This window comes from Hylobates moloch, unplaced genomic scaffold (genome assembly GCF_009828535.3).
Source record: "Hylobates moloch isolate HMO894 unplaced genomic scaffold, HMol_V3 SCAFFOLD_12, whole genome shotgun sequence".
NCBI classification, from domain to species: Eukaryota; Metazoa; Chordata; class Mammalia; order Primates; family Hylobatidae; genus Hylobates; species Hylobates moloch.
The window spans coordinates 47,995,438-48,056,385 of record NW_026652287.1 but is presented as its reverse complement, the minus strand read 5'-3'; the positions used below and the strand labels follow the sequence as shown (position 1 = coordinate 48,056,385).

At 41.4% G+C, this 60,948-nt stretch overlaps 4 protein-coding genes, 1 long non-coding RNA gene and 1 pseudogene across 5 annotated transcripts; 5 read left to right on the top strand and 1 right to left on the bottom strand.

Moving 5' to 3' along the window:
- Positions 1–2,634: 2,634 nt before the first annotated feature.
- LOC131380832 (uncharacterized) lies at positions 2,635–8,761 on the top strand. The gene is made up of 3 exons (XR_009209087.1): positions 2,635–2,841; positions 4,696–5,318; positions 7,003–8,761. It is a non-coding gene; the product is annotated as an uncharacterized LOC131380832 (long non-coding RNA).
- Positions 8,762–10,696: 1,935 nt separating this feature from the next.
- On the bottom strand, positions 10,697–11,624 carry LOC116479438 (olfactory receptor 7A17-like). The gene is given in 3 exon segments (XM_032171540.2): positions 10,697–11,112; positions 11,115–11,561; positions 11,564–11,624. Coding segments are annotated over 3 exon segments (924 nt in total).
- Positions 11,625–29,449: 17,825 nt separating this feature from the next.
- On the top strand, positions 29,450–30,430 carry LOC116479522 (olfactory receptor 7A10-like; annotated as a pseudogene).
- Positions 30,431–33,598: 3,168 nt separating this feature from the next.
- Positions 33,599–37,014, top strand: LOC116479521 (putative olfactory receptor 7A2). The gene is made up of 2 exons (XM_032171592.1): positions 33,599–33,630; positions 36,072–37,014. The coding sequence occupies exons 1-2, from the start codon at positions 33,599–33,601 to the stop codon at positions 37,012–37,014; spliced, it is 975 nt and encodes a 324-aa protein (XP_032027483.1).
- Positions 37,015–47,472: 10,458 nt separating this feature from the next.
- LOC116479437 (olfactory receptor 7A10-like) lies at positions 47,473–48,402 on the top strand. The gene has a single exon (XM_032171539.1). The coding sequence runs from the start codon at positions 47,473–47,475 to the stop codon at positions 48,400–48,402; it is 930 nt and encodes a 309-aa protein (XP_032027430.1).
- Positions 48,403–51,464: 3,062 nt separating this feature from the next.
- Positions 51,465–60,221, top strand: LOC116479436 (olfactory receptor 7A10). The gene is made up of 2 exons (XM_032171538.2): positions 51,465–51,887; positions 58,796–60,221. Exon 2 carries the CDS (start codon positions 58,808–58,810, stop codon positions 59,735–59,737), a length of 930 nt encoding a protein of 309 aa, XP_032027429.1. The 5' UTR covers positions 51,465–51,887; positions 58,796–58,807; the 3' UTR covers positions 59,738–60,221.
- The last annotated feature ends 727 nt before the right edge of the window (positions 60,222–60,948 follow it).

Genomic DNA, 60,948 nt, shown 5'->3' with positions numbered 1-60,948 from the left:
AAATTACGCAGCAAAAATGTTAACACTGGGGAGGTTGAAAGTCTATTTTGTCCAGAATATGCCCAACCTCAATGTGTGTGTGTGATTCAATTAGGGATCTCGTTCAAATGTAGATTCTGACATGGGGCCTCTAGGACAGGTCCAGGTATTCCACATGTGTAGCATTTTCCCTGTTGATGTTGATGCTCCCTGACCAGTTGGGTGGTTCACTCTTTGAGGATCAAGGCTGTGGTCCAGTGTTAGAGTCAGATATTAGTACTTTGAGGTCTTCTCCAGCAGAAATCTTACTACACACCTCATGTCTGACTTCAGGTAGTCAAATGTTGAACTTGGCAGGTCAATTTGGCATAAATCAAGATTGCATGTGCCTCTTATGTGCTTTTCTCATGACAGGAAGTGAAATCTTTAGAAATTCTATCTTCTTTATGGAGTTTCTGTGAGAAGTAAGTAATATTTTGAAGCTCATTGGAGATTACCTTGCACAAACCAGATGCTCAGTGGAAAGCAGGTATTCTATGTCTCCTGGTTCATCAAATTACTCCTTCAACTCCTTTTTTTTTTTTTTTTTTTTTTTTTTGACAGAGTTTTGCTCTTGTTGCCCAGGCTAGAGTGCAATGATGCAATCTCGGCTCACCATAACTTCCACCTCCCGGGTTCAAGCGATTCTCCTGCCTCAGCCTCCCTAGTAGCTGAGATTACAAGCATGTGCCACCATGCCTGGCTAATTTTGCATTTTTAGTAGAGATGGGGTTTCTCCATGTTGGTCAGGCTGGTCTCGAACTCCAGACCTCAAATGATCTGCCCACTTCGGCCTCCCAAAGTGCTCTTTCAACTCTTATAGAAAACTCTTAAAGGACCTCTTATAACTCTTCATAGAACACTTCGCCTTGTTGAAACTAATAGCACATTATTCATCAACAACTATTGTCAACATAAGTATGAAATGCCTGCATATCTGTTTCGCATGCCAGTAGATACATTTAATTTTCACGTATTGGTTAACTCCCCAATTGTCTTTAGGAGAATTGTACTTCCACACCTTTGGCTCTGGGTTTTGGTAATACCTCAATTGGGAAGTGTGCATATCCCTACAGTGGTTGATGCTGAGCTTGGACATGTGATGTGCCTTGTCTGAAAGAATGTGAGCAGTAAGGAGAGATCCAGCGTCTATGAAGATGTTGTGAGAGGCATTCTGAGATTCTACCACTTTTTTTCATCTTCCTCTGTCAAATTGTCCTTCCTGTTCAAAATTCAAAAACCTACTAGATTTGGAGAGTTGTAGGAGTGACTATATTGTCCTCTCCAAAGTTCATATGTTCTAATTCCAATGTAGAAACTTTCCCAACATAGATTCCTATGTGATAAAAAAGCGTGACAATTAAGTCACTTACCAATGGGATGGTTTGTTATGTGGCATTAGCTTACTGACACAATAAACAGTGCAAAGAGATCTAAAGACATTCAGAATATTCTGATGCCTCTTAGTTTTTAACATGAGTTCTGATATTTGACGGCAGCCTTCATGATTACCTGGATATTCATGTTTATGCTGGATAACTGTATTAAATGAGACTATTGTTTACATTTTTTCCTAGGTAGCCAGAAGAGGCTGAAAGGACACATATTTTATTTAAATATAACTTTTATTTTAAGTTCAGGGGTACATGTGCAGGTTTGCTATATAAGTAAACTTGTGTCATGAGGGTTCGTTGTACAGATTATTTCATCACCCAGGTATTATGCCGTGGGCAGCAAGCCATCCAGGTGCTGAGGCAAGAGACCGAGGGCACGAGCTGTTCCAGTATAATAAAACATATAAAACAACAAGAGTTATACTAGATCTAGATCATAGACATGATTATATATGAATATCATTAATCATTAGTTTGTAGCAATTATTCTTCATTCCAATATTATAATAATCCTCACTCTATAATCACAACCTAGAAAAAACCAAGCCATACAGAGATAGGAGCTGAGGGGACACAGTGAGAAGTGACCAGAAGACAAGAGTGTGAGCCTTCTATTATGCCCAGACAGGGCCACCAGAGGGCTCCTTGGTCTAGCGGTAATGCCAGCATCTGGGAAGTCTGGTCTAGCGGTAGCCTTAGCGTCAAGGAAAAGCACCCGCTACTTAGTGGACCCGGAAAGGGAGTCTCCCTTTCCCCGGGGAGTTTAGAGAAGACTCTACTCCTCCACCTCTTGTGGAGGGCCTGACTGATGTCAGGCCCACCTGCAGTTATCCCAAGGCCTAACCGTCTCCCTGTGATGCTGTGCTTCAGTGGTCACACTCCTAGTCCGCCTTCATGTTCCATCCTGTACACCCGGCTCTGCCTTGTAGATAACAGCAGCAAAATTAGTGAAAGTACTAAAAGTCTCTGATATGCAGAAATAATGGTGTCAGCTGTCTCTCTCTCCCTCTCTCTCTCTGCCTCGGCTGCCAGGCAGGGAAGGGCCCCCTCTCCAGTGGACACGTGACCCACGTGACCTTACCTATCATTGGAGATGACTCACACTCTTTACCCTGCCCCTTTTGGTTTGTATCCAATAAATAACAGTGCAGCCAGACATTCGGGGCCTCTACCACTCTCCACGTCTTGCTGTTAGTGGTCCCCAGGCCCAGCTGTCTTTTCTTTTATCTCTTTGTCTTGTGTCTTTATTTCTACAATCTCTCGTCTCTGCACACGGGGAGAAAAACCCACCGACCCTGTGGGGCTGGACCCTACATCTGGCGCTCCGATGGGGGCTCTCCCTCGCTGTGTGAAGTTGCACTCTGACTGTGGGATGCAGCGGAGGAGTTCCACGACAGATTCCTGAGGACTGCGGTCGATAAGCTTGGTGGTAAGCTAGAGCACTCAGAGTATTCCGGGGACACCATGGGACAAGCCAGTACTAAGTACTCGGACTCGGCTAGAGTCACAGGCTCCCTTGAGGCCTGGTCTGCAGTTGCCGTGGCAGCCTGGTTTTCAGGCCCATGAAAGACCTGCTCAGCAGATAATCTCGTCTACCCTTGCGGCTCACGAGCAACAAATTACATACATCCCTGAAAATGACACTCCTCTTATGAGGGCTATAGCTCAGGCAAGGGAATACGGGGATCCCAAAGCCTGGCAATTTCCTGTAATTTTACAACCTCCAGTACCTGCCACCCCAGCAGCACAAAATCACCCACAGCCCATTGTTGATCTTGCTTAGCAGGCGGCTGATCTCATGGCACCTTCATGCTCTGTATTAATATCTTGTTTTTCTGCAGTACAACAAGCAGTTGCAGTAGCCGGTTTGGTTGTTGCCCCAGAAAAAATCCAGACGTCTTCTCCTTATCACTATTTAGGAATGCAGCTAAAAGACAAGGTTATTAAGCCACCCCCGCCAAAAAAATCATTGTTCCCCTCACCTGATTACAAGTTCAACAGGCTTTTGCTGCTTGCATCGCTTGGCAAGTGCATTTGGCAGGTTTCCCGGGTATAATTGATAATCACTATCCTAATGTAAAATTATTTCAGTTCCTTAAACTCACTGCTTGGATTTTACCTAACATTACTAGAAACACCCCATTAGCTGAAGCTGTCACTGTTTTCACTGATGCTTCCTGTAATGGCCGAGCAGCATATACAGGACCAAGAGAACGTGTTCTTAGCACAGGAGCTATTTCAGCACAACGAGCTGAGCTGCTTGCTGTTATGGCTGTCCTTGAAGATTTCCCTGAACCAGTTAACATCGTCTCTGACTCAGCATATGTAGTACATGTTGCTCGCAACATTAAAACTGCCTTAATCAAATTTCTGCCTGATGATAACCTATTCTTTCTTTTTCAAAGGTTTCAGTCTGTGCTCAGAGCAAGGTCTTCTCCTTTCTACATTACTCACATTCGGGCCCACACACCCCTCCCCGGACCCCTCTCCAGAGCAAATGCCAGAGCTGATACATTAGTTTCTCCCATTTTTACAGATGCAGAAAATTTTCATGCTTTAACCCATGTCAATGCTGCGAGACTCCGAAAAAAGTTCCCCCTTACATGGAAACAAGCTAAAACCATTGTACGTCACTGTCGTACTTGTCAGGTGTTAATTTTACAGCCACTGTCTTCAGGAGTTAACCCTAGAGGACTTTCACAGAATGCTCTCTGGCAAATGGACATGACTCATTATCCTGCTTTTGGCAAGCTTTCTTTTATATGTGTAACTATTGATACCTTTTCTCATTTTATTTGGGCAACTTGTCAAACAGGAGAAAGTACAGCTCATGTTAAACCACATATGCTTTCCTGTTTCTCGGTTATGGGCTATCCCGAGAAACTGAAAATTGATAACGGCCCCGGCTACACTAGTGCTGCTTTTAAAAAGTTCACTCAAACATGGGCAATTAACCACACAACTGGCATCCCCTCTAACTCTCAAGGACAGGCCTTCGTTGAACGAGCCAATAAAACACTCAAAGATCAACTTCGAAAACAGGATACTAAATCAAAGGGAGATGCTGCTACTCCTCATGCTCAATTAAATCTGACTCTTTTCACACTAAATTTCTTAAATCTAACAAGAAATCAACCTTTTACAGCGGAAGAAAAACATTTCACTGGAAATAAATTTGATCCACAAAAAGGAATGCGGGTACTGTGTAAGGATGCAAAAACTAACACATGAGAATTAGGCACGGTCATAATTTGGGGTAGGTGTTTTGCTTGTGTTTCCCCAGGAAAAGGACTACAGCCCGTGTGGGTTCCCTCCCGACAATTAAAATTGCACCATAACTCCAAAGATGAAACGCTCCCAGAAACAAAAGGCAAAGACCCCTCGGAAACCAAAGAGCAACTTTCGCCGCCTGACACATAAACTTCATGACCTCCACATTGAGACAAAAATCTCGCCGTGTGACCTACAACACCGCTTGTTCAACTCCACCTACATGGGGTCATATAAAGGTTTTATCGCATCAAACAGAATTTTTTTTTTTTGAGACGGAGTCTCGCTCTGTCGCCCAGGCTGGAGTGCAGTGGAGCAATCTCGGCTCACTGCAAGCTCCGCCTCCCAGGTCCACGCCATTCTCCTGCCTCAGCCTCCCTAGTAGCTGGGACTACAGGCGCCCGCCGCCTCGCCCGGCTAATTTTTTGTATTTTTAGTAGAGACGGGGTTTCACTGTGTTAACCAGGATGGTCTCGATCTCCTGACCTCGTGATCCGCCCGCCTCGGCCTCCCAAAGTGCTGGGATTACAAGCGTGAGCCACCGCGCCCAGCCCAGAAAATTTTTTAAAAGAAAAAGGAATCCCAAAAACGACCAGTAATATAATTCTGGCTGCCTTTATGGTAGTCAGTGCAGCGGTAAGTATACCACCGGTTGGGGCAATTCAAAATTATACTTACTGGGCATATGTTCCTTTTCCCCCTCTAATTGGGTTTGTCTCTCGGATGGACTCCCCAGTAGAAGTTTACACTAATAATCCCTAATGATGATCAGTTTCCAGCTCAACTGGAAGAAGAAGGTATGCACTTAAATCTGTCCAGTGGTTATAAATATCCACCACTATGCATTGGGAAGACGCCTGGCTGTTTAGCTTATTCGTACCAGAATTGGATGTGGACTGTACCGTCCTTTACAAATGATTCTTATCAAGTACATAATGTGTTCAGTACCAATTCTTTTCAACTTCTCACTGTCAAACTTACTCCACATGAGGCATGGAGAGTTCCTCTCACTACCAAAGCTAATAAAACAAAAGGACTGCCAGACTGCCCAAAGAAACCTACAAAGGGGCCTTTTAAAGTGACTTCAATTTTATGGGATGATTGTAATGCTCCTAAGGCTGTTGTACTTCAAACTCTAGCCACGGGTATTGTTATTGATTGGGCTCCAAAAGGATATTATTGGCAAGATTGCTCCGGCAAAACTACCTCATGCTCGGAGTTTATTTATTCCTTAAATTATATAGAGCATGGATGGCAGTCATACATGCTGAGACAATGGGTGTCTCCTTACCCATTTAAATTGATGGACGCAGGCATTGCTCCTCCTAGACCAAAAATGATTCATCCCTTTGTTACCCCAGAAGATCCTGAACTATGGAAATTAGCTGCAGCCCTGACAGGAATAAGGATATGGAACGCTGCCTATCACCTGCTTCGTACTAATACCAAAACACCCACATTCAACATCACCCTCATTTCTGAAGGGGTGATACCCATTAGGAGCTGTGTCAAACCCCCTTACATGCTGTTGGTTGGAAATATAATTAGCATTCCCAATACACAAACTATAGAATGTGATAACTGTAAGCTGTTCACGTGCATTGATGCTACTTTTAATCCCACTACAAGTATTCTCTTAGTAAGGGCTAGGGAGGGGGTATGGATACCAGTTTCTTTACATCGTCCATGGGAATCTTCCCCCTCTATTCACATAGTCAATGAAGTTCTTAAAGGTATCCTCAAAAGAACAAAGAGATTTATTTTTACTCTTATTGCAGTCATTGCAGGACTAATTGCAGTTACTGCAACAGCAGCAACTGCTGGAGTTGCCATCCACAATTCTGTTAAACCGCTCACTATGTCGAAGCATGGCAAAAAATCTCCTCCAGACTTTGGAATCCTCAGACTCAAATTGATCAAAAATTAGCTAATCAAATTAATGATCTCCGCCAAAGTGTAATCTGGCTGGGAGATAGAGTTATGAATTTGAAACACCGTATGCAACTACAGTGTGGCTGGAATACTTCTGATTATTGCATAACACCTTATGCTTATAATACAGATCAATATAGCTGGGAAAAGGTCTCAAGACATTTAAAAGCCTGGGATGATAACTTAACCTTGAATATTTCACAACTTAAAGAGCAAATTTTCGAGGCTTCACAAGCTCATTTATCCACTGTTCCTGGCTCAGACATTTTTGAAGGCATAACTAAACAATTATCTCATCTTAATCCCTTCAAATAGATCAAACCGCTTGGAGGATCATTGTTGTCACTGGCATTATTAATATTGGTATGCTTATGTTGTCTCCTTTTAGTCTGCAGATGCCTCTAAGGAGTCCGAAAACAAATCCGAAGTCAACGACAAGCAATGATGGCGATGGTGATCCTAGTTAATAAAAAGGGGGGGAGATGTGGGCGGCAAGCCACCCAGGCGCCGAGACAAGAGACCGAGGACACGAGCTGCTCCAGTATAAAATATATAAAACATCAAGAGTTATACTAGATCTAGATCATAGACATGATTATGTATGAATATCATTAATCATTAGTTTGTAGAAATTTCTCTTTACTCCAATATTATAATAATCCTCGCTCTATAATCATAACCTAGAAAAAACCAGGCCATACAGAGATAGGAGCTGAGGGGACACAGTGAGAAGTGACCACAAGACAGGAGTGCGAGCCTTCTGTTATGCCCGGACAGGGCCACCAGAGGGCTCCTTGGTCTAGCCGTAACGCCAGCGTCTGGGAAGTCTGGTCTAGCGGTAGCCTAGACATCAGTCAGGCCCACTGGCAGTTATCTGGAGACCTAACCATCTCCCTGTGATGCTGTGCTTCAGTGGTCACGCTCCTAGTCCGCCTTCATGTTCCATCCTGTATACCTGGCTCTGCCTTTTCGATAACAGTAGCAAAATTAGTGAAAGTACTAAAAGTCTCTGATATGCAGAAATAATGGCGTAAGCTGTCTCTCTCTCTCCCTCTCTCTCTCTCTGCCTTGGCTGCCAGGCAGGGAAGGGCCCCCTGTCCAGTGGACACATGACCCACGTGACCTTACCTATCACTGGAGATGACTCACACTCTTTACCCTGCCCCTTTTGCTTTGTATCAAATAAATAACAGTGCAGCCAGACATTCGGGGCCGCTACCGGCCTCCGCCTCTTGGTGGTAGTGGTCCCCCGGGCCCAGCTGTCTTTTCTTTTATCTCTTTGTCTTGCATCTTTATTTCTGCAATCTCTCATCTCTGCACACGGGGAGAAAAACCCACCAACCCTGTGGGGCTGGACCGTACATTAAGCCTATTACCCATTAGTTGCTTATCCTGAGCCTTTCCCACCTCTTAGCCTCCACCCTCCGATAGGCCCCAGTGTGTGTTGTTCCCTTCTAAGTGTACATGTGTTCTCATGATTTAGCTCCTATATATGAGTGAGAACCTGTGATATTTGGTATTCTACTTCTGTGTTAGTTTGCTAAGGATAATGGCCTCCAGGTCCATCCATGTTGCTGCAAAGGACATGATCTCATTCTTTCTTATGGATGCACAGTATTCCATGGTGTATATGTATTTTTAAAAACCCAATCTATCATTCACTGGCATTTAGATTGATTCCATGTCTTTTCAAATGTGAATATTGCTGCAATGAACATATCCATGCTTGTGTCTTTATAATAGTAGGATTTATATTCCTTTGGGTATATACCTAGTAATGGGATTGTTGGGCCAAATGGTATTTCTGTCTTTAGATCTTTGAGGAATCACCACAGTGTCTTCTGCAATGACTGAACTAATTTGCACTCCCACCAACAGTGTAAAAGTGCTCATTTTTCTCCACAACCTTGCCAGCATCTGTTATTTTTTGACTTTTTAATTATGGCCATTTTGACTGGTGTGAGAGGATAATCTCATTGTGGGTTTCATTTACATTTCTCTAATTAGTGATGTTAATTTTTTTTTCATATGATTGTTGGCTGCATGTATGTTTTCTTTTGAAAACTTCTGTTCAAAAGGACATACAAGTTTTTGGAGAAATGAGTTGTGACCTTGATTCACACAAGTCTCTATTTCCAGGAGCAATACTGGGCAGAAATTCAAGCTCTGGTGTGAGTCTTCCTTTGATCATGAGGGTTGTAGAGAGTTTATAGTATAAAAGAGATAAGGCAATGGCTGATAAATTAAACACACATATTGTTCACTTATCTGCACTTTAATGTTTATGATGCTTTTTTTTTTTTTGTATTGGAGTCTAGCTCTGTTGCCCAGGCTGGAGTGCAATGGCAGGATCTCAGCTCACTGCAACCAGCGCCTCCTGGGTTTAAGCAATTCTACTGCCTCAGCCTCCCAAGCAGCTGGGACTACAGGCGCATGCCACCACACCCAGCTAATTTTTGTATTTTTAGGAGGGACGGGGTTTCACCATATTGGCCAGGCTGGTCTGGAACTCCTGACCTTGTGATCCAACAACCTTGGCCTCCCAAAGTGCTGGGGTTACAGGTGTAAGCCACTGCGCCTAAACTATGATGCAGTTTTTTAAAGGGAAAGATATTTCTTAGTACAATGGAAAGAGTCGTATTTGCAGGTAGCACAGGAAAATTTTAGGTGGAATGAAGATGATACAGTAAAATTATACAGACCATGACATCAAATCGTTCACTCAAATGAACAAACTTCATTACACATGGACATCAAGATTCCACACTCCAAATGTTCCAGAGTAAGTCCATGCATGATCAAAAATTTTACTCTCTCATAGTTAAGACAACCTCTGAGTCTAAGTCCAGATGGAGTCAGTTGACATATGCTAATTTGTCTGTTTAGACTACACTTGGAACATGGATTTCATAAGCAATTTTTGTCTTCTTGGTTTTTTTTTTTTTTCTTCAGAGTCTTGCTGTGTTGCCAGGCTGGAGTGCAATGGCACATTCTTGGCTCACTGCAACCTCTGCTCCCAGGTTCAAGCAATTCTCCTGCCTCAGCCTCCTGAGTAGCTGGGACTACAGGCACGCACCACCACGCCCAGGTAATTTTTGTATTTTTAGTAGAGATGGAGTTTCACCATGTTGCCCAGGATGGTCTTGATCTCTTGACCTTGTGATCTGCCCACCTCGGCCTCCCAAAGTGCTGGGATTACAGAGTCTTCTTTGTTTTTAATCAGAAATACAGTAGGCATTTGGACGTGGAGATGATGAGAGAACAGGATCTTAATGGAGAGGATAAAATGCCACCACTGGCTAAAAACACACTAGTATATTAAAGTGTTTTTTGTTTGTTTGTTTTGAGACAGAATTTTGCTCTGTCACCAGGCTGGAGTGCAGTGGCGTGATCTTGGCTCACTGCATCCTCTGCCTCCCGGATTCAAGCCATTCTCCTGCCTCAGCCCCCCGAGTAGCTGGGATTACAGGTGCCCACCACTATGCCCAGCTAATTTTTGCATTTTGAGTAGAGACGGGTTTCACCATGTTGGCCAGGATGGTCTCGATCTTCTGACCTCATGATCTGCTTGCCTCAGCCTCCCAAAGTGCTGGGATTACAGGTGTGAGCCACCGCGCCCAGCCCCCTAGTATATTAGTTTTACATTGTGAGGAGGAGCAGTTAAGGCAGTGATAGAAAAAGAAATGACAGACACAAACGTAGAAAACTGGGGTCTCAGCTATTCATCCACAATAAAATTATATTAATAATTTTTGTAGTTGCCATTCTTGGTTCCTTGTGTGAACGCAACTCACCACTGCATGAGACCAACAGGAATCTCTACCTTGTTTCTGACCTTAGTCTGGGAATAACTTTGGGAAAGTAGGAAAATCACAAAGGAGAAAACAGTTGACCATCTGAGAGCTGAAAGCTTCTTAAAGAAAATGCATATATTTTACAAAGCAGGTAAGATCACAGAATTTGAACATCCAAGAAATTAATAGAAGGAATCATTTCTATTTCCACCATCTGACTAATAAATCAGTTTCTGCGTCAGGGGCTTAGAGCTCTGGCATCACAGGCCCTTCTTCAAAACAGCTCTTTTATTGTTTCCCTCTGAAGAATTGTGTCAGAGCCCCCTTTATGTCTTTATTCCTCAGACTGTAGATGGAGGGGTTCGGCATGGGGGTGACCACAGTGTACATCACTGAGGCTGCAGCACTGGAGTGTGAGTTGTGGGTTGCAGCAGAACTAAGGTACACACCTAGGCTCGTACCATAAAATAAGGAGACAACTGAGAGGTGAGATGCACGGGTGGAAAATGCCTTGTACTTCCCCTGAACTGATGAGATTGCACGTATGGAGGAAAGTATCTTAGAGTAAGAGTAAAGGATCCCCGTGAGTGGAGCACCATCGAGCAGGCCTGCTGCAAAATACAACCCCATGTCATTAAGAAAGGTGTCAGAACAGGCAAGGTGGATGACCCGATTAAATTCACAGAGCAAGTGAGAGATTTCAAGTCTGTGCAGAAGGACAACCACAACACCACTAAGCTTTGTGACAAGGAATTCAGGGCGGTAATCATCCAGGATGCCAGAACCAGGAGTCCACACAGCCGAGGGTTCATGATGACTGTGTAGTGCAGAGGATGACAGATGGCCGCAAACCAATCATAGGCCATCGCAGCCAGGAGCAAGCTGTCTAACCCTCCAAAAAGTATGAAAAAGCACATCTGGGTGATGCAGCCTGCATAGATGATGACTCTGCTCTGTGTCTGGATGTTTACGAGCATCTTTGGGACTGTAGTGGAGACGAAACAGATGTCAGCAAAGGACAGGTTGGAGAGGAAGAAGTACATGGGGGTGTGGAGGTGGGAGTCTGAGATTGTGGCCAGGTTGATGAGCAGGTTCCCAAGCACGGTGACCAGGTACATGGACAGGAACAGCCCAAAGAGGAAGGGCTGCAATCTGGTTCCTCTGATAGTCCCAGAAGAAGGAATTCTGAAATCCCTGTGTCATTCTCTGGTTCCATCTTTTTTTTTTTTTTTTTAACATAGAGACGGTCTTTCACTCTGTTGCCAATGTTGGTCTGAAACTCCTGGGCTCATGCGATCCTCCCACCTCAGTCTCCCAAAGTGCTGGCCTTACAGGCATAAGCCATTGCACCCAGCCTTGGTTGCAAATATTCAATGTGACTACCAAAAAGAGAGAGAATATGACAATGTAATTATGCATTACAAATGTACCAGAAATTCTCTCATTTATATTCCAGAGTCAAGAACTTATTTTTCTTTTAAAAATTATTTATTTCTGTGGTGACAGATAAAAAGATATGCATTTATCATGTACAACATCATATGTTGAAGTATATTTACATTGTGGATTGGCTAAGCTAATGTTAATTAGCCAATTAACATTAGTATTACCTCATATAGTCATCATTCTTGTGTCGAGAACACTTAACATCCATTTTCTTGGCATTTTCCAATAATTCAATATATCATCATTAACTATATTCACCATGCTGTAAAATACATATTTTGAAGTTATTCCATCTAATTATAATCTTGTATCCCTTGACTGACATCACCTCAAGCCTCCATACCAATTTTCCCAGCCTCTAGTAATCTCCATTCTATAAGAAGTTGTTTTCTATATTTAGTGTGGAAATCTGGTCCCTGTTAGAAGATCTCCTTGCCTTCTCTGATTAGGAATTCCTATGCCACGCTCTCTCTCTCTCAGCCTTTCCCTGAAGGCATGTATTCTACGGTATCATTAATGAGAAAAATCATTCACGCATTTGTGGACTGCAAAGTGAGTGTTCTGATGTTCCGGGTACTGTGTAGACAATGAGTCAATGGTGCTATAAAACAAAGTCCCTACAATTGAATAACGGGAACAAATACATATACACTATGTCAGATGGTGAGGAGTCCTACGAATAAAAAGGAAAAAATGTGTTACTTTTAGTAGGTGTACAGACAAGATCAGCAGACACGGTAAAAATTGAACAGAGAGCAGAATGAAGACAGGGTGAGAGTCACCATGTTCTTTGCCAGAGTCTGTGCCAGGGGAAGGAAGGACCAATGAATGACTTGACAGAATGTGCTTCTTTCACATGTTCAAGGTGGACAAGGAAGCCAGTGTGGCAGGAGGATGTACAGGAAGAGAGTGATAAGAGACGGTTTCAGAGGATGTTGTGGGATGAGGGGGCCTTGAAGCTGCTGAAACTTAAAGATACAAGGAGTCCCTCTGACCAGATGCTGTTGCATTTGCATTTTATTAATTTGCCTGCAACGGTGTCTCAGTATGTGTAATGCATCCCCTCTTTTCTTCCCGCTGTGTCTTTGACTTCTGGCTTTTCTATTATGAGTTATCTCTTGGAATACAGACCCCGAATCCCCTTTCTCTGTAACCTGCTCTTATGCTAAAGGTGCTTGCACGTGCACGCGCACACACATACACACACACATACATTGCCTACGTGCACGCAGCACACTGTAGCTCCCTGGAGCCCTGTTACTCTTGTGTTGTTCTCACCCTAGTTATACTATTAGAAAGAAATGAATACCAGGAAAGTTGTCAATTTCAAATTATCTTTCCCCAGGAGAATTCAGAAATGGTCTGATAGCAGGTGAGACAGCCCTCTTCTCATTCTCTTCTTTAATTATTCATGTGGCATCTCTTCTTTAATCATTCAGGGTCTTTGGGTTCTGAGCTCTTTTGAACAATTCCAAGGAATTGCACTAGTTCTGGTTCTGGTGCCCTAAAGTCGTGCACCCACACACGTATACACACAGAGAGAACGCATCCACACATGCAGCCATGGCTTCCTGGGGCCATATTACTCCCTCACGCTTCTCATCCCACTCACAGTATTAGAAAGGAATGGATACCTCGAGGTTATGTATGGTAAATTCTTAATATCAAATTATCTTTCCCCAAGAGGATACAGATATGGTACCTAGAAGTTCCAGTTTGGAAACTTCCCATGCATACGCAACCTCGAGGTTCCATTTTGGGATGGCCTTTTCCTGCCCTATGTTTAAAGAATAAAAATCTGCTTAATAAGCAGAGAGGTGGCTGCCTTTGTGGCTCATCCCTGTAATCCTAGCACTTTGGGAGGCCAAGGTGGGTGGATCACCTGAGGTTAGGAGCTTGAGACCAGCCTGGCCAACATGGTGAAACCCCATCTACTAAAAATACAAAAATTAGCTGGGCGTAGTGGCGCGTGCCTGTAATCCCAGCTACCTGGGAGGCTGAGGCAGGAGAATCTCTGGAACCCAGGAGGTGGAGGTTGCAGTGAGCTGAGATTGTGCCACTGCACTCCAGCCTGGGCAACAGACAGAGACTGTGTTTCAAAAACCACCACCACAACAAACAAACAAACAAACAAAAAAGCAAGAGACAGAGAGAGAAGAATCAATTGGATCTGAAGGGAAAAATAATCTAATAAGCTCACATAGTCCCTGAGAGACCTAAAGGAAGAAAAGGCTTCCTTAGTTTTGAAAACTTTCCAACTCCCATTATATCCCTGAGGCCCAGCAAAAATCAGAAAAGACAAAGGGAAATTTACCAAATATCAAACATGGTGATATCTTTTCTGTGTCAAGACACTGATGTGTTGAGAACCCCTACGGAAAAAAATGAGCAAATGATATAAACCAACTATCCAAAAAGGAAATACAAAAGGAAATGCTGGGCCAGCTCGTTTATTGTGCCGGGGTCTTTCCTGTGCATTGTGTGATGTTTATCAGCTTCCCTGTTTTCTACTGACCCTCCCCAGGGTGGCAGCCAAACCAGTCATTGCTCACTGTTCCCTGGGGGACAAAATTACTCCTGGGTGAGAACCAGTTTTTAACATAAAAATCACAAAATATTTCCATACCAGTTATCAACTGAGAAAGGAAAGGGGAAGATGAGCTTTAAAAAAAAACAAACAAACCCATAGTCAAATATAAAAAGCACATGTGTTATGCATAGCAAACTACTCAACCTTTGTGTAAACACTGTATGAATGTGTATGTGTGCATTCAGAAAGAGAAGGTTTATGAGAAACCAAAATCTTATGGAGAAAAGAATATAAGTGAGGATGCTATTAGGTTAAGGATAGTTATTTCATTTTATGGCTGCATAGTTTAAATTAAACAATATACACCAGATGAGCATCCACATAACTACATACAGAATCTTCGCATAGGTAAATCATCCTAAGGCAAGAAATAGAAGTAGGAAGATAAACATATATATAGCTAAATAAAATTTAGAACTTTTATGACCAAAAATATTCCCTTAAAAGTCAATGAAGAAATGATAACCTTTAAAAGTCGTTGGAAATGCTGCTATCTATATAAAAAGGAACAGATATTGCTCAATCAAAATGGCGATCATAGCTATGAATCTTTGCTCACACCCAGTAATAGTTTAAGACAGCAACAAGAAATCTCTCTCAAACCAATGAGCCCTGGAAAAAACTTAAAGAGTTGCCACATTGAGTGGAGTTGGAACTTTAAACAGGTAGCAAAGGGGATTCGAATTTCGCAGAAATGAGAGTGTTACAAGGTATGGCGGAAACAACCTGGATACAGCCATCAGACTAAATACAGGTATTCATGAACTTAAAGTTTCTCGGTCTCAGCACTACTGAAATTCTGGGCTGGATTATTTACTGTGTGGGGTCTGTCCTGGGCATTGTGCTATGTTTATCGACTTCCCTGTTCTCTATTGACCCACCTCAGGGTGACAGTGAAATATGTCCTTGCTCAGTGTCCCCTGGGTGACAAGATCACGTCCAGTGAGAATCACAGTTTTAAAATGAAAAATCCCCAAATGTTTTTGTCACATTGGTATAATGGGAAAATAAAGAAGAAAACAAGTTAAAAGCTACACCAAAATATAAAGAATATTTGTGACATGCATAGGATACTATTCATGCATTTTTATAAACTCTGTATGAATGTATATGCATGCATAATATAGGAAAAGAAGGTTTAAAAGAAACTAGTTCTTATGGAATAAAGAATGTAAGTAAAGATGCAATTAAGTTAAAAATGATCATTTCAAAAAACTGTCACGCCTGTAATCCCAGCACTTTGGGAGGCCGAGGCGGGCAGATCACGAGGTCAAGCTGGCCAACATGGTGAAACCCCATCTCTACTAAAAAAAATACAAAAATTACTCATGCCTGTAATCCCAGCTACTTGAGAGGCTGAGGCAGGAGAATTGCTTGAACCTGAGAGTCGGAGTTTGCGGTGAGCCGAGATCGTGCCACTGCACTCTAGCCTGGACGACAGAGTGAGACTCCATCTCAAAAAAAAAAAAAAAAAATTAGCTAGGCATAGTGGAGCGCGCCCGTAGATCCAGCTACTCAGGAGGCTGTGGCAGGAGAATCGCTTGAACCCGGGAGGTGGAGGTTGCAGTGAGCCGAGATCGTGCCACTGAACTCCAGCCTGGTGACAGAGTGAGACTCCGTCTCAAAAAAAAAAAAAAAGAATAAAAATCTGAAATAAAATTTATATAAAGATATAAGATATGGCGGGGTGCAGTGGCTCACGCCTGTAATTCCAGCACTTTGGGAAGCCGAGGCGGGTGGCTCACAAGGTCAGGAGTTCGAGACCAGCCTGGTCAATATAGAGAAATCCCATCTCTACTAAAAATACAAAGATTAGCTGGACGTGGTGGTAGGTGCCTGTAGTCCCAGCTACTGGGGCCAGAGAATCGTTTGAACCCGGCAGGCGGAGGTTGCAGTGAGCTGTGATCGTTCCTTTGTACTCCAGCCTGGGTGACACGGTGAGACTCCGTCTCAAAAAAAAAAAAAAGATCTAAGATAGTAATAATTTAATGATACCAAAATGGGTCACTAAGTCAAGATTAAATCACCCAAGCCCTAGAAATTAAAGAATATAAAATGTAGAGAGGAAGTAGTATCTAAGGTAATAATTTGATCCTATATAAAGATAAATATTTAAATACGTTTTTGAGAGATAAAGGTGATCTTTCGTCAGATGATAAAGAATGATTTTCAAATGATGGCCAAAGGTGATGCAATGTTTAGAAACAGATAGAGCCCCAAAAGCCAAAAGGCATAATAAAGAGAAAAGAGGTGTGAAAACGAGTTGGACATGTGTATATAAAGGCAGTTGTTTACTTAGCCAAGAGATGCAGAACTCTCTACCTTTGTAAAGAAATGAGAGTTATATGATATAACTGTCAAAGGCATGTGAACCAGAGCAACTCCATCTTGAATAGGGGCTGGGTAAAATGAGGCTGAGACCTACTGGGCTGCATTCCCAGATAGTTAAGGCATTCTCAGTCACAGGATGAGATAGGAGGTCAGCAAAAGATACAGGTCATAAAGACCTTGCTGATGAAACAGCCTGCAGTGAAGAAGCCGCCAAAACCCACCAAAACCAAGATGGCGAGAGAGCGACCTCTGGTGGTCCTCACTGCTACACTCCCACCAGCGCCATGACAGTTGACAAATGTCACGGCAATGACAGGAAGTTACCGTCTATGTTCTAAAAAGGGGAGGCATGAATAATCCACCCCCTGTTTAGCATATCACCAAGAAATAACCATAAAAATAGGTAACCAGCAGCCCCCAGGGCTGCTCTATGGAGTAGCCATTCTTTTATTCCTTCGCTTTCTTAATAAACTTGTTTTCACTTTACTCTATGGACTCCCCTGAATTCTTTCTTGTGCGAGATCCAAGATCCCTCTCTTGGGGTCTGGATTGGGACCTCGTTCCTGTAACATCTTTCTGATGACCGCTAAAGGGACTAAAGTGAGGAAATCCCGGACCCGAAGGCTAACTTTGGGTAAGTGGTGGGGTCGCGTAACATAACCAATGGGAAGATTTGACAACATAAAATTTATAAACTTTCACACATTCCATGAAAACACATTCATACTTACATAAAAGAACTAAATGAAACATGTCAAAATTCGTAAAAAATCTCAAATTTTATCTTTTAAAAAATGCAATAAAAAACACTACAAGGCTGGGCGCAGTGGCTCACGCCTGTAATCCCAGCACTTTGAGAGGCCGAGGAGGACAGATCACTTGAGGTCAGGAGTTCAAGACCAGCCCAGCCAGCATGGTGAAACCCGATCTCTACCAAAAATACAACACTTAGCTAGGCATGGTAGCCCCTGTAATCCCTGCTACTCGGGACGCTGAGGCAGGAGAATCTCTTGAACCCAGGAAGTGGAGTTGCATTGAGCCAAGATCGTGCCACTGCACTCCAGCCTGGGCAACAGAGCAAGATTCTGTTTCAAACAAACAAACAAACACACTACAAACCCACAATACAAAAGCAAATTGCACAGAATTTGCAACAGAGTGATAAATGTTTGACAAACACAAATACATTCAGCCTCACTAATAAGAAAATAATTACAAAGTAAATGTTAGCGTACTACTTTTTAACTATGAAATAATTTTTAAAGTTTCATTTGAATACTCAGCATAAGAGAAGAAAAATGAAAAATGTTTGCCTCATGAATTTCTGTTGTCAGGTAGTATTTGGAGAAGTTTATTGGTCTGAAGACTTCTCGTCAATGTGGAAACATACTCAGATATTCCCACTCTTAAATATAAAAAAAAATGCCCTCACTTCATTGTAGATCCCTCCACAGCTAATATCTTCTTTCTTTCTTTTCTCCAATTAATTGCAAAGATACTTCGGCAAATGTTCTAGTTTTTTTGGAACCACTTTAAACCTCCCATTCCCTCTTCTAACTGGGCTCCCATTACTGTGACTTAATTGACAACAATCACCCTTCATTGCTGAGTTTATTGATCACTTCTCTTTTTAGCACTAAAAATGATTACATGAATCAATTAATCAAGCAAACAACCTCAGTGTTCTCTCTGCTCTGGGCTGGGCTGCATTGGCTCTCAGGTGACCTAGGGTCCGTGTTCATGGTTTCCATTCTTTCTGATCCTTTTCTTTCCTTTACTTTTCTTTCTTTCTTTCTTTCTTTTTTGAGACGGAGTGTCACTCTGTCTCCCGGGCTGGAGGGCAGTGGTGCAATCTCAGCTCACTGCAACCTCCACCTCCCAGGTTCAAGTGATTCTCCTGCCTCAGCCTCCCAAGTAGCTGGGACTACAGGCATGGGCCACCATGCCTGGCTAATTTTTGTATTTTTTAGTAGAGGTGGGGTTTCACCATATTGGCCAGGCTGGTCTCGAACTCCTGACCTAGTGATCCACCCACCTTGGCCTCCCAAAGTGCTGGGATTACAGGGGTGAACCACCGCAGCCGGGCTTCCTGATCTTTTTCTACAGTACTTACTGTGTTCTCAGACTCACCTTGATGGGTTTCCTGAAAGGAAGGTGTCTACATGAAAGTGTGTCTTCCTCCCTAGCTGGGTGATGATGGAGACTGAAACTCTATCCCAAGACAAGAAATCAGGAAAGGTGAAGCATCGGTACCTGAGTCAGATTTAGGACTGCAAAGAAAGAACAGTGTCCTGTCCAGCCCAAGGTTGCATATACTGAAAGCCAACAGGACAGGAGGTATTTACAGCTTCATATATCTGCTCGTGAGGCACATTTTCTCTTGTTATTCCACCGCTGAGCACACCGTGTCCCTGTGGGACATTGCTCTGCAATGAAATAATTTTTTTTCTTGTATCCTCTATTCCCAAGACACCAGATTAAATGCAAGGTGAATCCAGTCTTTATTACTTTCTCTCCAAGGACTTTCTTCTCTTCTAGAGACCTGAACTCTTAAAAGGTTATCAAAACCCTGAGGAAAAGTTGTTTCCAAAGTCTAAATTGAGGAACTTGTCTCAACTAGGTACCTTGGATATCAAACGCATTGACTTGCGGTGGGAGCAAAGTCCTTGATATCTTCAGGAATTTACTATTCTCTATAACAAGGGTCTGCACTATGTTCTCTTAATATGGGTACAATATTCCTTGGCTTCATGATTCTTTAGTAAACAAATACAAATGTCATACTTATCACACAGGCAAAGAGCTGTCACTTAATCCTTCGTTTATCAAACATTTGGTAATTGTAAGACATATCTTTTTTTTTTTTTTATACTTTAGGTTTTAGGGTACATGTGCACAATGTGCAGGTTTGTTACATATGTATCCATGTGCCATGTTGATTTCCTGCACCCATTAGCTCGTCATTTAGCATTAGGTATATCTCCTAATGCTGTCCCCGCCCCCCCCACCCCCCACCCCACAACAGTACCCGGAATGTGATGTTCCCCTTCCTGTGTCCATGAGTTCTCATTGTTCAATTCCCACCTATGAGTGAGAACATGCGGTGTTTGGTTTTTTGTCCTTGCGATAGTTTACTGAGAATGATGTTTTCCAGTTTCATCCATGTCCCTACAAAGGACACGAACTCATCATTTTTTATGGCTGCATAGTATTCCATGGTGTATATGTGCCACATTTTCTTAATCCAGTCTATTGTTGTTGGACATTTGGGTTGGTTCCAAGTCTTTGCTATTGTGAATAGTGCCGCAATAAACATACGTGTGCATGTGTCTTTATAGCAGCATGATTTATAGTCCTTTGGGTATATACCCAGTAATGGGATGGCTGGGTCAAATGGTATTTCTAGTTCTAGATCCCTGAGGAATCGCCACACTGACTTCCACAATGGTTGAACTAGTTTACAGTCCCACCAACAGTGTAAAAGTGTTCCTATTTCTCCACATCCTCTCCAGCACCTGTTGTTTCCTGATTTTTTAATGATGGCCATTCTAACTGGTGTGAGATGGTATCTTGTAAGACATATCTTTAGATGTTTCTATACTAGCTTCTCTGAGATTAGCACCTTGGAAAGAATATCTTGTGAATTTTTCAAAATTCATTTAAATTCACAGATACAATAGTATGTATTATTGTGTACAACGTGATGGTTTGAAGTATACATACCTTGTGGAATGGTTAAATCTAGCAAATTAATACATGCATTACCTCACATTTTTATCATTTTTGTGTTAAGAACACTTAACATCCATTCTCTTAGCATTTGTCAAGAATGCAGTAAAATATCATCAGTCGTCACAGTCACCATGTTGTACAATAAACATCTTGAATTTATTTATCCTAACTGCAATTGTGTATCCTTTGACAAATATCTCCTCACCCCTCTTCCCTCAACCTTAAACCTATAGAATAGATGCCCGCAGGAAAAGACCAACTAAAGATAGTCAGGGATGAAAAGGGGATACCCTAATGGGAACAGATTGACAGGCAAATTATATTAACTTATAGAACAAAGGTTACTGGAGATTAGTAGGTTGGGAGGGAGGGTTGGGGAGATATTGGTCAAAGGATACAAAAATTGCAGTTAGGGGGAAGGAGTAAATTCAAGAGATATGTTTTATAGCATGGTGACTATTGTAAATGGTAATATTTTGTAATCTCAAAAAATATTAAGAGTGGATGTTGTATTCTCACAGGAAACACAAGGACAATGTGAGGTCATGCAGATATTAATTAGCTACATGTAGCCATCTCACAATGATATTTTGTGTATATTTCAAACTATCACATTGTGCGTGATAAATACACATGATTTTATCTATCAATGTAAAAATGTTTTTTGTTGTTTTTTTTTTTTGAGACGGAGTCTCGCTCTGTCGCCCAGGCTGGAGAGCAGTGGCGCGATCTCTGCTCACCACAAGCTCCACCTCCCGGGTTCATGCCATTCTCCTGCCTCAGCCTCCCGAGTAGCTGGGACTACAGGCACCCACCACCACGCCCGGCTAATTTTTTGTATTTTTTTTTTTAGTTGAGACAGGGTTTCATCGTGTTAGCCAGGATGGTCTCAATCTCCTGACCTGGTGATCCACCTGCCTTGGTCTCCCAAAGTACTGAGATTACAGGCGTGAGCCACCGTGCCCAGCCAAATGTTTTTTATGTTCTTTCTTATTTTATGTTTTAATGATTCTTTTAATTTCTTTATTTTTATTTATTTATTTATTATTTATTTATTTATTATACTTTAAGTTCCGGGATACATGTGCAGAAGGTGCAGGTTTGTTACATAGGAATACATGTGCCATGGTGGTTTCTTGCACCCATCAACCCGTCATCTACATTAGGCATTTCTCCTAATGCTATCCCTCCCCTAGCCCCCCACCCCCTGACAGGCCCTGGTGTGTGATGTTTCCCTCCCTGTGCTCATATGTTCTTATTGTTCAACTCCCTCTTATGAGTGAGAACATGCAGTGTTTGGTTGTCTGTTCCTGCGTTAGTCTGCTGAGAATGATGGTTTCCAGCTTCATCCATGTCCCTGCAAAAGATATGAACTCATCCTATTTTTGGCTGCATAGTGTTCCATGGTGTATATGTGCCACATTTTCTTTAACCAGTCTATCATTGATGGGTATTTGGGTGGGTTCCAAGTCTTTGCTATTGTAAATAGTGCTGCAATAAACATACATGTGCATGTATCTTTATAGTAGAATGATTTATAATCCTTTGGGTATATACCCAGTAAAGGGATTACTGGGTCAAATGGTATTTCTGGTTCTAGATCCTTGAAGAATCACCACACTGTTTTCCACAAGGGTTGAACTAGTTTACACTCCCACCAACACTGTAAAAGCATTCCTATTTCTCCACATCCTCTCCAGCATCTGTTGTTTCCTGACTTTTTAATGATTGTCATTCTAACTGACGTGAGATCTTATCTCATTGTGGTTTTGGTTTGAATTTCCAGTGATGACGAGCTTTTTTTTTCATATGTGTGTTGGCCACATACATGTCTTCTTTTGAAAAGTTTCATATCTTTTGCTGACTTTTTGATGCGGTTGTTTGTTTTTTTCTTGTAAATTTGTTTAAGTTTTTTCTAGATTCTGGATATTAGCCCTTTGTCAGATCAATAGATTGCAAAAATTTTCTCCCATTCTGTAAGTGCCTGTTCACTCTGATGATAGTTTCTTTTGCTGTGCAGAAGCTCTTTAGTTTAATTAGATCCCATGTGTCAATTTTGACTTTTGTTGCCATTGCTTTTGGTGTTTTAGTCATGAAGTTTTTGCCCATGCCTATGTCCTGAATGGTATTGCCCAGGTTTTCTTCTAGGGTTTTCATGGTTTTAGATCTTACGTTTAAATCTTTAATCCATTTTGAGTTAATTTTTGTATAAGCTATAAGGGAGGGGTCCAGTTTCAGTTTTCTGCATATGGCTAGCTAGTATTCCCAATATCATTTATTAAATAGGGAATCCTTTCCCCATTGCTTGTTTTTGTCGGGTTTGTCAAAGATCATATGGTTGTAGGTATATGGTGTTATTTCTGAGGCCTCTGTCCTGTTCCATTGGCCTCTATATCTCTTTTGGGACCAGTACCATGCTGTTTTGGTTACTGTAGCCTTGTAGTATAGTTTGAAGTCAGGTAGTGTGATGCCTCCAGCTTTGTTCTTTTTGCTTAGGATTGTCTTAGCTATACGGGATCTGTTTGGTTCCATATAAAATTTAAAGTAATTTTTCTAAGTCTGTGAAGAAAGTCAGTGGTAGCTTGATGGGGATAGCACTGACTCTATAAATTACTATAGGCAGTATGGCCATTTTCACGGTACTGATTCTTCCTATCTATGAGCATGGAATGTTTTTCCATTTGTTTGTGTCCTCTCTTATTTCCTTGAGCTGTGGTTTATAGTTCTCCTTGAAGAGAACTTGTAAGCTGGATTCCCAGGTATTTTTTTTCTCTTTGTAGCAATTGTGAATGGGAGTTCACTAATGATTTGGCTCTCTGTTTGTCCATTATTGGTGTATAGGAATGCTTGTGATTTTTGCACGTTGATTTTGTATCCTGAGCCTTTGCTGAAGTTGCTTATCAAGTTAAGGAGTTTTTGGGCTGAGACGATGGTGTTTTTTAAATATACAATCATGTCATCTGCAAACAGAGACAATTTGACTTCCTCGCTTCCTATTTGAATACCATTTATTTCTTTCTCTTGACTGATTGCCCTGGCCAGCACTTCCAATAATATGTTGAGTAGGAGTGGTGAGAGAGGGCATCCTCGTCTTGTGCTGGTTTTCAAAGGGAATGCTTCCAGCTTTTCCCCATTCAGTATGATATTGGCTGTGGATCTGTCATAAATAGCTCTAATTATTTTGAGATACATTCCATCAATACCTAGCTTATTGAGAGTTTTTAGCATGAAGGGGTGTTGAATTTTATCAGAGGCCTTTTCTGCATCTATTGAGATAATCATGTGGTTTTTGTCATTGGTTCTGTTTATGTGATGGATTACATTTATTGATTTGCATATGTTGAACCAGCCTTGCATCCCAGGGATGAAGCTGACTTGATTGCGGTGGGTAAGCTTTTTAATGTGCTGCTGGATTCGCTCCAGGCTTAGGGTAACAACAGGGAAATATATCTCACTAGCAGATCTTAGGAGCTGTAAATATTTCACCTGCTGTTGTCCCTGGGATTAGACAACCCTGGGCTGGATGGGATGTGGTTGATTCTTTTGTAGTCCTAAGTCTGGCTATAGGGCTGATGCTTAACTCTGTCCTTTTGTCTGTCTGGAGACAGAGCTTCAGTCTGCATCATAAACTACCCAGGGAGGAATTTAAACTTCCACACAGAGACCTTCATCTCTGAGACCCCGTACATGTGAGTCTGAGACCCCCAGAAAGTACTGCAGGAAATGTTCAAAGAGAATGGAAGCCAAGAACATTTACCTGAGGTCACCCAGTGTCAAGCCAGGTGAGAGATTCATGTGTGTTTGTTTACCTGGTTGACTAATTTATAATTTATTTACTTTATATGTTAAAATGTGTCTGTAAGACTCAGCAATGCAGGGGTTGTTGTTGACAATTAACTGAGGGATATGGAGGTTCAACTGGATGAGACTGAAGAAGGAATGGAAGACATAAGGTGGTTCCAGTAAAGTTAGAACCTAGGAGGTCTGCAGTTAAAGAAGTAGGAAAGGGGCCAGGCATGGTGGCTCACACCTGTAATCCCAGCACTTTGGGAGGCCGAGGCAGGTGGATCACCTGAGGTCAGGAGTTCGAGACCAATCTGACCAACATGGTGAAACCCTATCTCTACTAAAATTACAAAATTGGCCGGGTGTGGTGGCGCACATCTGTAGTCCCAGCTACTCGGGAGGCTGAGGCAGGAGAATCGCTTGAATCCAGGAGGCAGCGGTTGCAGTTAGCTGAGGTCACGCCATGGGCACAACGGAGGAACTCTGTCTCAAAAACAAACAAACAAACAAACAAACAAGTAGGAGAGTAGAATGTAGAATATCGGTGTGGATGGATGTGCAATGAATTGAGGGCTTATTTTTAAAATGAAGGTGAGTGTATTGGAGCATGTTTCTGTATTCATTAGAAAGATCTAGACCAATGGGCTGCTTACAAATACTACCTCGAAACAGTAGTTCACAAGACCGACATTTCGCAGTATCTTCTCTCTCTCGTTAGATATTCACCTGAATAAAATAAATGTTACTTGATAGGTCAAACTGGGAACACTAAAGAGTTTTTACTTGCCATGACTTTCTTACTTATGTGTTTATTTATTTTACTTTATTTAGGTTCTGGGATACATTTGCTAAACGTGCAGGTTTGTTACAGAGGTATACATGTGCCGTGGTGGTTGGCTGCACTTATCAACCTGTCATCTAAGTTTTAAGCCTCACTTTCTGTTGAGGCTGAGTATACTCTATCTGAGGGTTTAGTAGCTTTAATTTTCTCCATTGCAAATTATGCATGTTCTATGCTTTTATATTCTGGTTTCTGAGGGGTTTTTTTTTATTACTTTGATTGCATTCTTTCAAACAATGAATTGGAAGCTTTTTTTTTCTACTAACTTTCCTGAATAACATTTAATTTTTTTGTGTATGTACAGATGTATGGTTGAGGGATTATGCAAAATTACTTTGTTTTGCCAAAGGAATCCTGAAGCCAAGCAATATAGAACTCTTGGTTTTCTATCAAGAGAACACAGTTCACTCCCTTGTTGAAGAGAGGAAGAGTCATTCTCTGGAGGTATCAATGTCTGTGTTCCCATCACAGTCAATGCTCTGCAGATCCAAGGGATCTAATCAAAGACAGGCTCGTCAGTTTAGACTGTGGAGAAAACCTTCCCCCAGGATTGGGATACAGTGTTAACGGATTACATTTCTGGAAGGCAAGCAGGTCCATAGTGAAGAAGTAATAAAACTGGATTCACCTCTCTTTTAATCTGGTGTCTTAGATACAGAAAATGCAAGCAAAATAAAAAAGTTCCATGCAGAGCAATGTCTCACAGGGATATGATCTGCTCAAGGCTGGAGTAACGGGAGAAAGTTTGCCTAATGAGCAGATGCACAAAGCTGTACGTTTCTCCCCTGCTGCTGTCCCTCAGCACATGCTACCTTGGGCTTGATGGGACATGCTTTCCTTTTGGAGTCCTAATCTGGCTCATTATCATCTGACTAAACCTCACTTTTATCTCTCCTAAACATTTGAAGCTTTATATGTTTATATAACATGAAATTATAACCTTAGATACTGTTTCCTCCCCACATTTTAAGCATTTTCCTGTTATATTCTTCAATTTCCAAGAAGAGGCGATTTGGCCGTGAATTAGTGGTGCATTTTTATGTCAGTAAATTATTACCGTCATATTTTTCTGTAAGATTTTTTCAGAATTTCCTCCTGTGTTGTTTCATACAGCTGTTTTAAATAACTATTCTTCTTTAATTTTTATTTTTAGTTCTGGGGTACATGTGCAGGATGTGCAGGTTTGTTACATAGTAAACATGTGCCATGATGGTTTGCTGCACCTATCAGCCCATCACCTAGGTATCAAGCTCAGCACACATTAGTTATTTTTCCTAATGCGCTCCCTCCCACCACCCCACCCCCTAGCAGACTCCAGTGTGTGTTTTTTCCCCTCCCTGTGTCCATGTGTTCTCGTTGTTCAGCTCCCACTGATAAGTGAGAATGTGTGGTGTTTGGTTTTCTGTTCCTATGTTAGTTTGCTGAGGATAATGGTTTCCAGCTTTATTGATGTCCCTGCAAAGGACATACACCATGGAATACTATGCAGCCATAAAATGAAATAACTGTTCTTAACCTAATAGCATTCTCACTCATATTCTACTTTCCATAAGATTTTAGTTTTTCATAAACCTTCTCTTTACACAAAGGTTTATACAGAGGTTGAGTAGTATGTTATGCATAACACATGTGCTTTTTATATTTGGCTATAGTTTTTTTGTTTGTTTGTTTGTTTAAAGCTCATCTTCCCTTGTCCTTTCTCAGTTGATAAAAGGTATGGAAATATTTTGTGATTTTTATGTTAAAAATTGGTTCTCACCCAGGGGTAATTTTGTCCCCCAGGGGACATTGAGCAATGACTGGTTTGGCTGTCACCCTGGGGAGCGTCAGTAGAGAACAGGGAAGCTGATAAACATCGTACAATGCACAGGACAGACCCCGACACAATAAATAAGCTGACCCAGAGGTTCCTTTTGTACTTCCTTTTTGAATAATTGATTTTTATCATTTGTTCATTTTTTTTTTCCCTAGGGGCTCTCAATCCATCAGTATCGTGACACAGAAAAGACATCACCACGTTTGATATTTGGTAAATTTCCCTTTGTCTTTTCTGATTTTTGCTGGGCCTCAGGGATATAAGAAAAGTTGGAATGTTTCCAAAACTAAGGAAGCTTTTTCTTCCTTAAGGTCTCTCAGGGACTATGTGAGCTTAGTAGATAATTTTTGCCTTCAGTTCCAATCAATTTTCTCTCTCTGCCTCTTGGTTTTGTTTTCATTTTTTATTTTGAGACAGAGTCTCGTTCTGTCACCCAGGCTGGAGTGCAGTGGTGTGATCTCAGCTCACTGCAGCCCATGCTTCCTGGGTTCCAGCTATTCTCCTGCCTCAGCCTCCCAGGTAGCTGGGATTACAGGCACACACCACCACGCCTGGCTAATTTTTGTATTTTTAGTAGACGGGGGTTTCACCATGTTGTCCAGGTTGGTCTTGAACTCCTGACCTCAGGTGATCTGCCCGTCTCGGCCTCCCAAAGTGCTAGGATTACAGGCATGAACCACCAAGCCAGCCACCTCTCTGCTTATTAAGCAGATTTTTATTCTTTAAACATAAGTAGGAAAAGGCCATCCCAAAATGGAACCTCGAGGTTCTATATGCATGAGAAGTTTCCAAACTGGAACTTCTAGGTATCATATCTGTATCCTCTTGGGGAAAGATAACTTGATATCAAGAACTTGCCTGGTATCCATTCCTTTCTAATACTGTGAGTGGGATGAGAAGCATGAGGGAGTAACATGGTTCCAGGAAGCCATGGCTGCATGTGTGGATGCGTTGTGTGTGTGTGTGTGTGTGTGTGTGTACGTACGAATTCAGGGTGAGCAGAGGTTTCAGACATAGGGAGCCGGAGCTCTATGTTTCAAAAGGTAACCCATCAGATAAAAGTCAAATCTCAAGAAAATATCAGTAAGCAGAATGGGCATGCATTGCAATTCATGAAACACCTTTGCAGCCAAATTAATACAGTGAAAATGCATCAATATCTGGACAGAGGAATCCTTGTGTCTTCAAGTTTCAGCAGCTTTGAGGACACTTCCTTCCCCAACATCCTCCGACAGCCCCCTCACCTCTTGCTCATTCCCCTGCCACACTGTCTTCTTCGCAGTCCTCGAATATCTGAGAGAAGCACATTCCTCGGGGTCTTTCATTGATCATTTCTTCTACGTTGCACACACTTCTGCAGGGAACACAGTGACCCCCACCCTGTCTTCATTATGGTCTCTCTTCAATTGTCACCTTCTCTGCTGCTCCTGTCTGAACATCTGGTAAAATCTAATACCCCATCCACTGTTTCCTTCTAACCTCCTTCTTCATAGGATGCGTCACCATCTGACATCATGGATGGCATTTTAAAAACATGCTTATATTTTTCATTCATCATTAAATATTAGGGAGTTATTTATTTATTTTTTGTTTTATTTTATTATTATTATTATTATCATTATTATTTAAGACAGTCTCGTTCTGTCACTCAGGCTGGAGTGCAATCACGACATCTTGGCTCACTCCAACCTCCACCTCCCAGGTTCAAGCAATTCTCCCGCCTCAGCCTCCTGAGTAACTGGGATTACAGGTATGCACCACCATGCCTGGCTGATTTTTGTATTAGCCAGGCATGTATTAGTATTAGTAGAGACAGCATTTCACCATGCTGGTCAGGCTGGTCTCGAACTCCTGACCTCATGATCCGCCCACCTCATCCTCTCAAAGCGCTGGGGTTACAGGCGTGAGCCACCGTGCTCGGCCATTTTATTATTTTTTTTTAAGACAGGATCTCACTCTGTCACTTAGGCTGGAGTGCAGTGGCGCAATCTCAGCTCACTAAAACCTTCATTTCCTGTGTTCAAGCGATTCTCATGTCTCAGCCTCCCGAGTAGCTGGGGTTACAGGCACTCGCCACGATGCCGGGCTAATTGTTTTTTGTATTTTTAGTAGAGACGGGGTTATGCCATGTTAGCCAGGCTGGTCTCAAACTCCTGACCTCAGAGCACCACTTACTCATTGTCTAGACAGTGCTTTGGACTTGTCAAATTTCACCATATATTCCCCATATGCATGAAAGATTTTCTCGTTAAAATTTTAGAATGTTTTTTACTAGAGACGGGATTTCATCATGTTGCCCAGGCTGGTCTCAAATTCCTGACTCAGGTGATCCACCTACCTCGGCCTCCCAGAGTGCTGGAATTACAGGCATGAGCCAGTGCACCCGGCTGATATTAACTTCTTGACTGTAGAATATAAGTGAGAATATTTCTGATATGTTTGTAATGCGTGCTTGTGTCATGTTCTCTTTCTCTCTCTTTTGGAAGTCACATCAACAAGATGAAACCAGGGAATGAGACACAAATTTCACAATTCCTTCTCCTGGGACTTTCAGAGGAGCCAGAATTGCAGCCCTTCCTCTTTGGGCTGTTCCTGTCCATGTACCTGCTCACTGTGCTGGGGAACGTGCTCATCATCCTGGCCACAATCTCAGACTCCCACCTCCATACCCCCATGTACTTCTTCCTCTCCAACCTGTCCTTTGCAGACATCTGTTTTGTGTCTACCACTGTCCCGAAGATGCTGGTGAATATCCAGACACAGAACAGAGTCATCAGCTATGCAGGCTGCATCACCCAGATGTGCTTTTTCCTATTCTTTGCAGAACTGGACATGTTTATGCTGACCGGAATGGCCTAGGGCAGGTTTGTGGCCATCTGCCACCCCCTACACTACACGGTCACCATGAACCCCAGACTCTGTGGACTGCTGGTTCTGGCGTCCTGGATCATGAGTGCCCTGAATTCCTTGCTACAAAGCTTAATAGTGCTGCGACTTTCCTTCTGTGCAGACTTGGAAATCCCCCACTTTTTCTGTGAACTTAATCAGATAATCTGCATTCCCTGTTCTGACACCTTTCTTAATGGCATAGTGATGTATTTTTCAGTAGCACTGCTGGGCGGTGGTCCCCTCGCTGGGATCCTGTACTCTTACTGTAAGAGTGCAATCTCATCAGCTCAGGGGCAGTACAAGGCATTTTCCACCCGTGCATCTCACCTCTCAGTTGTCTCCTTATTTTATGGTACAAGCCTAGGTGTGTACCTTAGTTCTGCTGCTACCCACAACTCACACACAAGTGCAACAGCCTCGGTGATGTACACTGTGGTCACCTCCATGCTAAACCCCTTCATCTACAGTCTGAGGAATAAAGACATAAACGGGGCTCTGACACAATTCTTCAGAGGGAAAACAGTAAAAGAGCTGTTTTTCAAGAAGGGCCTTTGTTTCCAGAGCTCTAAGCCCCAGACCCAGAAATTGTGATTTATTAGTCAGATTGTGGAAGTAGAAATGGCTCCTTCTATTAATTTCTTGGACCTTCACACTCTATGATCGTAACTGCTTTGTAAAATGTATGCATTTTCTTTAAGAAGCTTCCAGCTCTCAGATAGTCAACCATTTTCTCCTTTGTGATTTTCCTACTTTCCCAAAGTTATTCCTAGACTAGGGTCAGAAACAAGGTGGAGATTCCTGATGGTCTCATGCAGTGGTGAGTTGCATTCACGCAAAGAACCAAGAATGGCAACTACAAAAATTATTAATATAATTTTATTGTGGATGAATAACTGAGTCCACAGTTTTCGATGTTTGTGTCTGTCATTTCTTTCTCTATTGCTGCCTTAACTTCTCCTCCTCACAATGTAAAACTTTACTATACTAGTGTGTTTATGGCCAGTGGTGGCATTTTATCCTCTTCATTAAGATCCTGTTCTCTAGTCATCTCCACGTCCAAATGCCTACTATATTTCTTATTAAAAACAAAGAAGACAAACATTGCTTATGAAATCTATGGTTCAAGTGTAGCCTAAACAGACAAATTAGCATATGTCGATTGAGTTCATCTGGACTCAGAGATTATCTTAACTATGGCATAGTAAAATTTTTACTCATACATGGACTTACTCTGGAACATTTGGAGTGTGGAATCTTGGTGTCCATGTGTAATGAAGTTTGTTCATTTGAGTGAACAATTTGATGTATAGTCTATATAATTTTATTGTATCATCTTCATTCTACCTAAAATTTTCCTGTGCTTCCTGCAAATACAACTCTTTCCAGACCCCACATGGCTAAAACAATGTTGAACCAAAAGAACAAAGCTGGAGACATCACACTATCTGACTTCAAACTATATTATGAAGCTATAGTACCTAAACCAGCTTCATACTGGCATAAAAACATACATATGGGCCAAAGGAATAGAGACAAAAACCCATAAATAAACACACATATTTACAGCCAACTGATTTTAGACAAAAGTGCCAAGAACACACATTGGCGAAAGGACAGTCTTTTTAATGAATGCTACTGGGAAAACTGGATATCCACATTCAGAAAAAGGAAACTAGATTCCTGTTTCTTGCTATATACAAAAATTAACTTTAAATGAAATAAATATTTAAACAGAATACCAAAAACTATGAAACTACTAGAAGAAAATACATGGGATATGCTTCATAAAATTAGTCAAGGTAAAGATTTTTCAAAATAAAACTTCAAAAGCATAGATTACAAAAGTAAAAATAGATGAATGGGATGACATCAAACTAAAAAATCCTCTGCACAGCAAAGGAGATAATTGACAGATCCAAGAGAAAAGCTGTAGAATGAGAGACAATATTTCCAAACTATACATCTGAAAAGTGATTATCCAGAATGTATTTTAAAACTCAACAGTGGGAAAAAATAATTTGATCAATAAATTGGCAATGACCTGAGGGCACTTTTTTCAAAAGAAGACATACAAGTGTACAAGGGTCCATGAAAAGTGCCCAAAATCACGGAAATGCAAATTGAATCCACAATGAGATACCGCGTCATCCTAGCTAACAGGGCTATTATCAAAAGACAGGAAAAATAACAAATGCTGACAAGGATATGGAGAAAGAGGAAATCTTATACATTGTTCATGGAATGTAAATTAGTATAGCCATTATGGAAAACAGCATGTACGTTCCTCAAAAAGTTAAAAATAGAATGTGACTCAGGAATCCCACTACTGGGTATTTATCCATTGGAAATTACAATAGTGTATCAAACAGATATCTGCACTTTCCTGTTTATTGCAGTGTCACAATAGCCAAGATACGAAGTCAATCTAAGTGTACCTTAGTGGATGAATGGATATTAAAATGTGGCATATGTACATAATGGAATACTATACAGCCCTGTGTAAGAAGGAAATACTGTGATTTGCAACAAAATGAATGAACCTAGAGAGCATTATGTTAAGTGAAATATTCTAGGCACAGAAACACAAATATCACACGATCTTAATCATATGGAATACGAAAAAGTTGATCTCATAGAATTATAGAGTAGAACAGTGGCTACCAGAGGCTACGGCTGCTGTGGGAGGAGGAGTGAGGAGATGCTTGTCAAAGGATACAAAATTGCAGCCAGGAAAAATATGTTCACCAGATCTATAGTACAGCATGAAGATTTTATATTTAATGATGATACATGGCGTTTCTGAAAAATGCTAACAGAGTGGATGTTAAGTGTTTTCACTACAAAAATGATAACTATGTGAGGTAAAACATACATCCATTAGCTAGACCTAACCATTCTGTAATGTATATATACCTCAAAATGTGATGTTTTATGTGATAAATACATACAATTTTATCTGTCAATTTAAATAAATTTTGAAAAATTAAATTAAATAATCTTTAGAAGGTGCTATTCTCAGGGCAACTTGCATAAAAAGAGACAAATATATCTCTTAAGAGTAACCAGATGCTTTATACATGAAGAATTAAATGACAGCTCTTTAACCTTTTTAAGAAGTACAAAATTTCTCATCGTTTTGGCAAAAGCATCATGAATTCAAGAAATGCAGGACTCACGGTTTTATATCGGAATAGAGTTCACCCCCCTGTTGAGGAGGAAAATAGCAATAATTCTGGAGATATCAAGGGCTGTGTACCCATCACAAGTGAATAACTTGGAGACCCAAAGAACACAGTTAAGACAAGTTCCTTAGTTTAGACTTAGGAGAAAACCTTCCCTCAGGAATGGGGAATAGAGTAAGGCATTAGGAGGTTAGAACTCTGGAAGGCAAGCAAGTCCATGGAGAACGAATAATAAAGACTGGATTCATTGCAGGCTTAATACGGTGTCTTGGGAATAGAGAATGCAGGAAAAAAGTCAATTCAGTGCAGGGTAAAATCCCAAAGGAAAATGGTCTGCCCAGGGTTGGAATAACAAAAGGAAGTGTACCTGATGAGCAGATATACAAATCTGTAAGTACCTCCTTGGCTGTTGTCACTCAGCATGTGCAACCTTGGGCTGGAGGGGACATACTTGTGCTTTTTGGAGTCCAAATCTGCTGGCTCAGGTACTGAAGCTTTCCTTTCTCCTGCTGTCTTATCTCGGCACAGAGCTTCCATCTCCACCACCAACCATTCAGGGAGGAATTCACACTTCCACATGGAGGCTTTTCTTCCAGAAAACCAGTCAAGGTAAGTCCAAGAGTCCAGCAGGTGCTGCGGGAAAGGGTCAGGGAGAATGGGAACTGTGAACGTGAACCTAAGGTCACCTGAAAGCCAAACCAACCAATGCTAGAGTGGAGAGATTGTTGTGGTTGTTTGCTAGCTTGCCTGACTAATTAATTGATTCAGGTATTTACTTAGGATACTAAAAAGAGATGTGAACATTGAATTCAGCATTGGAGGATGATTGTTGAAAATGAAGTAATAGTAATAGAAGCCCAATTAGAAGAGGAAATGAGAGGATTAAAGTGGCTCCAGTAAAAGTAGCATCCGTGCCCAAGGAGCTTTACAATTAAGTGAAGATGAAAAATAGGGTACCACTGTAATAGTTAAAGAAAGAGGAAAGAAACATGGCAAGCAGCTCAACAGTCAAAGGCAGGTTTATTTTGGAGAACAAACCTGAGAGGAGCTTCTGGCTGAGTTAGGTCAGAGGTACTCTCTTTCTTTTTTTTTTTTTTTTTTTTGAGATGGAGTCTCACACTGTTGCCCAGGCTGAAGTGCAGTGGCGCAATCTCAGCTCACTGCAACCTCTGCCTCCCAGGTTCAAGCGATTCTCCTGCCTCCGCCTCCCAAGTAGCTGGGACTACAGGTGCCTGCCACCATGCCCAGCTAATTTTTTGTATTTTTAGTAGAGACAGGGTTTCACTATGTTGACCAGGCTGGTCTCAAACTCCTGACGTCATGATCTGCTTGCCTCAGCCTCCCAAAGTGCTGGGATTACAGACGTGAGCCACTGCACCAGCCAAGGCACTCTCTTACAGACTAAGAGTTTTTAAGGATTCAAGGCGAGAGAGCTTATCACCGGCTTGGAATGTTTCTGTGCCTCTTTGTCTTGCTTACCTGGAGAGAGAGTTTTTGTGTCTGTTCCCACACATCTTCGTGCAGCTGCAGGCATACCCCCCAAGTCTGCTTTTAGCTTCACTATCTAGTGCACCTAAAGGGAAAGGATTCTGCTTATTAGAACCCACTGTTTTACTGGGGCCCACTGTGTGAGAGCCAGGTTTGGTGGTTACCCAAGAGACTTTCCCCTGCCTCTGTGCCTGAGCTGTCTTATCTGTGTTTTACTGTCTGCTCTTTCTGGCTGCTTGTTGTTAGAAGAGAAGTGATTTTCTTAAGATGCATGAGGTTAGAAAAGCAGCTGGAACTTAAAGTGGCGGTTGTCCAAGATGCTCCTGCTCTGTCACTTACCTGTGGAGAGATATACTCTGAAGAGAGGGATTTGTTTGTTTGTTTGTTTGTTTGTTTGTTTGTTTGTTTTTAAGAAGGGGCATATTTGACTGTCTTTCCTTATTGGTGGGAAAGATCCAGACCAATGAATTCCTTTCAAACACTCTCTGACAATAGCAGTCATGAGGTACACATTTTGCAATGTCTTCTCTCATGCTAAGCATTCAAATGAAATCAAAAACTTATTTAATAGGTGAAAAGGTGATATACTAGCAATCTTTGCCATTTTTTTACTAGTGAAGCTAAATATATCTGTGTATTTGTTAGACATTTACAGCTATTGCAAATTGTACATGAACTTTCCTTTTGTAAAACGGGTTTGTAATATTTTTAATCCTGTTTTTATTTCATTTATCAAAATATAAGACTTGGAGTTTTTCATCAATTTTGGCATTTGTCTTTTATTACTGTTATGTAACTTTCAATGTATTTGAGGGAAATGTGTGAAAGCTTAGAAGTATTGTGCAGCCAAATCCATTGATCGTAGTGTGCTCCCCTCATTGCTGCACGAATGTAGAAAGTTCTTCTGCATCTTTTGGACAAATAAATTGTCTTTTATGCATGCATTTCCAACTTTTTTTCTCTCTTGTTTTTTATTGTGCTTTTTGGCTTCTTGTATTAGATCTCTTCTTAGAAGTTGCATCACCTTTGACCATCATTTGGTAATCATTCTTTATCATCTGACTAAAGACCACCTTTCTCATAAATATTGGAATCCTTATATCATTATATAGTATGAAACCATAACCTTAGATACTACTTCTTCCCATGCTTGTAATCCCAGCAGTTTGAGATGCCGAGGCAGGTAAATCACCTAAGGTCAGGAGTTTGAGGCCATCCTGGCCAATATGGTGAAACCCAGTCTTGACTAAAAATACAAAAATTAGCCAGGCATGGTGGCATGCGTCTGTAATCCTAGCTACTCGGGAGGCTGAGATAGGAGAATCGCTTGAACCTGGGAGGCAGAGGTTGCAGTGAGCTGAGATCGCGCCATTGCACCCCAGCCTGGGCATCAAGATTAAAACTCTATCTCAAAAAAATAAAAACAAAAAATAAAATAAAACACAGCTTCTTCACTGTAGAATATGTATGACAGCATTTCTGGTAAGTTTGCAATGCATGTTTTTCTCATGTTCTCTTCTTTCTTGTGTGTTTTTTTGTTTGTTTGGGTTTTTTCTTGGTAGAAACATCAACCAGGTGAAAGCAGGGAATAAGACACAAATTTCAGAATTTCTTCTTCTGGGATTTTCAGAAAAACCAGAATTGCAGCCCTTCCTCTTTGGGCTGTTCCTGTCCATGTACCTGGTCACCGTGCTCGGGAACCTGCTCATCATCCTGGCCACAATCTCAGACTCCCACCTCCACACCCCCATGTACTTCTTCCTCTCCAACCTGTCCTTCATAGATATCTGTTTTGCCTCCACCACGGTCCCAAAGATGTTGGTGAACATCCAGACACAGAGCAAAGTCATCACCTATGCAGGTTGCATCACCCAGATGTGCTTTTTTGTACTCTTTATAGTGTTGGATAGCTTACTCCTGACTGTGATGGCCTATGACCGGTTCGTGGCCATCTGTCACCCCCTGCACTACACGGTCATCATGAACCCTCAGCTCTGTGGACTGCTGGTTCTGGTGTCCTGGATCATGAGTGTCCTAAACTCCATGTTACAAAGCTTAATGACATTGCAGTTGTCCTTCTGCACAGACTTGGAAATCCCTCACTTTTTCTGTGAACTTAATGAGATGATCCACCTTGCCTGTTCTGACACCTTTGTGAACGACGTGGTGATGTATTTTGCAGCTGTGCTGCTGGACGGTGGTCCTCTTGTTGGGATCCTTTATTCTTACTGTAGGATAGTTTCCTCCATGCGTGCAGTCTCGTCAACTCAGGGGAAGTACAAGGCATTTTCCACCTGTGCATCTCACCTCTCAGTTGTTTCCATATTTTATGGTACAGGGCTAGGGGTGTACCTTAGCTCTACTATGACCCAAAACTCACACTCAACTGCTGTCGCCTCAGTGATGTACACTGTGGTCACCCCCATGCTCAACCCCTTCATTTACAGTCTGAGGAATAAAGACATAAAGGGGGCTCTGACACAATTCTTCAGAGGGAAACAATAAAAGAGCCATTTTTTGGCCGGGCACAGTGGCTCATGCCTGTAATCCTAGCACTTTGGGAGGCAGAAGTGGGCAGATCAAGAGGTCAGGAGTTCGAGACCAGCCTGACCAACATGATGAAACCCCATCTCTACTAAAAATACAAAAATTAGCCGGGCGTAGTGGCATGTGCCTGTAGTCCCAGCCACTCAAGAGGCTGAGGCAGGAGAATCGCTTGAACCCATAAGGCGAGGTTGTAGTGAGCTGAGATCATGCCACTGCACTCCAGCCTGGGAGACAGAGTGAGACTCTGTCTCAAAAGAAAATAAAAATGTTTTTAAAAAGACCCAGTTTTCAAGAAGGGTCTGTGATTCCAGAGCTCTAAGCCCCAGACCCAAAAATTGTGATTTATTAGTCAGATTGTGAAAACAGAAGTGGCTCCTTCTGTTAATTTTTGGGGATTTGTATGATCTTAACTGCTTTGTAAAATGTATGCCTTTTATTTAAAAGCTTTCAGCTCTCAAACAGCCAACAGTTTTTTTGTCCTTTGTCATTTTCCAACTTTTGCAAAGTTATTCCCAGACTAGGGTCAGAAACAAGGTGGAGATTCCTATTGGTCTCATGCAATAAGGAGTTGTGTTAGCCCAAATAACCAAGAATGTCCACTCTAAGGTCATTAACATGATTTTACTGTGGATGCCTAGCTGAGACCACAGGTTTTCATTTTTCCATTTGTCATTTCTTTCTCTATCACTGCCTTAACTGGTCCTCCTCACAATGTAAATTTTAATATACTAGTGTGTTTTCTAGCTACTCTTGGAATTTTATTCTCTTCCTTAGGATCCTGTCTTCTATTCTGCTTGGTGTCTACAGTGCCCACTATATTCCCTGGTAAAAACAAGGAAGACAAAAATTGCTTATTTTTTATTTTTTTATTTTATTTATTTACTGATAGATTTTTGAGACAGAGTCTCACTCTGTCGCCCAGACTGGAGTGCAGTGGCACAATCTAGGCTCACTGAAAGCTCCACCTCCCAGGTTCACGCCATTCTCCTGCCTCAGCCTCCTGAGTAGCTGGGACTGCAGGCGCCCGCCACCACGCCTGGCTAATTTTTTGTATTTTTAGTACAGACAAGGTTTCACTGTATTAGCCAGGATGGTCTCGAACTCTTGACCTTGTGATCCACCAACCTCAGCCTCCCAAAGTGCTGGGATTAAAAATTGCTTATAAAATACATGTTCCAAGTGTAATCTAAACAGAAAGACAAGAGAGTATGCATAAATTGACTTCATCTGGGCTTAGACTCAGCAATTACCTTCAATATGACAGAATAAAACTTTCAGTCACATATGGAATTACTGTGGAACATTTGAAGCATAGAAGCTTAGTGTCCCTGTGTAATGAAGTTTGTTCATCTGAGAGATTTAGTATCATGGTCCATATAATTTTATTGTATTAGCTTCCTTACTTAAAATTTTCCAGTGCTACCTATAAATATGACTCTTTCTATTGTACTAACAAATATCTTCCCCTTTAAAAATTATGTCATAAACATTAAAGTGCAGATAAGTGAACAACATATGTGTTTCATTTATCAGCAGTTGCTTTATACATTTTATACTCTGAACTCTCTTCAACTCTCACAATCAAAGGAATGCACGCACGTGAACTTGGATTTCTGCCTATTATTGCCTCTGGGAATAGAAATTTGTGTGAATCAAGGTCACAATTCATTCCCTCAAAAACATCTATGTCCTTGCAACATTTCCTGGCTGCCTAGAAAAAAAGGAAACAATACTCTCGTTTTAATACAGTTATCTGACATAAGCATCAATATCCAGGTAATCATTAATGCTGCCTCAAATATAAGAACCAATGTTAAAAAGTAAGAAGCGTTAGAATATTTTGAATGTCTTTAGATCTGTTTGCACCGTATATTGTATCAGTAAGCTACTGCTGCATAACAAGCCATCCCATTAGTCAACGGTTTAACGTCCTGCTTTTTTATCACATAGGAGTTTATGTTGGGAAAGTTTTTCATTGGGATTAGGACATAGGGATTTTGAAGAGGACAAAATATTCAGTCCATGTGACTATCCAAATCTAGTTCGTTTTTGAATTTTGAACAGGAAGGACAATTTGACAGAAGAAGATCAAGAGAGGTGGTGGAAACTCACAAGGCGTCTTACAACTTCTTCATAGACATTGGACATCTCGTGAATGCTCACATTCTTTCAGACAAAGCACATCACATATCTATGCTCAGCATCAACACTGTAGGGATATACATGCCTCCCAAATGAGGTATTAGCAAAGCCCAGAGCCAAAGGTGGAGAAACACAATCTTCCTAAAGACAATAGGGAAGTTAATAAATAAGTAAATATCAGATTTACTGGCATGAGAAATAGACATGCAAGCATTTCATACTTATGTCCACATTAAATGTTAATAAATGATGTGCTATAAATTTGTAATAAAATAAGTGTTCTATGAAGAATTAAAGGAGTTCTTGTAAGACTTCCTACAAGAATTGAAGTAGTAATTTGATGAACTAGAAGACATAGTCAAGAATAGCTGACTTATCCATTGAGCATCTGCTCTGTGCAAGGTAATCTCCAATGAGCTTCGAAATGTTGCTTACTTCTCACATAAACTCTACAAGTAGATGGAATTTTTTTTTTTTTGAGACAGAGTCTCACTGTGTCACCCAGGCTGGAGTGCAGTGGCACGATCTCAGCTCACTGAAACCTCTGTCTCCCTGTTCAAGAGATTCTCCTGCCTCAGCCTCCCGGGTAGCTGGGACTACAGGTGTGTGCCACCATGCCCAGCTACTTTTGTATTTTTAGTAGAGACAGGGTTTCACCATATCGGCCAGGCTGGTCTCGAACTCCTGACCTCAGGTGATCCACCTACTTCAGCCCCCTTAAATCTCCAAAGCATTGACTTATTGTGGGAATACAGCCCCTGATACCTTAAGAAAATTTCTCTTTTTTTTTTTTTGAGACGGAGTCTCGCTGTGTCACCCAGGCTGGAGTACAGTGGCGTGATCTCAGCCCACTGCAACCTCTGTCTCCTGAGTTCAAGCAATTACCCTGCCTCAGCCTCCCCAGTAGGATTACAGGCACCTGGGATTACAGGCACCTGCCACCAGGCCCAGCTAATTATTGTATTTTTAGTAAAGACAGAGTTTCACCATGTTGGCCAGGCTGGTCCCAAACTCCTGACCTCAGGTGATCCACCCACCTCCCAAAGTGTTGGGATTACAGGCATGAGCCACCACGCCAGGCCTTAGAATGATTTTTAAATGATAGCCAAAGGTGATGTGATGCAACTTCCAGAAAGAGATCTAATACAAAAAGCCAAAAGTCACAATAAGGAAGAATGAACTGATGAAATCAGGTTGGAAATGTGTGTATAACATGAGATTAACTTAGCCAAACATCTACATTTATAAAGCAAAAAGGGCAACACGGAAGTGTGTTCATAAAGCGACACCCCATGACGGCATTAGACAGATCATTGAGGCAGAAAACTAAACTTCAGAGATCCAAACAACCTCTTCACAATTGCCTCAGTTTAGACTTTGGAGAAAACTTTCACTCTAGGTTGGGTTCAGGTTTCAGACAGTTCTCTGGAAAATAAGCAAGTCCATACAGAAAAAGTAACAAAGGCTGGATTGGGCTGGGTACGGTGGCTTACGCCTGTAATCCCAGCACTTTGGGAGGCCGAGGCAGGCGGATCATGTGAGGTCAGGAGTTCGAGACCAGCCTGGCCAACATGGTGAAACCCCATCTCTACTAAAAACACAAAAAGTAACCAGGAGGGGTGGTACGTGCCTGTAATCCCAGCTACATGGGAGGCTGAGGCAGGAGAATTGCTTGAATCCGGGAGGTGGAGTTTGCAATGAGCCAAGATCATGCCACTGCACTGCAGTCTGGGTGACAGAGCAAAACTCTGTCTCAAAAAAAAAAAAAAAGACTGGATTGACCTGATGTTTACCCTGGTGTCTTGGGAACGGAGTATGCAAGAAAAAAAAAAATTCTTTCAGTGCAGAGCAATGTCTCACAGGAACATGGTCTGCTGAGGGTAGGAATAACAAGAGGGAAAGTGCCTAATGAGCAGATACACAAATCCATAAATATCTCCGCTGCCACTGTCCCTCAGCGTATGCAACCTTGGACTGGATGGGACATGCTTGTTTCTTTTGGAGTCCTCAATCTGGCTCGAGTACTGATGCCTGACCTTCTCCTGCTGTCTTGTCTCAAGACAGAGCTTCAGTTTCCATCATCAACCACCCAGGGAGGAATTCACACGTCCACATGGACACCTTCCTTCCAGAAAATCCATCGGGGTAAGTCCAAGTGCCCAGTAGGTACTGTAGGAAAGGCTCCGGGAAAATGAGAGCCATGAATATGGACCTGAAGTCCCCTGAAAGCCAATACAGCCAAGCCCAGAGCAGAGAGATTGCTTTGGTTGTTTGCTTGCTTGAGTCACTAATTGATTGATGTATTTATTTGTGATGCTAAAAAGAGAAATGGATGTTGAACTCAGCAATGGAGGATAATTGTTGACAATTGAGTAGTAATGGAAATGGAAGTCCTATTAGAAGAGGAAATGGGGGAAGCCTAATTAAAAGAGTAAAAGTAGAACATTTGCCCAGGGATCTTTGCAATTAAGTGGAGAAGAGAAATAGGACTTTTGTTGTGGAGGTATATACACTAAAGTGAGGGCATTTCTTTTTTACTTTAAGAAGGAGCAGGCCAGGAGCGGTGGCTTACGCCTGTAATCACAGCACTTTGGGAGGCTGACGCAAACGGATCACAAGGTCAGGAGTTCAAGACCAGCCTGGCCAATATGGTGAAACCCTGTTTCTACTTAAAAAAAAAAAAAATAGCCCCACCTGGTGGCACACGCCTGCAATCCCAGCTACTCAGGAGGCTGAGGCAGGAGAATCACTTGAACCGAGGAGACTGCAATCTCGGAGGTTGCAGAGAGCCGAGATTGTGCCACAGCACTCCAGCCTGGGTGACAGAGCAAGATTCTGGCTCAAAAAAAAAGAAGGAGCATATTTGAGTATACTTCTATATTAACGGGAAAAAATCACACCAATGAATCTCCACAGTTCACGAGGCACACATTTTACAGTATCTTCTCTCATACTGGGCATTCAAATGAAATAAAATTTTATTTGATGGGTGAAATGTGATATGGTAATGACCTTTACTTTGTAATTTGTTATTTTTTTTTTTTTTGAGACGGAGTTTTACGCTTGTTGCCCAGGCTGGAATGCAATGGCGCGATCTCGGCTCACCGCAACCTCCACCTCCAGGGTTCAAGCAATTCTCCTGCCACAGCCTCCAGAATAGCTGGGATTACAAGCATGCACCACCATGCCCAGCTAATTTTGTATTTTTAGAAGAGAGGGAGGTTTCTCTATGTTGGTCAGGCTAGTCTCGAACTCCTGACCTCCGGTAATCCACCCTCCTTGGCCTCCCAAAGTGCTGGGATTACAGGCATGAGCCACCACACCTGGCTGTAATTATTTTCTTACTAATGAGGCTGAATAGATTTGTGTATTGGCTAGACATTTACCATTTACTGTCAATTGTCTGTGAACGTTCTTTGCTTTTGTATAATGGGCTCAGAGTGTTTTTATTCCTGTTTGGTAACTGCATTCTTTAAACATAGGAATCAGAGTTTTTCACCAATTTTGGCATTTAGCATTTAGGTCTTTTATGCACCTATCAATGTATTTGAGGAGAATGTGTGAAAGTTTATAAATTTTGTGTAGCTAAATCCTTCCATCGGTCACATCACGTTGCTCTCTTTGCTTCATAAATGTAGAAAGTTCTTCTGTATGTTTGGCTCAATTAATCTCATCTTGTACATACATTTCCAACTTGATTTCATAAATGCATTTTTCCTTATTGTGACTTTTGGCTTTTTGTTTTAGATCTCTTTCTAGAAGTTGCATCACATCACCTTTAGCCATCATTTGAAAGTCATTCTTTATAATCTGACTACAGATAATCTTGATCTCTCATAAATGTACCTGAATCCTTATATCATTATATAAAATGAAATTATAATCTTAGGTACTATTTCCTCCCCATATTGTAAAAGACTTTCTGTTATATTTTTCAATTTCCAAGACTTGGATGACTTAATCTTGAATTCATGACATATTTTGATATCGTAAAATTCCCATTATTTTTCTTTATATAAAGTTTGTTCACATTTTCTCTCTGTTGTTTCATACGGTTGTTTTGAAATCACTATGCTTAACCTAATTGCATTTTCGCTACCATTCTTTGTTCTGTAAGTTCTTAGTTTTTGGTTTTTCGGGGAGTTTTTTTGTTTGTTTGTTTTTTGTTTGTTTGTTTGTTTGTTTGTTTGTGTTTTTTTGACAGACTCTCGCAGTCTCGCTCTATCATCCAGGCTGGAGTACAGTGGCACAATCTCGGCTCACTGCAACCTCCGCCTCCCGGGTTCAAGCCATTGTCTTGCCTCAGACGTCCAAGTAGCTGGGACTAGAGGCATGTGCCACCACGCCCGACTAATTTTTGTATTTTTAGTAGAGACGGGCTTTGACCACTACACGTTGGTCAGGCTGGTCTGGAACTCATGACCTCAAATGATCCACCCACCTCAGCTTCCCAATGTGCTGGGATTACAGGCGTGAGCCACCGCGCCTGGCCTCTATAAATTCTTAGTTGCTTTCTAACTTTGCTGTACACATAGACATTCATATAGTGTTTATACAAATGCATGAATAGTATTCTACACATATCACAAATGCACTTTACATATTAGTATAATTTTAATATTTTGCCTTCCACTTTCCTTTTCTATTATATCAATACTATAAAATAGTATTGATTTTTTTATGTTAAAGTTATGGTTCTCACCTGGGATTGATTTTGTTCCCCAGGAGACATTAAGCAATGACATGCCTGGCTGTCACTTTGGGGAGGGTCAAGAGGCAACAGGGAAGCTGATAAACATAGCACAATGTGCAAGACAGATCCTACCGCAATAAATGATCTGACCCAATTTTAGTGGTGCTAGGATTAAGAAACTTTGAGTTAATGAATATCTGTATTTTTTATATTTTTAGCCATATCAAGATTGTTTCCCCAAGATGTTGTAACATGTCACATTTCTGCCATGAAAATCAGAGAGCCTCCCCTTGCTACCTGTTTAAAAGTTTCAACCTCACCCGTTGTGCCAGCATTTTATGTTTTTCCCAGGCTGATGGGTGGGAAAGAGATTTTTTGTTGCCTTAAACTATTGCTGGGTTTGAGTGACTATTCACGTGTATGATCATCATTTTGTGTTGCTGATTATCATGTGCCTATTTTCTACAGTTGTCAGCATTTCAAATAATTTTTACAGATTATTGTATCATCATTTACTTTTTAAAGGATATTTTTGGTCATAAAGAGTTTTACATTTTATGGGCCAGGCCTGGTGGCTCATGCCTGCAATCTCAGCACCCCAGCACTTTGGGAGGCCAAGGTGAGCGAATCAATTGAGGCAAAGAGTTCAAGACCAGCCTGGGCAACATGGCAAAACCCCTCTCTACTAAAAATACAAAAATTAGCCAAGTGTGGTGGTGGGCACCTGTAATCCCAGCTGCTCGGAAGGCTAAGGCAGGAGGATTGCTTGAGTCTGGAAGGCAGAGATTGCAGTGAGCCAAGATTGCACCACTGTACTACAGCCTCGGTGACAAAGCAAGACTCTGTAACAACAACAACAAAAAAGTTATCCAACTAAATTGAAATACAACCTTGTCATATATTAAATGTCCATAAATACTAAGACATATTTTCCGATTCACTCAACAAATTATAAGTGAGTATCTGCCGTGTGCCAGGACAGTCTAGGAATGTTACATATTATATAATTTTAAGCCTCGGTCATTGCCAATTAAAGTTAATCTATTTTTTATATCATCAAATTATTTTTATTTTATATCTTATTTCAGTTAATTGTTTATGTTCCATCCAATCTCGTTCAATACAGTTGTTTTGAAATCACTATATTTAACCTAGTTGTATTCCCATGATGTTCCTTTTATTTTGTAACTCCTCCTTGATTTAATGCTTTGTTATATAATGCACACATATTTATATACCTGTGTGGAAATGCAAAGGTCAACAGGGCAGGTGCAGGTCTGGTTCATTTGGATCTTTCAATATAATGATGAAGACACTGCAATGTAATAATGTGTATAGGATGTAATGCCCTCAGGGCTAAATCATGTACCAGATATTATTCCATGTGAAAGACTGTAATTATCATGCTGCGTGCAGTATTTTATAGAGTAAGGTCTGGGGAGGCCTTTGTGTGTTAGATGAAGACCAGACCAGGACTAGAACAGGCTAGTGAAATTTGTCAAAATGAGACCAAAACACAAAGACCAAGAATAACAAAGAAACGATGCCACAGAAGAAAAAAAGAGAAAGGGGATGAACAATTGCTATTAGATTATGTATATAAACCAGTTCCAACATATATGGAATAGGCACAGGAAATGCAAGTCTTCTATTTCTTTAAAAAAAAAAAAAACCTTTATTGAGTTGTTGGTTTATTCCATTTGCTGATTTTTTTTATTGAGATTCTCAATCTGTAAATGTCTTGACACAGAAAAGATACCACTACTCATTTGGTAATTTTATCTTTGTCATTTATTATTTTTGCTGGGCACCAAGTGGATATAGCAGGACTCAGAGCATCTTCAAAACTAGAAAAGCTTTTTCTTTCTTATGGTTTCTCAGAGAGTACCTCAGTTCATTAGTTCTTTTGTTCTCTGCCTCGGTTCCAATTAATTCCTCTCTCTCTCTCTGTTTATTTCTCCTCCTCCTCCTCCTCCTTCTTTTCTTTTTCTTCCTCCTTCTCCTTCTCATTCTTCTTCTTTTTCTTAGTATTTCTTTAAACACAAGACAGAAAATGGCCATCCCAAACTGGAGCCTCAAAGTTACTTGTGCATGAAAGATTTGCAAACTGGAATTTCCAGTTACCATTTCCATATTCTCTCAGGGAAAAATAATTTGATATTGACAACTTGCCTGTTATCCATTTCTTTCTAGTAGTATGCTTGGCATTGAGAAGAGCATGAGAGTAACATGGCCCCAGGAGGCCATGATGTGCTGCATATGTGTATGTGTGTGTGTGTGTGTGTGTGTGTGTGTGTGTGTGTGTGTGTGTGCATGTGCACTCCTTTAGGGTGAGAGCAGGTTTCAGAGAAAGGAGGCTTAGCCTATGTGTTCCAAAAGATAACATTTAAGACAGATACCAGAACTCAGGGCAAATGAGGGAAATGAAGAGGGGATGCATTTCACTTCATGGGTTACCTTTGCATCCAAATTCATAAAGGGCAAATGCATCAACATCTGGACAGAGGGCCTCCCTGTGCCTTCCAGTTTCAACAGCTGTCAGGCCATCTCCTTCCTCAACATCCGCTGACACCATCTCTCATCCCTCTCGTCTTGCTTATTCTCCTGCCACATCAGCTCCCTTGATGGCCTTGAACATCTGAAAGAAGCACATTTCTCAGGATGCTTTAGTGATCCTTCCTTCCACCTTGCACACCCTTCTGCACATTCACACCGGGTCTTCGTTATGGTCTCTGCTCAGTTACCACCTTGTCTGCTGGTCTAGCCTGAACACCCAGTAAAAACGATGCCTCGTCCACGCTTTTCTTCTTATCTTCTTCCTTTTTCTTCACAAGATTTGTTACCATCTGACATAGTATATGGTATTTTTAAATTTTACTTATATTATTTCTCCATCATTAGATTGTTGAGGCCTTGGTTTTATGGCACCATTCACTCATCATCTAAATTCCTGGAATATGTCAAAATTCAATTTACTTTATTAAAGTGCATGAAAAATTTTCTTCTTAAAACTATAGAATACATGCCCTCAGGGAAAGGCTGAGAGTGAGAAGGAACTCCAAATTAGAGATGCAAGGGGATCCCCAACAGGAATCAGATTCACACACAAAATATAGACATTAACTTCTTGTAAAATGAAAGTTATGAGAAGCTGAGGAGGTTGGGGACGAAGAAAGTTGGGAAGATGTTGGTCAAAGAATAGAAAATGACAGTTAATGAGAAGGAATTCATTCGAGAGATCTATTGTACATCATGGTAACTATAGTTTATGATGATATTTTGTAATTTCAAAAATGGCAAAAGTGGATATTAAGTGTTCTCACCACAAAAATGATAATTATGTGAGATAATGCAGATTTTAATTAGCTACAAATGGCCATTCACATTGTACTTATACTTAAACACATTATGTTGTACATGATAAATAGATGCAACTTTATCTGTAATTTTATAAATACATATTTTAGAAAAAGAAATTAACTTCTTGTCTAAAGAATATAAATGACAACATTTCTATTAGGATCCTAAGGCACGCTTGTGTCATATTCTCTTTCTCTTTTTTCGGAAGTCACATCAACAAGATGAAACCAGGGAATGAGACACGAATTTCAGCATTTCTTCTTTTAGGACTTTCAGCAGAACCAGAATTGCAGCCCTTCCTCTTTGGGCTGTTCCTGTCCATGTACCTGGTCACCGTGCTTGGGAACCTGCTCATCATCCTGGCCACAATCTCAGACTCCCACCTCCACACCCCCATGTACTTCTTCCTCTCCAACCTGTCCTTCGTAGATATCTGTTTTGCCTCCACCACGGTCCCAAAGATGCTGGTGAATATCCAGACACAGAGCAGAGTCATCAGCTATGCAGGCTGCATCACCCAGATGTGCTTTTTCCTACTATTTGCAGGGTTGGACAGCTTTCTCCTGGCTGTGATGGCCTATGACCGGTTTGTGGCCATCTGTCATCCTCTGTGCTACACAATCATCATGAACCCTCAGTTCTATAGACTGCTGGTTTTGGCATCCTGGATTCTTAGTGTTCTGAATTCTCTGTTACAAAGCTTAATGGTGTTGCCACTGCCCTTCTATACAGACACAGCAATCCCCCACTTTTTCTGTGAACTTAATCAGGTGGTCCATCTTGCCTGTTCTGACACCTTTCTTAATGACATCATGATATATTGTACAACTGTGCTGCTGGGCGGTGGTTCCCTCACTGGAATCCTTTACTCTTACTCTAAGATACTTTCCTCCATACGTGCAATCTCATCAGCTCAGGGGAAGTACAAGGCATTTTCCACCTGGGCATCGCACCTCTCAGTTGTCTCCTTGTTTTATGGTACAAGCCTAGGTGTGTACCTTAGTTCTGCTGCAACCCACAACTCACCCTCAAGTGCAACAGCCTCAGTGATGTACACTGTGATCACCCCCATGCTCAACCCCTTTATCTACAGTCTGAGGAATAAAGACCTAAAGGGTGCTCTGAAACGCTTCTTCAGAGGGAAGCAATAAAAGGACTCTTCTTCAATTAATGCCTGTGATTTCAGAGCTCTAATTCCCAGAGATAGAAATTGTGATTCATTAATGAGATTGTGGAAGCAGAAGTTACTCCTTCTGTTATCTACCTGGAGTTTCCGTTTCTTTGATTCCAACTGCTTTATAAAGTTTATGATTTTCCTTTAAAAAGTTTTCTGCTCTCAAGTATCCAACAGTTTTTTTCCTTTGTCATTTTCCCACTTTCCCAAAGTTATCCCCAAAGTAGGATTGGAAATAAGGTGGAGGCCAGGCACAGGGGTTCACCCCTGTAATCCCAGCACATTGGGAGGCCGAGGCAGGTGGATCGCTTGAGGTAAGGAGCTCGAGACCAGCCTGACCAACACTGTGACACCCTGTCTCTACTAAAATACAAAAATTAGTCGGACATGGTGGTGGGTACCTGTAATCCCAGCTACTCAGGAGGCTGAGACAGGAGAATTGCTTGAATCCAGGAGGCGGAGGTTGCAGTGCACTGAGATGGCATCACGGCACTCCAGCCTGGGCGACAGAGCAAGACTCCATCTCAAGAAAAAAACCAACAAAAACAATTAAAAAAAAGTACAATGAGATTTCATCTTACCCAAATTAGAATGGATATTATTAAAAAGGAAAAATAAAACAGTTGCTGGGAAGGATAAGAAGAAAAGGGAACTCTTATACACTGTTGATTAGAATGTAAATTAGTAGATCCTTTATGGAAAATAATATGGAGATTTCTCAAAAAACTAAAATAGAACTACCATCTGATGCAGCGATCCCACTACTGGGTCTATAACCATAGGAAAAGAAATCAGTGTATCAAAAAGATACCTGCATTTGCATGTTTATTGCAACACTATTCACAATAGTTCAGATACAGAATCAACCAAAGTGTCCATCAGTGCACAAATAGATAAAGAAAATGCAGTACATATACACAATTGAATACTATTCAGCCATAAAAAAGAATAAAATTATGACATTTGCAGCAACATGTATGGGACTGGAAGTTACTATGTTAAGTGAAATAAGCCAAGCACAGAAAGAAAATACTACTTGTTCTCATTCATATGAAGGAGCTAAAGAAGTTGACCTCATGGAGACAGAGAATAGAATTGTAGATACAAGAGATATAGAAATTTGAAAGAAGAGGGGGAAATTGAGGTGGAAGTTTCATTGCAGATACCCTGAGTGTATGATTGAGAAGAGATTGGAGTCAGGAGAGAATCCAAGGTACCCAGGAGGGGCCGCATGAAATGATGTACAAGAAGAAACGCCAGCATTCTTTTCGGTGGCAGACAGGACTGTCTCCACATGTGCAGGAAAAACAACCAACTTCTTCACACGTACAGAAAAAACAACCAACTTTTCTTCTTCCAGTCACCCTATGATACTTTTTAGATTTTTCTATATGTGAGCCATTCTCCTATGGAGGTCTTCCAATTTGTCAAGACTTTATGTGTCTGTGTGTGTCTGTGTCTGTGTCTGTGTGTGTGTTTCTGTGTCTGTGTGTGTGTTTCTGTGTCTGTGTGTGTGTGTGTGTGTAGCCCCATCAAAAAAATAAGAATGTACAATAACTGCTTATTAGAAAGTACACGTGAGATATAACTGATTTTGATCCCCATGTAGATCTTGTATACATGACAGGTTACTAATATTATAAAATGTATTGGAATAGTATAGCAAGTTATGGATTACAATCAATTGCAATTAACAGAACATCAAATGAAAATCGTGACTCTTAATTTGCTAAGTGATACACAATATAAAAAGCTGTAAATTGTGACCTCCAAACCATAAAATGGGCTGGGAGTGAGGGGTGGAATAAAAATGTTTATATATGTGGTCTACGTTATCAGCAAACTACAGATCCAACAAAGTGTTAATATGCAGAATTACGTCCAGAATATCCTGAATCCAAGATGTGAAATCAATCAACGTGTCCATCAATGAATGAATGGATTTTAAAATATTATATAATTCATTATGTATGATACACACACACACACACACACACACACACACACACAATAGAATACTATTCAGCCATAAACAAGAAGGAAATTCTGTCATTTGAGACAACATGGATGAGTCTGGAGAACATTATGTTATGTGAAATAAGACAGTCACAGAAAGACAAATACCATGTGATCTCACTCATATGAAATTGAAACAAGTCGATCTCACAGAATTATTGAGTAGAATGGTGGTTACCAGAGGCTGGGGCAGTTGCGGCATGAGGAGTGGGGAGATGTTTGTCCAAGGCTACACAATTGTAGTTAGGAAGAATACATTCAAGAGATCTATTGTACAGCAAGGTAACTATATTTAATGATGACATATTGTATTCTTGAAAAATGCTGGCCGGATCACGAGGTTGAGAGATCGAGACCATCCTGGCCAACATGGTGAAACCCCATCTCTACTAAAAAACAAAAATCAGCCGGGTGTGATGGTGGGTGCCTGTAATCCCAGCTACTCGGGAGGCTGAGGCAAGGAGAATCACTTGAACCCTGGAGGTGGAGGTTGCAGTGAGCCAAGATCGTGCCACTGTACCCCAGCCTGGTGACAGAGCTAGACTCCGTTTCAAAAAAAAAAAAAAGAAGAAGAAAGAAAAAGAAAAATGCCGAGGGTGGATATAAAGGAATCTCACTACAAATTTGATAGCTACATGAGATAATGCATATATTAATTAGCTAGATCTAACCATTCCACAGTGTATATATACTTCAAAGCATCATGTTGCACACGATAAATATATACAATTGTACCTGTCCATTTAAATAAATAAATACTTTAAAAAATAAACATTTTTTTAAAAAAATTAATGAGATCACCTTTATAAGGTGCTAATCTAAGGGTAACTTGCATGAAAAGATGTAAATATATCTCTTACAATTATCAAATGTTTTATAAATGAAGGATTAAATGACAGCTCTTAACCTGTGCTCCTATCACACGTCAATGCTTTGGAGACTCAAAGGGCTTAGTCAAGAAAGATTCCTCAGGTTAAACTTCGGAGGAAACTTTCCCTCAGGGTTGGAGTGAAGTGATGGGAGGTTAGACCTTTGGAAGGCAGACAAATCCATGGAGAAGGAATAATAAAGGCTCGATTCACCTGATGTTTAACCTGGAGTCTTGGGAACTGAGTATGCAAGAAAACAATTTCTTTCCGTGAAGAGCAATGTCCCACAGGGACTTAATGTGATCAGGGGTTGCAGGACAAAAGGAAACGTCTCCAATGATCAGGCATACGAAGCTGTAAAGTTCTCCCCCGCAGGTGTCCCTCAGCATATGCAACCTTCGGCTGGATGGGACATCCTTGTTTCTTTTGGAGTCTGTATCTGCTGGCTCAGGGGTACTGATTCTTTCCTTTCTCCTACTGTCTTGTCTTGGGACACAGCCTCAGTCTCCACCATTAACCATCCAGGGAGGAATCTGCACTTCTAGACCGAGACCTTCATTTCAGAAAACCCAACAAGGTGAGTCCAGTAGGTACTGTAGGAAAGGATCAGGGAGATTGCAAGCTGTGAACACAGACCTGAGATCTCGAAAGAGCCGATCCTGGCTACACCAGAGCGAAGAGGCTGCTGTGGGTATTTGCTTGGTGAATGAATTGATTCATATCTTTATTTATGGTGCTAAGAAGAGAAGCGCATGTTGAACTCAGCAATGGAGAGTGGTAGTTGACAATCAAGTAAGGGTAATAAAAGCCCAATTAGAAGAGAAAATGTGGGGGCTAAAGTAATTCCAGTGAAAGCAGAACATCTGCCCAAGAATCACGGCAGTTAAATGGGAAAGAGAAGTAGGGTATTAGCTATGGGGGTTACGAATGGAAGTGAGGGCATTTTTTTTTTTTAAGACAGAGTCTCACTCTGTCGCCCAGGCTGGAGTGCAGTGGCGCAGTCTCGGCTCACTGCAACCTCTGCCTCCCGGGTTTAAGCAATTCTCCTGCCTCAGCCTTCCAAGTAGCTGGGATTACAGGTGCGTGCCACCACGCCCAGCTAAATTTTGTATTTTTAGTAGAGACGGGGTTTCACCATGTTGGCCAGGATGGTCTCAATCTCTTGACCTCCTGATCCGCCCACCTCGGCCTCCCAAAATGCTGGGATTACGGGCATGAGCCACCTGGCCCGGCCAATTTTTCATTTTTAAGAAGGGCATATTTGGCCTGGCGCGATGGCTCTCACCTGTAATCTCAGCACTTTGGGAGGCTGAGGCCGGCGGATCACAAGGTCAGGAAATCGAGACCATCCTGGCTAACACAGTGAAACCCTGTATTTACTAAAAATACAAAAAAAAGTAGCCCGGCATGGTGGCAGGTGCCTGTAGTCCCAGCTACTCGGGAGGCTGAGGAAGGAGAATGGCGCGAACCCGCCAGGTGGAGCTTGCAGTGAGCCAAGATTGCGCCACTGCACTCCAGCCTGGGCGACAGAGCGAGACTCCGTCTCAAAAAAATAAAAAAATAAATAAAAATAGAAGAGCATATTTGAGTTTGTTTCCATATTGATGAGAAAGATCCAGACCAATAAATTTTTTCCAACTACTACCTGGCAACAGCAGTTTATGAAACGTACAGTTTTCAGCTGCTTTTCTCATGCTAGGTATTCAAATGAATTAAAAATGTATTTAAGAGTTGAAAACTGGTATATTAATGGCCTTTACTTTGCAATTTTTCCTTACTAGTAAGACTGGCTACATCTGTATTTGTTAGACATTTATCACTCTATTGGAAATTGCCTATGAAAATTATTGGCTTTTGTATGATGGGTTCAAAGTGATTTTATTCGTGTTTTTTATTGCATTCTTTAACATACAAGCATTGGAGTTTTTGCCAATTTTGGCATTCGTCATTTAGTTCTTTTATGTAAGTTATTACATAAAGAACGTTCTTATATGTGCTTTTTTTAAAGCTGTTTTATGTTCTTTTATGTAAGTTTCAATGTATTTAAGAGGATTTGTAGCCAAATCCATCCATCGGTCATATTGTGTCCCTCTAATTGCCTTATAAATGTAGAAAGTTCTTCTGCATCTTTTGGCTAAATACATCACCTTCTATATATAAATTTCCAACTACTTTTCACATCTCTGTCATTCCTTATTGTGCCTTTTAGCTTTTTGTATTCAATCCATATCTAAAAGTTGCATCACCTTTATATCTTATAAACAGATTTGAATCCTTATATCTAAAGGTCACATTTATCTGTCATAAACATGTTTGAATCCTTACATCTTTATATAAGATCAAATTATAACCTTAGATACTACTTCCTTTTCACTTTTTTTTTTTTTTTTTTTTTTTGAGATGGAGTCTCGCTCTGTGCCCAGGCTGGAGCGCAGCACGATCTCAGCTCACTGCAACCTCCATCTCCCGGGTTCAAGTAACTCTCCTGCCTTAGCCTCCTTAGTAGCTGGGATTACAGGCACCAACCACCACGTCCAGAAAATTTTAAAAGGCTTCCTGTCACATTCTTTAGTTTCCATGACTGGTTGTTTAATCTTAAGTTTGTAACCCATTTTGATGTTATTAAGTTATTACTATTTTATACAATTATATTAAATTTTTTTCAGATTTTCATTCTATGTTGCTTCAGACAGTTGTTTTGAAACCACTGTGCTTAACCTAATTGCATTTTAACTGTCATTCCTTGTTGTATAAGTTCGTTTCTTTTAAAACTTCTCTTTCTATATTATGCACACTTTTGTATTCATACAACACTTATGCAAATGCATAGACAGAATCCTATGCAGATCACAAATATGCTATATTTTAGTGCAGTTGTTTTTAGCTTGTCTTCTCCTTTCCTTTCCTATCTTATAAATGCTATAAAAACATTTTGGATTTTTTTTCTTTAAGACGGGGTCTTGTTCTTGTCGTTCAGGCTGGAGTGCAATGGTGCGATCTCGGCTCACTGCAACCTATGCCTCCTGGGTTGAAGCAATTCTCCTGCCTCAGCCTCCCGAAGTAGCTGGGATTACAGGTGCGTGCCACCATGCCAGGCTAATTTTGGTATTTTTAGTAGACACGGGGTTTCACCATGTTGGTCAGGCTGGCCTTGACTCCTAACCTCATGATCCACTCGCCTCAGCCTCCTACATTTTGGAATTTTTATGTTAAAATTGTCATTCTCACTTGAGTGGGTGGCATGATTTTGTCCCCCAGGGGACATTGAGCAATGACATATTTGGCTTTCACCCTGTAAAAGGTCAGTAGACAAGAGGGACAGACCCCACCACAATAAATAATCTGGCTGAGAATTTAAGTAGCGCTGAGATTGAGAAACCGAGTGAATGAATATCTGTATTTTTAGTATTTATAGCTGTATCCAGGTGTATCACTTCACATTTATGCCAGCAAAATTAGGGAGTTTCCCTTTTCTCCCTGTTTATAAGTTCCAACCCTATTCAATGTGGTAGCTCCTTAAGTTTTTCCCAGGCTGATGCATGTGACAGAGATTTCTTGTAGCCTTAAACTATTGCTTGGTTTAAGCAAAATTCATATATATCATCACCATTTTCACTTGCCTTTTTTTTTTTTTTTGAGATGGAGTCTTGCTCTGTTGCCCAGGCTGGAGTCCAGGGGCACGATCTCGGCTCACCACAGCCTCCGCCTTCCAGGTTCAAGCAATCCTCCCGCCTCAGCCTCCCCAGTAGCTGGGATTGCAGGCATCCACCACCACGCCCAGCTAATTTTTGTATTTTTAGTAGAGACAGGGTGTCACCGTGTTGGTCAGGCTGGTCTCAAACTCCTGACCTCAGGTGATCTGCCTGCCTCAGCCTCCCAAAGTGCTGGGATTACAGGCGTGAGCCACCATGCCTGGCCTCCATTCCTTTCTAATAGTGAGACTAGGAGTGAGAAGAGCAGAGGAGTAACACAGCCCTAGGAGGCCACGATGTGATGCACATGTGTATACATTGTGTGTGCGTGTGTTTGTGTGCACCTCTAGGGCAAGAGGAATTTTCAGAGGAAAAGAACCTGGGACCAGCCAGGCACGGTGGCTCACGCCTGTAATCTCAGCACTTTGGGAGACCGAGGTGGGCAGATCACGAGGTCAGGAGATCGAGACCATCCTGGCTAACATGGTGAAACCCCATCTCTACTAAAAATACAAAAAATTAGCCAGGTGTGGTGGCGGGCGCCTGTAGTCCCAGCTACTCGGGAGGCTGAGGCAGGAGAATGGCACGAACCCGGGAGGCGCAGCTTGCAGTGAGCCAAGATTGCGCCACTGCACTACAGCCTGGGCGACAGAGCGAGACTCCATCTCAAACAAACAAACAAAAAAAAAGAATCTGGGACCAATATATTCCAAAAGGCAACTCGTAATTAAAAGACCAAACTTAGCCAGGAGCAGTGGCTCACGCCTGTAATCCCAGCACTTTGGGAGGCCAAGGTGGGCGGATCCTCTGAGGTCAGAAGTTCGAGACCGCCTGACCAACATGGCGAAACCCTATCTCTACTAGAAATACAAAAATTAGCCACGTGTGGTAGCAGGCGCCTGTAATCCCAGCTACTCAGGAGGCTTGAGGCAGGAGAATCACTTGAGCCCAGGAGGCAGAGGTTGCAGTGAACCGAGATCACGCCGCTGCACTCCAGCCTGGGTGACAGAGTGAGACTCCATCTCAAAAAAAAAAAACAGAACTCAAGGCAGCAGTGAAAAACAAAGAGGAGATGCACTTCAAATAATGGGACAGCTTTGCAACCAAATTACTAAAGTGCAAATGCAACAACATCGGGACAGAGGAACTCCTTGTGTCATCAAATTTCAGCATTTAGGAGGCCACCTCATTCCTCATCATCCTCTGACACTGTCTCCCATCCCTCTCTTCTTGCTCATTCTCCTGCTACACTGGCTTCCTTGTTAGCCTTGAACATCTGCCAGAAGCACATTCCTCAGCATCTTTCACTGATCTTTCCTTCTGCCTGGCACACACTTCTGCGGGGAACATGGTCAGTCCGACCCTGTCTTCTGTTCCATTGTCACCTTGTCTGCTGGTCTTACAGGAAAACAAAGTAAAAACTAACACCTCATCCATGTTTTCCCTTTTGCCTTCGTTCTTTTCTTTGTAGGAGGTGTCACGACCTGATGTAGTATAGAATCTGTTGTCACCTGACATAGTATAAGATCTATCATCATCTGACATAGTATGTGGTATTTTACAAATTTACTTGTATTATTTCTCTGTGTTTAGAGCATAGGGACTTCTGGGGTTTTTTAAATTATTCTTTAAGTGCTGGGATACATGTGCAGAACGTGCAGGTTGGTTACGTAGGTACACATGTGCCATGGTGGTTTGCTGCACCCATCCACCCGCCATCTAGGTTTTAAGCCCCACATGCATTAGGTGTTTGTTCTAATGCTCTCCCTCCCTTGTCCCGTACCCCCGACAGTCCCCAGCGTGTGATGTTCCCCTCCCTGTGTCCATGTGTTCTCATTGTTCGACTCCCACTTATAAGTGAAAACATGCAGGGTTTGGTTTTCTGTTCCATTCTCAGCAAACTAGCACAGAGACTTCTGTTATATCACGACTCACTCACTGTCTAGACAGCGTCTGGAACATGTCAAAATTCACTTGATATTCCTCAAATGCATGGAAGATTTTTCTCCCTAAACTTGTACAGTAGATGCCCTCGGAGAAAGGCCGAGAGTGGGAAGGAATTCAGAGATGGCGAGGGGATCCCCTAATGGGGAGCAGATTCACAAACAATATAGAAATTAACTTCTTGTAGAATGGAGGCTGGGGGAAGGGGAGTGGGGAAAGTTAGAAAGATGTTGGCCAATAGGCACAAAATTCCAGTTAGACACGAGGAATAACTTCAAGAGACGTATTGCACAGCATAGTGACAACAGTTCATGGTGATACACTGTATTCTCAAAAGACTAGACTCAGAGGGTGAATGTTAAGTGTTCTCCTCACAAAAATGATGACAAAGTGAGGTCGTGTAGATGCTAATTAGCTAGATTTCGCCATTCCACATTGTATTTATACTTTAACACATCACGTTTTAAGTTCTTTGAGAAATCACCAAACAGCTTTCCACGGCGGCTGAACTAATTACATTCCCACCAGCAGTGTATAAGTGTTCCCTTTTCTCCACAACCTCAGCAGTGTGTGTTATTTTTTGACTTTTCAATTATAGCCATTCTGACTGGTGTAAGACGGTATCTTACTGCGGTTTTAGTCTGCATCTCTGTCATGAGTAGGGATGTTGAGCATTTTTTAATATGCTTGTTGGCCGCATGTATGTATTTTCCTGAAGTGTCTGCTCATGTACTTTGCCCACTTTTTAATGGGGTTGTTTGTTTTTTGCTTGTTAATTTGTTTAAGTTTCTTACAGATTCTGATATTAGACCCTTGGCAATTTCTCAAAGAACTTAAAACAGAACAACCATTTGACCTACCAATCCCATTACTAGGTATATACCCAAGGAAATATAAATTGTTCTACCTTAAAGACACATCCACACTTATATTCATCACAGCACTATCCACAATTATAAAGACATAGAATCAACCTAGACGACCATCAACAGTAGACTGGATAAAGAAAATGTGGTACATATATACCATGGAATACTACGAAGCCATAATAAAGAACAAGATAATGTCCTTTGCAGCAACATGGATGTAGCTAAAAGCCATTATTCTAAGCAAACTAATGCAGGAACAAGAAACCAAATACCATATGTTCTTACTAATAAGTGGGAGCTAAACATTGAGTACACATGAACACAAAGAAGAGAATAGTCCAGGAGCAATGGCTCATGCCTGTAATCCCAGCACTTTGGGAGGCTGAGGCAGGCAGATCACCTGAGGTCAGGAGTTCAAGACCAGCCTAGCCAACATGGCAAAACTCTGTCTTTACTAAAAATACAAAAATTAGATGGGCGTGGTGGTGCCTACCTGTAATCCCAGCTACTCGGGAGGTTGAGGCACAGGATTCGCTTGAACAAGGAGACAGAGGTTGCAATGAGTTAAGACTGCACCACTGCACTCCAGTTTGGGTGACAGAGCGAGACTGCATCTCAAAAAAGAAAACGAGAGAATAGATGCTGGGACCTATTTGAGGGTGGAAGGTGGGAGGAGAGTAAAGATCGAACACCTATTACGTACTATGCTTATTACTGGGTATTGAAATAACCTATACCCCCATGACATGTTACCTGTTTAACAAACCTGCATATGTAACCCTGAAACTAAATAAAACTTTTAAAAACACATTATGTTATATGTGATAAATACATATAATTTTATCTGTCAACTTAAAAATAATTTTTTAAGAAGAAGATATTAACTTCTTGACTGTGGAATATAAATGATAACATCTCTGATAGTTTTGGAATGCATGTTTGTTTCATGTTCTCTCTCTCTCTCTCTCTCTCTCTGGTAGTCACATCACAAGATGAAATCACGGAACAATACAATAATTTTAGAATTCCTTCTCCTGGGAATTTCAGAGGAACCAGAATTGCAGCCCTTCCTCTTTGGGCTGTTCCTGTCCATGTACCTGGTCACTGTGCTGGGGAACCTGCTCATCATCCTGGCCACAATCTCAGACTCCCACCTCCACACCCCCATGTACTTCTTCCTCTCCAACCTGTCCTTTGCAGACATCTGTTTTGTCTCTACCACTGTCCCGAAGATGCTGGTGAACATCCAGACACACAACAAAGTCATCACCTATGCAGGCTGCATCACCCAGATGTGCTTTTTCTTACTCTTTGTAGGATTGGATAACTTCCTTCCGACCGTGATGGCCTATGACCGGTTTGTGGCCATCTGTCACCCTCTGCACTACATGGTCATTATGAACCCTCAACTCTGTGGACTGCTGGTTCTGGCGTCCTGGATCATGGGTGTTCTGAATTCCATGTTACAAAGCTTAATGGTGTTGCCACTGCTCTTTTGTACACACATGGAAATCCCTCATTTTTTCTGTGAAATTAATCAGGTGGTCCACCTTGCCTGTTCTGACACCTTTCTTAATGACATGGTGATGTATTTTGCAGTAGCACTGCTGGGCGGTGCTCCCCTCACTGGGATCCTTTACTCTTACTCTAAGATAGTTTCCTCCATACGTGCAATCTCATCACCTCAGGGGAAGTATAAGGCATTTTCCACCTGTGCCTCTCACCTCTCAGTTGTCTCCTTATTTTATGGTACATGCTTAGGGGTGTATCTTAGTTCTGCTGCAACCCACAACTCACACACAGGTGCTGCAGCCTCAGTGATGTACACTGTGGTCACCCCCATGCTGAACCCCTTCATCTACAGCCTGAGGAATAAAGACATAAAGGGTGCTATGAAAAGATTCTTCAGAGGGAAGCAATAGAAAGGCTATTTTTCAAGAAAGGTCTGTGACTTCAGAGCTCTAAGCCCCAGAGCCAGAAATGGTGATTTGTTAATAAGATGGTGGAAGGAGGACTTGCCCCTTCCATTTATTTCCTGGAGTTTAAACTTCTTTGTTCCTCAACTACTTTATAGAGTTTACACTATTCTTCTTAGAGTCAGAGATGACCTTAAATATGACAGAATACAATTTTCAATCACACATTAAATAACTATGGAATATTTGTTTTCATTGAGGTACATCTACTCACTGAAGTAGAGGAGCCTGGTGTCCACGTGTCACTAGGTTTGTTCATCTGAGTGAAGGATTGAGTGTCATGGTCTATGTAATGTCCTTGCATCACTCTGCTACTTCTGCGTATGTTTTCCAGTGCTACCTACAAATATGACTCCTTCCATTGTCCTAACTTACATCTCTTCCTTAAAATGTCATAAGCATCAAAGTGTTGATAGGTGAACAATATATGTGTTTACTTTATCTTCAGTTGTTTTCTCTCTTTTATACTCTAAACACTCTTCAACTCTCATGATCAAAGGATGACTCACACAAGAGCTCGAATTTCTACCCAGTGTTGTCTCTGGGAATGGAGACTTGTGATTGAAGGTCACAGTTCTTTTCTTCAAAAACATATGTGTTGTTCCATGAAAGGACTACATATGCAAAGCAGTTCCCAAGTGCAGAAGGATCTGAGAAGCCAAAGGACAAGGCAGACAAGCCAGTTTGTTGGTTACGGTAATTTACCAGGGAAACTTACACACAGAAGCATGGTCTTAGGTGGCCGCCAGATGAGTGGATCTCCACACCTCCACCACCCAGACCCGGGGCTTGTATCTTGGAGGAAACATTATATGTGCTCTGGAAGGAATGTGTAAGCAGTTACAGGCATCACAGCCTATAATGTATGGAAGAACACCAAGGGTTGTTTTGGAGGAAAGGCAAAAATTACAGTGAACACATATTTCTGTGAAAAGAGTAATCCATCAACTAGACGGTTTTGGAGGCTTTTCTGGACTCAGGGTTACTCAAAAGTAACCTGGTGGATTAGCATGTGAAAAAAAGTCAGTATTTTCCCAACATATTTACTTTCAACCTCTCCTAGCTACCTGAAGATAATCTAATAGGCAGTCTCATTTTAATACAGTTACTTGAAATAAATATGAATAACCAGGTAATCATGAATGTTTCCTTCAAAT

Bases quoted from the DNA above. Each gene is read 5' to 3' on its own strand.
- LOC116479437 (XM_032171539.1), top strand. From the start codon at position 47,473: ATGAAACCAGGGAATGAGACACGAATTTCAGCATTTCTTCTTTTAGGA.
- LOC116479521 (XM_032171592.1), top strand. From the start codon at position 33,599: ATGGAGGCTTTTCTTCCAGAAAACCAGTCAAG. The intron at 33,631-36,071 runs GTAAGTCCAAGA...TTTTCTTGGTAG, and splicing joins CTTCCAGAAAACCAGTCAAG to AAACATCAACCAGGTGAAAG.
- LOC116479436 (XM_032171538.2), top strand. From the start codon at position 58,808: ATGAAATCACGGAACAATACAATAATTTTAGAATTCCTTCTCCTGGGA.